We start from the raw sequence: 72,089 nt of genomic DNA, 5'->3' as shown, positions 1-72,089 counted from the left end.
GGGTCTATGTGATTTGACAGCTCATTGGTCTTTATTACTGAGGTGGTAGGACTGCTGGATGTCCCACGCTTTCGGCGAAAGGAGGTATACTACTACTAGATTACAATTTCTCCATTCTTACAGTGGAGGCGTGCAAGAGTAGTGAAAACACGCAGGCTCGGTGATTACATGGCCCACCTCACACTATCACCGTGCGACACCTAACTCTTTACATAGTACTCCCTCCGTTCCTAAATATTACTAGATGAGTCCCCGCGCGTTGGCGCGGAACAGTGGTATATCTCTCTGCGCAAAATTATCGATTTCATAGAACAAAAAAAACTCTATAACCGCATGACAAATGTGGTAGCCAAACTAAATAAACTCCCATCATCATTTAGATCATCCCAAGGAAAAAAGATCATCCAACTCCTACTGCATAATGGGACTACATTTTTCTTTTTGACATGTTAATGGGACTTAAAAGCTCACTTACATGCATGCTACCGGTGCATGCTTGCATGCAGACATGTTGATGTGATTTAAAACCCACTCACATGCATGTGGCACGGTATTTCTGCATGCTTGCATGTGGCTTAGTGCGGAGCCTCTCAACGTCAAGATTAGACGGCTATTATGGACTGATTTACTTCATCTAACGGCTACATCAATTTTGATGACGTGGCTCAAGGAGAGGATAGAGAATTCCTAGTAGTGGGGGCTAGCTATTACTAGTAGATATAAGTCTTTGTAGAGATTCCACTACATACGGAACAAAATGAATGAATCTACACTTAAAATGCATCTATATACACCCGCATGTAGTTCATGGTGAAATCTCTACAAAGACTTATATTTAGGAACGGAGGAAGTACTAGTATAGTACGTACTGTAATTTATCAGCGAGATAAATTTGTAAAATGCTATGAAGCTTCCAGCTTCTATTACATGTATCTTGCGTCCAAGGTTGCCCATTGCAACATTTCATCAAATACAAAGGAGACTAACATGCATGCTATTGCATCTCAATGATTGACAGATCATAGCAAATATGTACTCCCTCCATTCCAAAATAAGTTTCTCAACTTTGTGCAAACTTTAGTACGAAGTTGTACTACTACTAAAGTTGACACTTATTTTGGAACAGAGGCAGCTAAAGAAAAAAACGATCCATGCAGTCCCTAGCCCTTGAACCGTGAACCCTGACCAGGCTTCAATTTGCTGGCAACGTTCGAGCTTTGTAATAAATGAAGTTTGCAACCTTTTGACCATCGGATCATTTTGTGCAGTTTCACCAAAATCGAGATGAGCATCCATGTGGCAAAGAAATTGAACAAGCGTGATTAGAATAAGATTACTGGGACTAGTTGATGAGACATAAACTCATCACAAATACAGTACGTAGAAGCCAGTAGTTGTATGTGCGGGGCAAAGAAGTAGAGAAATATCCACATGGAGTGATGTGGGCAGCTGGAGCAGTGGTGCAAGCCGGCTGTAAAGGGAGTTGTACCTGAGGGACGTAGCTCAACCTTGAGGAGGGCGGCGGGAGGCGGAAACTGCCCACGTCGCGGCAGTGAGCAAGGGACGAAGGCAACCTCACCGGCTTTGTGAGAAAGAACGGCGGGGACCCCTGATCGGGACGTGCCGACAGTGGGTTTTCACCGTCGGCGACGGCCACCGCATCTACACTAAGCATCCACCCCTTCCCCAAGCGGACGTGATCCACCGGGATGTTAGAGATGTGGCCACAGTCGTTTTGTGCGAGAGAGTGTGAAGAGAGCAACCCGAGCAAGCAATCGTGTAGGCTGGCCCATCCTGACTATGTATATAGTGGAGCGCTTTCCTTTTCTCTCCATATGAACCTATCATATTGTGTACGTGCCACTGAAGAAAAAAAACTTTATTTATAAATGACGCGGCACCTACTAGTCGTTCTCCTATAACCTTGCGCTTGGCATCTCCAAAATATTAACCTTGCAATTGGCTCTTCACCTCTTCGGGAAGTCGAGCAATAATGGTAGTGCAGTATATATCGTTCTGGCTATATGAGACTGAATGAATTGCTGCACGTCCACCACGTGGGCGAGGGTCGAGGGGCGAGGGAGAGTGCTACATACGGAGCAAAATGAGTGAATCTACACACTAAAATACGTCTATATACATCAGTGTTTGGAGTATATACTAGTAGTTCATATTGAAATCTACTAATGGACATATATATTCCAAACAATATGATATAATCTCTATAACCAAGGTAGTAGGGACAAGGAGTAAATGGAGGGGGTAGTAAATTTTTCTCCTCGTCCTGCGAGCCACCGCGCGCATGGGCGAGGGAGCGGGCGTTGTTGGGTAACGTTGCAGAAAAAAAAATTCCTACGTTTTCACCAAGATCCATCTATGAGTTCATCTAGCAACGAGTGGTCGGATGCATCTACATACCTTTGTAGATCGCGAGCGGAAGTGTTCAAAGAACGGGGATGAGGGAGTCGTACTCGTCGTGATCCAAATCACCGGAGATCCTAGCGCCAAACGGATGGCACCTCCGCGTTCAACACATGTACGGTCAGCGTGACGTCTCCTCCTTCTTGATCCAGTAAGGGGGAAGGAGAGGTCGATGAAGATCCAGCAGCACGACGGCGTGGTGGTAGATGCAGCAGTCACCGCAGCAGGGCTTCGCCGAGCTTCTGCGAGAGGGAGAGGTGTAGCAGGGGAGAGGGAGGCGCCAAGGCTTGAGGTGCGGCTGCCCTCCCTCCCCCCCTTTATATAGGCCCCCTAGGGGGGTGCGCCGGCCCTAGGAGATGGGATCTCCTAGGGGGGCGGCGGCCAAGGGGGTGGAGTACCGCCCAAGGCAAGTGGAGGCGCCCCCTCCCCTAGGGTTCCCAACCCTAGGCGCATGGGGGGCCCAAGGGGGGGGGCACACCAGCCCACTATGGGCTGGTTCCCTCCCCACTTCAGCCCATGAGGCCCTCCGGAATGGGTGGCCCCACCCAATGGACCCCCGGGACCCTTCCGGTGGTCCCGGTACAATACCGCTGACCCCCGAAACTCTCCCGATGGCTGAAACTGCACTTCCTATATATAATTCTTCACCTCCGGACCATTCCGGAACTCCTCGTGACGTCCGGGATCTCATTCGGGACTCCGAACAACTTTCGGGTTACTGCATACTCATATCTCTACAACCCTAGCGTCACTGAACCTTAAGTGTGTAGACCCTACGGGTTCGGGAGACATGTAGACATGACCGAGACGACTCTCCGGTCAATAACCAACAGCGGGATCTGGATACCCATGTTGGCTCCCACATGCTCCTCGATTATCTCATCGGATGAACCACGATGTCGAGGACCTAATCAATCCCGTACTCAATTCCTTTGTCAATCGGTACGTTACTTGCCCGAGACTCGATCGTCGGTATCCCAATACCTCGTTCAGTCTCGTTACCGGCAAGTCACTTTACTCATACCGCAATGCATGATCCCGTGACCAGACACTTGGTCACTTTGAGCTCATTATGATGATGCATTACCGAGTGGGCCCAGAGATACCTCTCCATCATACGGAGTGACAAATCCCAGTCTCGATTCGTGCCAACCCAACAGACACTTACGGAGATACCTGTAATGTACCTTTATAGTCACCCAGTTACGTTGTGACGTTTGGTACACCCAAAGCACTCCTACGGTATCCGGGAGTTACACGATCTCATGGTCTAAGGAAAAGATACTTGACATCCAGAAAAGCTACAGCAAACGAACTACACGATCTTTGTGCTATGCTTAGGTTTGGGTCTTGTCCATCACATCATTCTCCTAATGATGTGATCTTGTTATCAATGACATCCAATGTCCATAGTCAGGAAACCATGACTATCTGTTGATCAACGAGCTAGTCAACTAGAGGCTTACTAGGGACACATTGTGGTCTATGTATTCACACATGTATTACAATTTCCGGATAATACAATTATAGCATGAATAATAGACAATTATCATGAACAAGGAAATATAATAATCATTTTATTATTGCCTCTAGGGCATATTTCCAACAGTCTCCCATTTGCACTAGACTCAATCATCTAGTTACATTATTATGAATCGAACACCCATGGAATTCTGGTGTTGATCATGTTTTGCTCTAGGGAGAGTTTTAGTCAACGGATCTGTTACATTCAGGTCCGTATGTACTTTACAAATCTCTATGTCTCCATTTTGAACACTTTCACGAATGGAGTTGAAGCGACACTTGATATGCCTGGTCTTCCCGTGAAACCTGGGCTCCTTGGCAAGGGCAATAGCTCCAGTGTTGTCACAGAAGAGAGCCATCGGGCCCAACGCATTGGGTATGACTCCTAGGTCGGTAATGAACTCCTTCACCCAGACTGCTTCGTGTGCTGCCTCCGAGGCTGCCATGTACTCCGCTTCACATGTAGATCCCGCCACAACGCTTTGCTTGCAACTACACCGGCTTACTACCCCACCATTCAAAATATACATGTATCTGGTTTGTGACTTAGAGTCATCCAGATCTGTGTCGAAGCTAGCGTTGATGTAACCCTTTACGATGAGCTCTCCGTCACCTCCATAAACGAGAAACATTTCCTTAGTCCTTTTCAGGTACTTCAGGATATTCTTGACCGCTGTCCAGTGTTCCTTGCCGGGATTACTTTGGTACCTACCTACCAAACTTACGGCAAGGTTTACATCAGGTCTGGTACACAGCATGGCATACATAATATACCCTATGGCTGAGGCATAGGGGATGACACTCATCTCTTCTATATCTTCTGCCGTGGTCGGACATTGAGCTGAGCTCAATTTCACACCTTGCAACACAGGCAAGAACCCCTTCTTAGACTGATCCATATTGAACTTCTTCAATATCTTATCAAGGTTTGTGCTTTGTGAAAGACCTATGAGGCGTCTTGATCTATCTCTATAGATCTTGATGCCTAATATATAAGCAGCTTCTCCAAGGTCCTTCATTGAAAAACTCTTATTCAAGTAGGCCTTAATGCTGTCCAAAAGCACTATATCATTTCCCATCAAAAGTATGTCATCTACATATAATATGAGAAATGCTACAGAGCTCACACTCACTTTCTTGTAAACGCAGGCTTCTCCATAAGTCTGCATAAACCCAAACGCTTTGATCATCTCATCAAAGCGAATGTTCCAACTCCGAGATGCTTGCACCAGCCCATAAATCGAGCGTTGGAGCTTGCACACCTTGTCAGCATTCTTAGGATCGACAAAACCTTCCGGCTGCATCATATACAATTCTTCCTTAAGGAAACCATTAAGGAATGTCGTTTTGACGTCCATTTGCCATATCTCATAATCATAGAATGCGGCAATTGCTAACATGATTTGGACGGACTTTAGCTTCGCTACAGGTGAGAAATTCTCATCGTAGTCAACCCCTTGAACTTGTTGATAACCCTTAGCGACAAGCCGAGCTTTATAGATGGTCACATTACCATCCGCGTCTGTCTTCTTCTTAAAGATCCATTTATTTTCTATGGCTCGCCGATCATCGGGCAAGTTAGTCAAAGTCCATACTTCATTTTCATACATGGATCCTATCTCGGATTTCATGGCTTCCAGCCATTTGTCGGAATCCGGGCCCGCCATCGCTTCTTCATAGTTCGAAGGTTCACCGTTGTCTAACAACATGATTTCCAAGACAGGGTTGCCATACCACTCTGGTGCGGAACGTGTCCTTGTGGACCTACGAAGTTCAGTAGCAACTTGATCTGAAGTTTCATGATCATCATCATTAACTTCCTCTCTAGTCGGTGCAGGCATCTCAGGAACATTTTCTTGAGTTGCGCCACTTTCCGGTTCAAGAGGTAATGCTTCATCAAGTTCTACTTTCCACCCACTTACTTCTTTCGAGAGAAACTCTTTCTCTAGAAAGGATCCATTCTTGGCAACAAAGATCTTGCCTTCGGATTTGAGGTAGAAGGTATACCCAATAGTTTCTTTAGGGTATCCTATGAAGACGCATTTTTCCGACTTGGGTTCGAGCTTTTCAGGTTGAAGTTTCTTGACATAAGCATCGCATCCCCAAACTTTTAGAAACGACAGCTTAGGTTTCTTCCCAAACCATAATTCATATGGTGTCGTCTCAACGGATTTCGATGGAGCCCTATTTAAAGTGAATGCGGCAGTCTCTAAAGCATAGCCCCAAAATGATAGCGGTAAATCGGTAAGAGACATCATAGATCGCACCATATCTAATAGAGTGTGATTACGATGTTCGGACACACCATTACGCTGAGGTGTTCTAGGCGGTGTGAGTTGTGAAACTATTCCACATTTTCTTAAGTGTGTGCCAAATTCGTGACTCAAGTATTCTCCCCCACGATCTGATCGCAAGAACTTGATTTTCCTGTCACGTTGATTCTCAACCTCACTCTGAAATTCCTTGAACTTTTCAAAGGTCTCAGACTTGTGTTTCATTAAATAGACATACCCATATCTACTCAAGTCATCAGTGAGGGTGAGAACATAACGATAGCCACCACGAGCCTCAACACTCATTGGACCGCTTCGCACGTGTCAAATGATTCGTAATCAAGAGACTCTAAAAGTCCATCTGCATGGAGCTTCTTCATGCGTTTGACACCTATGTGACCAAGGCGGCAGTGCCACAAGTATGTGGGACTATCATTATCAACCTTACATATTTTGGTATTCACACTATGAATATGTGTAGCATTACGCTCGAGATTCATTAAGAATAAACCATTCACCATCGGAGCATGACCATAAAACATATCTCTCATATAAATAGAACAACCATTATTCTCGGATTTAAATGAGTAGCCATCTCGAATTAAACGAGATCCTGATACAATGTTCATGCTCAAAGCTGGCACTAAATAACAATTATTGAGGTTTAAAACTAATCCCGTAGGTAAATGTAGAGGTAGCGTGCCGACGGCGATCACATCGACCTTGGAACCATTCCCGACGCGCATCGTCACCTCGTCCTTCGCCAGTCTCCGCTTATTCCGCAGCTCCTGCTTTGAGTTACAAATGTGAGCAACCGCACCGGTATCAAATACCCAGGAGCTACTACGAGTACTGGTAAGGTACACATCAATTACATGTATATCACATATACCTTTCGTGATGCCGGCCTTCTTGTCCGCTAAGTATTTGGGGCAGTTCCGCTTCCAGTGACCACTTCCCTTACAATAAAAACACTCAGTCTCGGGCTTGGGTCCATTCTTTGGCTTCTTCCCGGCAGCTTGCTTACCGGGCGCGGCAACTCCCTTGCCGTCCTTCTTGAAGTTCTTCTTACCCTTACCTTTCTTGAACTTAGTGGTTTTATTCACCATCAACACTTGATGTTCCTTTTTGACTTCTACCTCTGCTGATTTCAGCATTGCAAATACTTCAGGAATGGTCTTTTCCATCCCCTGCATATTGAAGTTCATCACAAAGCTCTTGTAGCTTGGTGGAAGCGATTGGAGGATTCTGTCAATAACCGCGTCATCCGGGAGATTAACTCCCAGCTGAGTCAAGCGGTTATGCAACCCAGACATTTTGAGTATGTGCTCACTGACAGAACTATTTTCCTCCATCTTACAACTGAAGAACTTGTCGGAGACTTCATATCTCTCGACCCGGGCATGAGCTTGAAAAACCATTTTAGCTCTTCGAACATCTCGTATGCTCCGTGTCTCTCAAAACGCTTTTGGAGCCCCGGTTCTAAGCTGTAAAGCATGCCGCACTGAACGAGGGAGTAATCATCAGAACGTGTCTTCCAAGCGTTCATAACGTCTTGTTCTGCAGGGAGAGCAGGTGCTTCACCTAGCGGTGCTTGTAGGACATAATCTTTCTTGGCAGCTATGAGGATGATCCTCAGGTTCCGGACCCAGTCCGTATAGTTGCTGCCATCGTCTTTCAGCTTGGTTTTCTCTAGGAACGCATTGAAGTTGAGGACAACGTTAGCCATTTGATCTACAAGACATGTTGTAAAGATTTTAGACTAAGTTCATGATAATTAAGTTCATCTAATCAAATTATTCAATGAACTCCCACTCAGATAGACATCCCTCCAGTCATCTAAGTATAACATGATCCGAGTTAACTAGGCCGTGTCCGATCATCACGTGAGACGGACTAGTCAACATCGGTGAACATCTTCATGTTGATCATATCTTCTATACGACTCATGCTAGACCTTTCGGTCTTCTGTGTTCCAAGGCCATGTCTGTACATGCTAGGCTCGTCAAGTCAACCTAAGTGTTTGCATGTGTAAATCTGTCTTACACCCGTTGTATGTGAACGTTGGAATCTATCACACCCGATCATCACGTGGTGCTTCGAAACAACAAACTGTCGCAACGGTGCACAGTTAGGGGGAACACTTTCTTGAAATTATTATGAGGGATCATCTTATTTACTACCGTCATTCTAAGTAAACAAGATGCAAAAACATGATAAACATCACATGCAATCAAATAATAGTGACATGATATGGCCAGTATCATATAGCTTCCTTTGATCTCCATCTTGGGGCTCCATGATCATCTTGTCACCGGCATGACACCATGATCTCCATCATCGTGTCTCCATGAAGTTACTCGCCAACTATTACTTCTACTACTATGGCTAACACGTTTAGCAATAAAGTAATTTACATGGCGTTTCTCAATGACACGCAGGTCATACAAAAAATAAAGACAACTCCTGTGGCTCCTGCCGGTTGTCATACTCATCGACATGCAAGTCGTGATTCCTATTACAAGAACATGATCTCATACATCACATATATCATTCATCATTCATCACAACTTTGGCCATATCACATCACAAAACACTTGCTGCAAAAACAAGTTAGAAGTCCTCTAATTGTTGTTGCAAGTTTTACGTGGCTGCAAGAGGGTTCTAGCAAGAACGTTTTCTTACCTACGTTAAAGCCACAACGTGATTTTTCAACTTCTATTTACCCTTCATAAGGACCCTTTTCGTCGAATCCGCTCCAATTAAAGTGGGAGAGACAGACACCCGCCAGCCACCTTATGCAACTAGTGCATGTCAGTCAGTGGAACCGGTCTCACGTAAGCGTACGTGTAAGGTTGGTCCGGGCCGCTTCATCCCACAATACCGCTAAAGCAAAATAAGACTAGTAGCGGCAAGAAAGTTGACAACATCTACGCCCACAACAAATTGTGTTCTACTCGTGCAAAGAGAACTACGCATAGACCTAGCTCATGATGCCACTGTTGGGTAACGTTGCAGAAAACAAAAAAAATTCCTACGTTTTCACCAAGATCCATCTATGAGTTCATCTAGCAACGAGTGGTCGGATGCATCTACATACCTTTGTAGATCGCGAGCGGAAGCGTTCAAAGAACGGGGATGAGGGAGTTGTACTCGTCGTGATCCAAATCACCGGAGATCCTAGCGCCGAACGGACGTCACCTCCGCGTTCAACACACGTACGGTCAGCGTGACGTCTCCTCCTTCTTGATCCAGCAAGGGGGAAGGAGAGGTTGATGAAGATCCAGCAGCACGACGGCGTGGTGGTGGATGCAACAGTCACCGTAGCAGGGCTTCGCCGAGCTTCTGCGAGAGGGAGAGGTGTAGCAGGGGAGAGGGAGGCGCCAAGGCTTGAGGTGCGGCTGCCCTCCCTCCCCCCCTTTATATAGGCCCCCTAGGGGGTGCACCGGCCCTAGGAGATGGGATCTCCTAGGGGGGCGGCGGCCAAGGGGGAGGAGTACCCCCCAAGGCAAGTGGAGGTGCCCCCTCCCCTAGGGTTCCCAACCCTAGGCGCATGGGGGGCCCAAGGGGGGGGCGCACCAGCCCACTATGGGCTGGTTCCCTCCCCACTTCAGCCCATGAGGCCCTCCGGAATGGGTGGCCCCACCCGGTGGACCCCCGGGACCCTTCCGGTGGTCCCGGTACAATACCGCTGACCCCCGAAACTCTCCTGATGGCCGAAACTGCACTTCCTATATATAATTCTTCACCTCCGGACCATTCCGGAACTCCTCGTGACGTCCGGGATCTCATCCGGGACTCCGAACAACTTTCGGGTTACTGCATACTCATATCTCTACAACCCTAGCGTCACCGAACCTTAAGTGTGTGTACCCTACAGGTTCGGGAGACATGTAGACATGACCGAGACGACTCTCCGGTCAATAACCAACAGCGGGATCTGGATACCCATGTTGGCTCGCACATGCTCCTCGATGATCTCATCGGATGAACCACGATGTCGAGGACCTAATCAATCCCGTACTCAATTCCCTTTGTCAATTGGTACGTTACTTGCCCGAGACTCGATCGTCGGTATCCCAATACCTCATTCAGTCTCGTTACCGGCAAGTCACTTTACTCGTACCGTAATGCATGATCCCGTGACCAGACACTTGGTCACTTTGAGCTCATTATGATGATGCATTACCGAGTGGGCCCAGAGATACCTCTCCGTCATACGGAGTGACAAATCCCAGTCTTGATTCGTACCAACCCAACAGACACTTTCGGAGATACCTGTAATGTACCTTTATAGTCACCCAGTTACGTTGTGACGTTTGGTACACCCAAAGCACTCCTACGGTATCCGGGAGTTACACGATCTCATGGTCTAAGGAAAAGATACTTGACATCCAGAAAAGCTATAGCAAATGAACTACACGATCTTTGTGCTATGCTTAGGTTTGGGTCTTGTCCATCACATCATTCTCCTAATGATGTGATCTCGTTATCAATGACATCCAATGTCCATAGTCAGGAAACCATGACTATCTGTTGATCAACGAGCTAGTCAACTAGAGGCTTACTAGGGACACATTGTGGTCTATGTATTCACACATGTATTACGATTTCCGGATAATACAATTATAGCATGAATAATAGACAATTATCATGAACAAGGAAATATAATAATCATTTTATTATTGCCTCTAGGGCATATTTCCAACAGGCGTAAGGCGTAGTAAGCAAGCTTCACCTCATCATGCGAGCCACCGCGCCCGTGGGCGGGGGAGACGGCGTACTAAGCAAGCTTCTCCTCGTTCTGCGAGTTGAGGGGACACATCAAAAGTACTCCAGTGTATAGAGCCTTGCCTCTAAGGTAGGCCCCACATGGTTTGCCTCTTTTTTTAACATAACACGTCAAGTCGCAATTTGTTTGTTCACCTGTGGTAGACGATCCTCCCTCCACCAAGTGGACAACCAGTACACGTGCCAAATTACCACGTGGGCTGCCTTTTTCGTACAGAAATGAGCTCCACCGTGTACCCGTGCGGGTGTGGTTGGGAAAGAGACGGGAGTACGTGCGCCGTGCATGCACCTCTTCTCTTCGTGCACGTCCCCCACCTACGTGTGTGTGTGTGTGAGATACAACCCGTGTTTGTGAGTGTTTTTTGTTTTGGGGTGGGGGTGGGGTGGGGGGTTGATTTCGTGAATTATTTGTGGGAATATGTGTCGATGACATCTCAAACAAAATTTTGCATGCAATGTGTGTGAAATGGAGGCCTATCCATATCATACATAGAGGGTCGGGCAATCCACGAGAAGAGGGGGAGGGGTCATAGCTATCGATAGAGTCGAAGAGAGGATCAAGTGGGTGGGTGCGAGATCGATGAAGAGAGCGATCGAAATTGTGTGTGTGTACAAGTCAAATATATAGGGCGACTGGCCTACCGGAATGTTAGAGGGCACACGTGAAGTTTGTGTGTGGCAGGGAGACATGACTAGAGCGCTCGATGTATCGGTGTGTGTGGGGGGGAGGGGGTGGTGGGAGGGGTAGGCAGAGGCCTAACTATAGAGGTAGAATGACTCGTATATGTGTTGAGAAGGAGAGACCCAGATATGTTTTGAGGGAGATCGGTCGACATCCATACATAACTGAAGGACGGGAAATATGATGGGAGAGAGAGAGGAGAGAGAGAGGGAGGGAGACGGAGGGAGAGGGGTAGAGTGTTGGATGGGTGATGGAGTTGCTTCTCGAAGATGGTGGGAGAGGCCTACTAGACAAACTGAGGGTGGAACTGCAATGTTATCAATAAGAGTGGGGATGTGTTTCTGTGTGTGCCTGTGCGTGATAGATCTGTCGGGACGCATCCATGGATGATGAAGGGGAACCATGTGTTTGGTAAGCAAACCTAACTAGATCGGTAGATCAATTGTTGTTTGTCGGAGGAAGGGAGAGACACAACTAATGAGGTAGATCGATTCACGTGTGGGTAAAAACGAGTTATAAGGACCTAGCTAGCTATATGTATAGCGAGAGATCGGTCGGTGTACGTCCATTTGTTAGAGGCAAATAAGGCCCAGCGAGACGGATAGACAGAGAGAATGGAGCTAGGAGGTGGTGTGAGAGGCCCAACTACTAGCTAGATAGGGGGAGGAGTGTGCGGTTGTGAGAGTGATGAAAAGAGGGGCGAGAGTTTACACGTGTGTCTGACCGTATGAGAGACACGAGGCAAGGACACATAAAGGAGGATATTGAAGGTGTGTTTGTATGTTGTAGGCAGGCATCGCTGGAGAGGTTTATCGATCGGTGTGTGTCGAAAAGGAGTTGTGGAGACTCTGGGAGAACGACCTAAAGAAAAAAAATGAATGTGCCCGGTGGATAGAATGCCGAGGGAGGGGGAGGGCGAGGAGGGCGTGTGCATGCACGAGAGAAAGTGGTAGCTACAAAGGTTAGAGGGTTGGTGGGTGTAAGAGACTAACAAAGATCATAATTTGATATGAAAGCGGATTCATATATTTGAATAGGAGATCATAGTGTTTTAAAAATTGCATGCATGAATATAGCGGTGATACACGTGATGTGCACATGTTATACCATAATGTGATAATGCATGGCGTTTGCAACTCACAGCTAAATGCCGAACAATCTAAACCATACTATACATCAAAAAATCTCACATTTTATTTGAATTTGTGATAATGTGTGGCGTTTGCAGCTTACAACTAAATATCAAACAATCTAAACAATACTATATATCGAACATTCTCACATTTTATTTGAATTTGTGGTAATGTGTGGTGTTTGCAACTCACATCTAAATACTTGTAGGCGTAGGGGGCGGGGCACCATACATAATGTGATAAACACATTATACATATGAGACATGGTTTAGATTACGAAGATCTAGCTAGAGCTAGAAATGTAATGTGATTTGAAATCAAAATAAAGTGGATTCAAAAAATCTAGTTCGAGTTCATATAGTACACATAGTTCATATGTAACTCGAGACTAATCATGTGGTGTGTTGTGAACATAATACACAAACAATGGTTTAACTTGACAATAATGATGATTGTAGATATTATTAAAACAAAGAAACGAATTCAAATGCTTTGACTTCACAACAATCATTACTGTAGATCTTATTCAAATAGAGAAACGAATTCAAATTTAGTTCATATTGAAGCGGTAGTATATACGTTTGGAATGCACTAAAACGTTCATTTGAGTAGTAGGTTGCATGCATTATACACGTAGCGAAATATTTTAATTGAACATAACATGAATTCAAAGTTTTGAATGGCATTTGTAGGGTGCATTGATTTGGTACAGTACATGTTAGGCTTGTCCAGAAATTTCAACCCGCGTCCTTGTTAGCCCGAAATATTTAAGATATATCTTTGTCTCGTTGTGCTCCGACAACTCCCTCCATCTCAACCCGCGCCTTGCTATTCCGAAATTACAACGTGCACGAAAACTCCCACCTCCTGTGAAATCCCGACACACGAAATGCCCGTGGTACCCCTGAACCGAAAGAACCGCCTCAAATCGGTGGGGGTACTTTCGTAACTTACCCCACATTTCGGACAAGCGCGTCTCTAAGCCATGGTTCCCCACTGCCATCCCATCCGCCCACCCATTCATACATCGAGGCCATGAAAACCCGCGACGAAACCCCACACCCTGCTCCGTCCGCCACCCAGCCGGAGCCTCTTCCCCGACGACGTCGTCCACAGCAACACCTCGACGTCCCTCATCCACCGTACCGGATGAGGATCCGTCGTCGATCGCATTGTCCCGCCGGTTCAGCCACCCCATCCTCCACCTCCAAGCAGCTGCCCCGATGTTCCCCTCGTCTTTCGCGCCACCTCCATTCCCACACCGCCGTCTTCACCTGCACCACCGGAAGAGCATCATCATCACCGTTTCCTCGGATGAAGCTGCGGCCTAATCGGTGCCACCAAAGAGGTTGCACACTAATCACCGCATTTTCTTCTTGATTTTATCTCACGATGCTGCCGGCGCTCAGTCCCGAGCCGACATGGCGTGGCTCCATCCACGGCGGCGACGCCGGCCACTTCCTCCACGGTGTCGCTCCTTCGGCGGTGACGTCCACATCAGTAGGACCTGCTGCTGCTTTAGCTCTGCTCGCGCTACTGCTGTGCTCTTGCTCTCGGTCCCCTGCCTGGTCTACTCTTGCTATTGCTCTTGCTCGCGCTACTGCTCTCGCTCTTGCTCTTGCTTGCGATGCTGCTCCGATTTAGCTACATTTCACTCCGATGCCGCCGGGGTGAAGGAAGAACTAGCCGCAGCGGGGAGGGGGGCTCACCGGAGAGGTACTCCACTATCTATCTTAGGGTTCAGGATGGGGACGGTGGTCGCCGGCGTTGGCGGGGCGGTGGCGTGGGGATCGCCGGAGAAAAAGCTCGGCATGGGGGGGCCTAGAGGGATGGCCGGGGCGGCGGCGGACCGGCGGTGGGGAGTGTTTTTGGGGCGGGCGGGGTGGCGCACCACCGGCCGCGGCCGGCGGGGGGCTGCTGTTTGGCCGGCTCAGGGGGTGGAGGTTGAAGATGAACCGCATGCCCTTGATTTCATAAACAACGGCTGCAAAATCGACTGACCAGAGATGAAAAAGTCAGTCGACCGACGTGTAGCCTCACCTTGCTAGTGCGTTCAGTTTCGACAGCAAAATTCAGTTTCGACAACAAAATTCAGTTTCGACAGTTAACTTCAGTTTCGACATTTAAGTTCAGTTTCGACAGTTAAATTCAGTTTCGACAGTTAAGTTCAGAGCTGAGCGGCTGATGTATTTTACATCTAGCACTTTGTGTTTATGTATTTTACGTCATGTATTGGAGATGCTATTAGAATTCCACTCAGGTTAACATTGTTCGTTATCTCTCTTGCCCTGCTTCAGCCTCGGCATCGTACAACTCACCGGAGCTGCTCCAACGACGAAACCCTCCATCACAGCGGAGCAGTACCTCGGGCTCCATCTCTAGACGCCTGAGATCTTCTTCTCCTCCTCCGACAGCCAAGTCAGCCGGAGCATCCTCACCGGCCAACCCTATCATGCTGAGATCGACATGGCTTCGCCAAAGAGGTTGTGCACTTGTTGCATCTCTTTTTTACTCTACATGTTATATATATTGTCCACTGAGCACACGGATTTGTTCCTTTAGTGTCTCCTTGAAAGAAAAAACATAGGAATTTTAATTTTCACTTGTCCTCCTTTTCAAATTCCTATTCATGAAGCATAAGACTAAGAGATAGTAGCATAATAGCATTATAACCGTACATTTTCTTGTGGTTTGACTTAATCTCACCATGCTTCTTTGCATCCTGTGATCTTCCAATTGTTGTGAATCAAACACCCAGATTGGCAGAAATCCTGTGTTTTTAAATTCTCTGTTTTGCACATGCATTCCTATCCTATTGATGTCTATTTCCTATCCCTGCATTGTTGGAATCCTCCAATTCAAACGAGCCCTTAGAGAATTACTTCTCTTACAGATAGTTGTCAAAGAAAACCTTGCGTGGTTTGTCCCGCTCCTGCTGCGCCGTCGTCCACCCCAGCTCAGCTGCTCCAACGACAGAAGGGTCCAGCACAGCAGGGATTCGGCCTCCAGACTGTCTTTTGCGACCTCAGATCTTCTTCCCCGCCGCTGGCAGCCATGAAAACTGCACTACCATCATCAACCGAGCAGATGACCTCGAGGACTACACGGGTCCGCAAGAGAGGTCGCACTCTTTCGTGTCTGCTTACGTTATGCATCGCTTAATATTACATGCTACTTTATCGTCCTGTTCACCGATTAGACTCTGAGTCAGCTCCAAACTAATGGTCAAACTTGAGTTTTTAAATGGTTGTGGGGTACATATCGGGGCCGCTATCAATAGTATCTATCTACTATCTGGTTAATCTCCGGTGTCTACTATGAGTTTCATGTTGGGTGGGAAACAAACAGTAAAGAAGCCATTATCTGTATTTTTTAACTAAAGCCATTATCTGCCTGCTATTATTGGTTTTGGGTCTATCCACAGGTTGCTACCATCACTCTGGATTTCTGCATGCACTCCTTACATAATCTCACTATGTTTTATTCCTATGCATGATAGTTATTGTAAACAATGGAACTGAACATGTAGAGCAAAAGAGACGAGCCTTGCGTGGCAATAAAATTTCATGCAGACGTCGCTCCATGGTAGGCGCAAAGGCAGCCCCCCTCCACGCATTTCAGATTGTAATCGAGAGGAAGATATCTATTCTGAGGGGGATTCAGAAGGAGAATAAAACTCCTATTTACCCCCTGAGGTCTTCGCTCTAACTTGGCATGCTGATGTTGGTTATATCATGCATATGGTGTCTTGCATTGCTTACTTTATACATCAAATATGTCATCTGCTTAGTTTAGACATCCTTTGTGCGAATGCCATCTGTTTAGTTTATTCATTGTTTTTGTGAATTATGCAACGCCATATTGTTTAGCCATGCATCATCTATGTGAATTTTGCAATGCCATCCTGCTTAGCCAGTCATCTTATATGTAAATTATATCTGGCCATCCTTTTTTTCGTTACATATTACATTTGTTAACAATGTTATTACATTCAACTGCTCTTCGTGTGCATCAGCCATTTGACACGGTGATGGCAAATTCTGGAGTGAAAACAAGGTCTTCAGAGCAGACTATGCTATCTGACGAACGCATATCTCGCTGGTTACGGATAGCTCCTCAGAGGAGAATTCAGAGACAGATGACCAGTCCTATCCCCCCCCCGAGGTGTATGCTCTAACTTGGCAGGGTTATGTTTCTCATATCGTGCGTATGGTGTCTCGCATTGCTATGTCATTTAATTAGTTTAGATATGCTTTGTGTGAATGCCACCTGTTCAGTGTCTAATTACCATATATGTGAATTATGCATTGCCATCTTGTTGCAAGACATTATATATGTGAATTATACAATGCTATCTTGTTGCAAAGGCATTATATATGTGAATTATGCAATGTCATGCTATTTAGCCAATCATCATGTATGTGAATTATATCATGCTATCATTTTTTTTGTATTAAGTCGACAACGTTTGTATATTCAACTACTCTTCCTGTGCATCAGCCATTTGAAGCGGTGATGGAAGTATCTGGAGTGAAAACAAGGTATTCAGAGCAGACAATGCTACCTGCTGAAGCAGACATCTTGCTGGTTACAGAGAGCTCCTCGGAGGAGGATCCAGAGACTGATGACCAGTCCTATTTCCCCCCTGAGGTCTATGCTCAAACTTAGTTTTTACATCATATATGGATTGCCACCTGCTTACTTGCTTACTATATAAATCATATATTTGAATTATATCATGCCATCATGTTTACATAGTACATACACATCATCTATCTGAATTATGGCATGGCAACCCATTTAATAAAGACATCATATAGTTATATCATCTCATCCTGTTTAGTGTTTACAGTCATCATATTTTGAATTATGGCATCCTATCCGTGAATGTATGTGAATTATGGCATGCCAACCTATTTAATAAACACATTATATAGTTATGTCATGTCATCCTGTTTACATAGTCTCATATTTTGAACTATGTCTTTCCATCTTTTTTAGTTAGCCATCATAATGTGAAATTGTGTCATGCTATCCTGTTTAGTTAGCCATCATATATGTGAAATTGTGTCATGCTATCCTGTTTGGTTAGACAACATAAATATGAATTATTTCATGCCCTATTTTATTCCCCACTATCCATTGCACTTGTCTATCATACAATGTCTATACTTTCAATTACTTTTCTTGTTTATCAGCCATTTGAATTGGAGAGCTTGATGGCAGTATCTAAGGGAGTAACAACACAGTCTTCAGAAAAGATAGTGCTACCGGTTGATGCAGATAGAACCACGGTTGTACTTGCCCAAGGACCAGATCCATCACACATAACCCAGACTCTCGCAGATTGTACCCCTACCCAGTTGGACAGAGAACCAGCTACATCCCTTCTAACCCCAACCCCAGCAGATAGTAACCCAGTTCCAGTTAACACAGCACCGTCTCCACCACAGAGCACCCAAACACGAGCAGTTAGTAAGGGAACTGCAGTGCCCAAAGCATGAGGACCACCACTCCGAATCCCAACTCAATGCTTAAAAGGAGAAGAAGATTTGTTCTCAGGTCATGTTCTGTAGCTATGGTTCATACTCCTTTGCTCTTGCATGACTGTATTTACTCATACCAACTATTTTCAAATTTGAAGGATGGAATTGAAACTCCAATGGCGCAACAGGTATGTTTTAAACCTGTTTCTTTAACTGGTTTGCTATTGTAACCTGCTCTATGTTGATTTCAGTTTCAATTGAATAAACAGGTATGTTCTCATGTCATGCACATTACAAGTGTTGTTATTGCTCTATAGTTACCCACACTTATATTCTGCCTATTCTGCTTTGTCTTGAACAAATATTAACTGTGTCTCTATCTTGATTTGGCAACAAAAACTAGAATTTTATAGACCATAAAGTGACCATGGTACATAGATATATGTTTGTTTCATGCTGTTATCCTGTCCACTTTACTACTGAACTCATTTACCAAAATGAGTTTCATATACAACATGGTAAACATGTGATGTGTCTGCTTGTTTCTCTTTTAGAATGTGGACAAAATATTGGAGAACAGTACCGCATTATCCAATGGTAAAGGAAGTAATGCAGATAAGGTTCAAGATAGTGAGACATCCCTGTTGGTCTCCAAGAAAGCTGATAAAAACTATCTTGACGACAGTGAGGGAACCCAAAAGTCCTGTCTTGATGTAGTGTTCGAGTTATTGGCCACTACTGCTGGCACAAGCTCTTCGAACTCGCTGCCTGAATCAGTTCACCTTCTTGAGTCTCAACTTCAAGTTGAAAGACATCGATCAGATGTGCTGCGACAGTTAGCTGAAGGACTGAGGAAGTCTCTGCAGAATTTAGATGCATATTTTCTGGTGCAACAGCAAGCGCTGGAGGATTTAAGCGCCAAACAAGAGAAAGTTAATAAGCTTTCTAAGCATCTTGCCAGCATTATGGGTACCCAGGATATTGTTTTCTTGAGATCTTCTGAAGTGGTTTCAGTTCTGGATTTGTTTTGCTGTGGCGTTTATTTGCGTTGGTCGCCAACTTTGACAACCAGTGTATATGATATGCTACTTTGTTCCCTATATTTGCACTGGTGGCGAACTTTGATGCCCAGTGGATGTAATATGTGTAATAGTCGTGATAGCCTAGCGTTAGTTGCTTGCTTATTTATTTCCTTGTTGTCTTGTTTATTTGTTTTCTTGTAGTCATTGCAGTTCTTTTTCCACGGTTAGCTAGTGGCTGCAATAACCTATTTTTTAAAACTAGGCCACAATAACCATGGGCTAATATTTACTGTAGTGACACTGGGCCTCCTACTGGCCGTAGAAACAGTGGGCCTTCTATGGGCCGTAGAAACAATGGGCCTTCTGCGGGTCATATTATCAATGGGCCTTATACGGGCCGTATAATCGATTGGCCAAACATGGGCCAAACAGACCGCATTATGGCCGTAAACGGGCTAGAGTTGGAATCGTTCGTTCATGGGCCGACCTTAACGGGCCATCGTTAATAGGCCGTATTTGATGACGCTATGAAATCGGCCCAACGTATTAACGAACCATAAATGGGCCAACTGTAACCACGGGCTGAATTTGGCCCACAAGCAGAAAATGACAGTAACGGGCCGTAAGTAAATGAATGCTGGAAATGAGCCCAAGAATAAATGGGCTCTGAGAAGGCCGAAAGATAACATGGGCTGGAAACGACCCAACGGAATAATGGGCCGTTAATGGGTATAAAGTGATACACTATTCATTACGGGCCAGTTTCACCATGGGCCATTAATGGGTGTAAAGTGATACACTGTTCATTACGGGCCAGTTTCACCACGGGCCATTACTAGGCCAAGAGTTACATAGGGCCTCATATGGGCCAAAAGACGTCATGGGCCATACATGCGCCAGAAGTGAAAACGGGCTGGAATCATATTGGATGGCCTAGATGACGCTACTGGGCCTAATTCGGATAGGGCGTAACGGGCCTTGGGTTAGCGGGCTGTAAATGGGCTATATTCGAACAGGCCATTAACAGGCTTTCCATGGGCCGGCCCGCCAGCTTTTGACCAAGTCAAATGGGCTGGCCTTTTCACATGAATGGGCCTCTGTTGGGCCGTGCCACGTGTCGATGTATCATAGGCGCCTTCCGTCCAATTAGTGGTGACATCTGTCCAACGATGAGCCGACACGTGTTTCCTCCAGCCAATGATGATTTTACACGTGGAAAATCCCCATTGGTCGGGGCTGTTAACGGGTTATCGGATCCAAAACCCGACCCGATAGCTTAACGGCGTTTTGTTACGGTGGATGCCACGTGTCAGTCACCCTTGACGAAAGCACTTCTGTGACGCGCAATTTATCGTCATGGAAGTGGACACTTCCGTGATGATAATTTTGGTAATGTCATGGAACACTTCTAAGACAGCACAGGTATGACTATCTTGATTCTGTCATAAATTTGTCATGGATGTACATGCATGACAGAAAACGTGACCTACTGTGACAAACACGTATCATCACGGAAGTGTATTTTTTTGTAGTGTTACTTGGAGGATCTTACTCAATCCATAGGTAGGTATGGTGGACTCTCATGGCAAAACTGGTTTAAGGGTATTTGGAAGCAGAAGTAGTATCTCTACTTGGTGCGATGAATTTGGCTAGCATGAGGGGGAAAGGCAAGCTCAACCATGTTGGATGATCCATGACAATATAATTTATCTCAGATGTAAGAAAACATAACCCATTACATTGTCTTCCTTGTCCAACGTCAACTCTTTAGCATGTCATATTTTAATGAGTGCTCACAATCATAAAAGATGTCCAAGATAGTATATTTATATGTGAAGACCTCTCTTTCTTTATTACTTCCTATTAATTGCAACAATGACCAAAACTATGTTTGTCAACTCTCAAACACTTTTATTCATCATTCTTTTTCTATGTGAGCTCATTACTCTCCATAAGATCCATATGATCTCTTTGTTTCCCTTTTTTTATTCTTTCTCTTTTCTTTTATTCACTTAGGATCATGGCAAAATAATCAAGCCCTTGACTCAACACTAATCTCTATTATATATAGCTCATGGACTCGATTACATAGAGGGATCATAAAGCAAAACTCACAACTAGATCATACTAAAACTTTATTCTACTAGATCAAGATATTATCAAAAGGATCGAACTAAGAAAAACGGTAAAGATAAAAGTGATGGTGATACGATACCGGGGCACTCCCCCAAGCTTGGCAGTTGCCAAGGGGAGTGCCCATACCCGATGCTCAATTATTCTTTGTTGGTGGAGAAGGAGATGGTTTTGTTGATGGCGTAGGCTTCTTCCTTAATTTGCGCTTGAGGACAGAATTTTGGTCCCTTAGGTCCTCGATCTCCTGTTCCAGGCTCAGTATCTTTTTGCATAGTTCCTGCTTGTTTTCCTGCAAGAGGCGAAAAGGGATAAACTCGATCTTAGGTTTCTTTACTCTATCCGGGAGGCTTGACTTTTTAAACTCCACATGCATGTCCCCAGGTTGAGGTAGTGGGACTTCATCTTCATCTGAGCTCGTCTCCTCCTTTCCCTTGGGTTCATAGTCCTCTTATTCTTCCGTAGTCCAACCACAATGCTCCCCATCCCCATAGACCTTAGGATCTGCAAGGTAATCAGCCACATAGCTTTCTCCTTCCGAATCCTGGGACGGCATGTTGCTCTGTTTGCGGCAGGACAACTCAAAACAAAGACAAGAGATATTTGCGTGATATGGGAATCAAAACCTCTGGGAGATTATATAATGAATTTTTACCGACCAAAATACGTAATGTGAAAGAAAACGGAGTCCAGAGAGCACACGAGGTGCCCATGAGGTAGGGGGCGCGCCCAGTAGGGTAGGGCGCGCCCTCCACCCTCGTGGAGGCCTCGTGTCCTTCCTAGACTGCTTCTTATTTTTCTAAATATTCCAAAACGGAGAAATATTGCCTTAAAAACTTTTTTGGAGTCGGTTTACTTACTGTACCACATACCTATTCCTTTTCGGAGTCTGAAACGTTCCGGAAAGTGTCCCTTATGTATTCCTCCGGGGTTACGGTTTCAATAACATTGGTTTCAACATTTATGGGATTACCTGAGATATAATGTTTGATTCTTTGACCGTTCACCACCTTCGGATTTGTAACTTCGAAGTTGTTGATTTTTATGGCACCGGAACGATAGACCTCCTCGATAACGTAAGGACCTTCCCATTTAGAGAGAAGTTTTCCTGCAAAAAATCTTAAACAGGAGTTGTATAGCAATACATAATTACCTACATTAAACTCACGCTTTTGTATCCTTTTATCATGCCATCTTTTAACTTTTCTTTAAGCAACTTGGCATTTTCGTAGGCTTGGGTTCTCCATTCATCGAGTGAGCTAATATCAAATAACCTCTTCTCACCGGCAAGTTTAAAATCATAATTGAGCTCTTTAATAGCCCAATATGCCTTATGTTCTAGTTCGAGAGGTAAGTGACATGCTTTTCCATAAACCATTTTATACGGAGACATATCCATAGGATTTTTATATGCAGTTCTACAGGCCCATAATGCATCATCAAGTTTCTTGGACCAATTCTTCCTAGACCTATTGACAGTCTTTTGCAAAATTAATTTGAGCTCTCTATTACTCAATTCTACTTGACCACTAGACTGTGGGTGATAAGGAGATGCAATTCTATGATTAACATCATATTTAGCAAGCATTTTATGGAAAGCACCATGAATAAAATGTGAACCACCATCAGTCATTAAATATCTAGGGACTCCAAATCTTGGAAAAATGACTTCTTTAAGCATTTTAATAGAAGTGTTATGATCAGCACTACTAGTTGGAATAGCTTCTACCCACTTAGTAACGTAATCAACAGCAACTAAAATATGTGTATATCCATTAGAGGAAGGAAAAGGCCCCATATAGTCAAAGCCCCAAACATTAAATGGTTCAATAACGAGTGAATAATTCATAGGCATTTCTTGACGTCTACTAATATTACAATTTCTTTGACATTCATCACAAGATAAGACAAACTTACGGGCATCCTTGAAGAGAGTAGGCCAATAAAAACCAGATTGCAATACCTTATGTGCAGTCCTATCTCCAGCATGGTGTCCTCCATAAGCTTCGGAGTGACACTTGCGTAGGATCTGTTCCTGTTCATGCTCAGGTACACAACGTCTAATAACACCATCTACTCCTTTTTTATAAAGATGTGGGTCATCCCAAAAGTAATGCCTCAAATCATAGAAGAACTTTTTCTTTTGCTGGTATGTGAAACTAGGTGGTATAAACTTAGCAACAATGTAATTAGCATAATCAGCATACCATGGAGCAGTATGAGAAGCATTTATGACATTTAATTGCTCATCGGGAAAGCTATCATCAACAGGTAGTGGGTCATCAAGCACATTTTCTAACCCAGGCACGTTGTCTGCAACGGGGTTCTCAGCTCCCTTTCTATCAACAATATGTAAGTCAAATTCTTGTAGCAAGAGAACCCATCTAATAAGTCTAGGTTTAGCATCTTTCTTTTTCATAAGATATTTAATAGAAGCATGATCAGTGTGTATAGTTACTTTAGAATCAACAATATAAGGTGTGAACTTATCACCAGCAAATACAACTGCTAAGAATTCTTTTTCAGCAGTAGCATAATTTCTTTGAGCATTGTATAGGGTTTTACTAGCATATTGAATAACGTTTAATTTCTTATCAACTCTTTGCCCTAGAATAACACCTACATCATAATCACTAGCATCACACATAATTTCAAAGGGTAAATTCCAATCAGGTGGCTGAAAAATAGGTGCAGAGATCAATGCTTTCTTAAGTATTTCAAATGCTTCTACACAATCATCATCAAAGACAAATGGTATATCTTTTTGTAATAAATTAGTCAGAGGCCGAGAAATTTTTGAGAAGTCCTTAATGAACCTCCTATAAAATCCGGCATGACCAAGGAAACTTCTTATACCTTTGATGTCCTTGGGGCATGGCATCTTTTCAATAGCATCAACCTTGGCTTTATCAACTTCAATACCTCTTTCAGAAACTTTATGACCCAAGACAATACCTTCATTAACCATAAAGTGGCACTTTTCCCAATTCAAGACAAGATTAGTTTCTTCATATCTCTACAAAACTCGATCAAGGTTGCTCAAGCAATCATCAAAAGAAGATCCATAGACGGAGAAATCGTCCATGAAAACCTCACAAATCTTTTCACAAAAGTCAGAGAATATAGCCATCATGCATCTTTGAAAGGTAGCAGGTGCATTACATAAACCAAAAGGCATACGTCTATAAGCAAATGTACCAAAAGGGCAAGTAAAAGTAGTCTTTGATTGATCCTTGGCTGACATAGGTATTTGAGAGAAACCAGAATAACCATCTAGAAAGCAAAAATGTGTATGTTTGGATAATCTTTCTAGCATTTGATCGATAAAAGGTAAGGGGTAATGATCCTTTTTAGTGGCCTTATTTAATTTGCGGAAATCAATTACCATCCTATAACCTGTAATAATTCTTTGAGGAATCAATTCATCTTTATCATTAGGAACGATAGTAATACCTCCCTTCTTAGGGACACAATGGACAGGACTTACCCACTGACTATCAGCGACGGGATAGATTATACCTGCCTCAAGGAGCTTTAGTATTTCCTTTCTTACCACTTCTTTCATTTTTAGGATTCAGCCATCGTTGATGATCACGAACTGGTTTAGCATCTTCTTCCAAATTTATTTTATGTTGACATAGAGTGGGACTAATGCCCTTAAGATCATCAAGAGTATACCCAATAGCAGCACGGTGCTCCTTCAGAGTTTTCAATAATCTCTCTTCCTCATGCTCTGAAAGGTTAGCACTAATAATAACATGATATATCTTTTTCTCATCAAGATAAACATATTTAAGAGTATTAGGCAACAGTTTAAGCTCAAACACGGGATCACCCTTGGGTGGAGGAGGATCCCCTAGGATTTCAACAGGCAAATTGTGTTTCAGAATAGGTTCCTGTTTAAAGAATACTTCATCTATTTCCCTTCTTTCATTCATAAACATATCATTTTCGTGGTCTAGCAAATATTGTTCTAAAGGATCACTAGGAGGTACGACAATAGAAGCAAGACCAATAATTTCATCCTTACTAGGTAATTCTTCTTCATGGTGTTGTCTACTAAATTTAGAGAAATTAAATTCATGAGACATATCATCTAAACCGATAGTAACAACATCCTTTTTGCAATCTATCTTAGCATTAACAGTGTTCAAGAAGGGTCTACCAAATATAATGGGACAAAAGCTATCTTGTGGGGAACCAAGAACAAGAAAATCAGCAGGATATTTAGTTTTCCCACACAAGACTTCAACATCTCTAACAATTCCCATTGGTGAAATAGTATCTCTATTGGCAAGTTTAATTGTGACATCAATATCTTCTAACTCAATAGGTGCAATATCATGCATAATTTCTCTATATAGGCTAATAGGTATTGCACTAGCACTGGCAGCCATATCACATAAACCATGATAACAATGATCTCCTATTTTAACAGAAATAATAGGCATGCCTACCACATGTCTAGGTTTATCTTTAGCACAAGGTTTAGCAATTCTAACAGTTTCGTCACAGAAATAAATAACATGCCCATCAATATTATCAGCCTAGAGATCTTTAACAATAGCAATATCAGGTTCAACTTTAATTTTCTCAAAAGGTGTATGAGTTTTAATATTGCTTTTACGAACCACAGTTGAAGTTTTAGCATGATCCTTTATCCTCACAGGAAAAGGTGGTTTCTCAACATAAGCAGTAGGAACAATAGGATCATTATAAGTGACTGTATTTTCTTCAACTTTAATAGGTGCAACTACTTTTACTTCTATGGGAGGATGATATTTAAACCACTTCTCCTTGGGGAGATCAACATGAGTAGCAAAAGATTCACAGAAAGAAGCTACTATCTCAGAGTCAAGTCCTTATATAGTGCTAAATTTACGGAAAACATCGGTATCCATAAAAGATTTAACACAATCAAACCTAGGTGTCATACCTGACTTCTTACCTTTGTCGAGGTCCCAATCTTCAAAGTTGCGTTTAATTCTTTCCAATAAATCCCATTTGAATTCAATAGTCTTCATCATAAAAGAGACAGCACAAGAAGTATCAAGCATGGTGCGATTGCTATCAGAAAGTCGAGCATAAAATTTTTGAATAATCATTTGTCTTGAGAGCTCATGATTGGGGCATGAATATAACATTGATTTAAACCTCCCCCAAGTTTGAGCGATGCTTTCTCCTTCGCGAGGCAAAAAATTATATATATAATTGCGATCACGATGAACAAGATGCATAGGATAAATCTTCTGATGAAATTCTAATTTCAATCGTTTGTAGTTCCATGACCCCGTATCATCACATAGCCTATACCATGTCGATGCATCTCCCTTCAAAGATAAAGGGAAGACCTTCTTCTTAACAACATCTCCGGGTACTCCTGCAAGCTTAAATAATCCACAAACTTCATCCACATATATTAGATGCTCATTAGGATGCTTTGTTCCATCTCCTACAAAAGGATTAGCTAGCAGTTTTTCTATCATACCCGAAGGAATTTCAAAGCAGACATTTTCATTTTCAGTAGGTTCAGTAGGTTGAGGAGCAACTCTTTGCTCTACTGGTCGGGGTGAAGATACCCCGAACAACCCCCTCAGAGGATTACTTTCCATAATAACAAGTGACAGTAAATTTTAGCACACTATATAAATTTTTACTTACAAAATTCCACCTACCAAAGGCACTTCACTCCCCGGCAACGACGCCAGAAAAGAGTCTTGATGACCCACAAGTATAGGGGATCTATCGTAGTCCTTTCGATAAGTAAGAGTGTCGAACCCAACGAGGAGCAGAAGGAAATGATAAGCGGTTTCCAGCAAGGTATTCTCTGCAAGTACTGAAACAAGTGGTAATAGATAATTTTGTGATAGGATAATTTGTAACGAGCAACAAGTAACAAAAGTAAATAAAGTGCAGCAAGGTGGCCCAATCCTTTTTGTAGCAAAGGACAAGTCTGGACAAACTCGTATATAGAGAAAAGCGCTCCCGAGGACACATGGGAATATCCTCAAGCTAGTTTTCATCACGTTCATATGATTCGCGTTCGGTACTTTGATAATTTGGTATGTGGGTGGACCGGTGCTTGGGTACTATCCTTACTTGGACAAGCATCCCACTTATGATTAACTTCTATTGCAAGCATCCGCAACTACAACGAAAGTATTAAGGTAAACCTAACCATAGCATGAAACATATGGATCCAAATCAGCCCCTTACGAAGCAACGCATAAACTAGGGTTTAAGCTTTTTTCATTCTAGCAACCCATCATCTACTTATTACTTCCCAATGCCTTCCTCTAGGCCCAAATCATGGTGAAGTGTTATGTAGTCGACATTCACATAACACCACTAGAGGAGAGACAACATACATCTCATCAAAATATCAAACGAATACCAAATTCACATGACTACTAATAGCAAGACTTCTCCCATGTCCTCAGGAACAAACGTAACTACTCACAAAGCATATTCATGTTCATAATCAGAGGGGTATTAATATGCATATAGGATCTGAACATATGATCTTCCACAAAATAAACCAACTAGCATAAACTACAAGGAGTAATTAACACTACTAGCAACCTATTAGCACCAATCCCGGACTTGAAGACAAGAATTGGATACAAGAGATGAACTAGGGTTTCGAGAGGAGATGGTGCTGATGAAGATGTTGATGGAGATTGCCCTCTCCCGATGAGAGGAGCATTGGTGATGACGATGGCGATGATTTCCCCCTTCCGGAGGGAAGTTTCCCCGGTAGAACAGCTCTGCCGGAGCCCTAGATTGGACCGCCAAGGTTCCGCCTCGTGGCGGCGGAGTTTCGTCTGAGAAGATGGCTTATGATTTTTCCTCATGGAAAGACTCCATATAGCAGAAGATGGACATCGGAGGGCCACCAGGGGGCCCACGAGGTAGGGGGGCGCGCTCAGGGGGGTAGGGCGTGCCCCCACCCTCGTGGGCAGGGTGTGCCCCCCGGTGAACTTCCTGCGCTCCGTATTTTTTATATATTCTGAAAACGTCTTCCGTGAAGTTTCAGGACTTTTGGAACTGTGCAGAATATGTCTCTAATATTTGCTCCTTTTCCAGCCCAGAATCCCAGCTGGCGGCATTCTCCCTCTTTATGTAAATCTTGTAAAAAAAGAGAGAATAGGCATAAGTATTGTGACATAATGTGTAATAACAGCCCATAATGCAATAAATATCGATATAAAAGCATGATGCAAAATGGACGTATCAGTCAGCAACGGTGAAGTTTCACTTCGTACGGTTGGGGTTCCCGTCACAACCCTTTTGATTTTTGCGCGACTGCTAGTGGTGTTGTATAGCCTTATCTTTGCCCAAATGACTTAAATGATACCAATCGGTTTAGAATTAAGTGTCGCAGAATGGATGTCTCTAGAGGTATTCCATTGCTTGAGGCCCTTCCCAGTGTTCCACGGCGGACATGTGCTAAGCACGCCACATAAGCGAAAGAATGACATGTCACAACATTTAAGAAGGGGAGATAGCACTTTGGTGACCCTAGGAAGAACCAATGCCAAGCGCGAGAACCTAGGCAAACTACTTAAATGAAACAGTTTGACCAATGCATGAAAGACTTTAGGTGCTAACTCATTAAATAAAGTGTGCGTAGCAACAACAAGTTAAGCACCTACGCATTGGGGAGTTGAGTTGCTAAGGTATTTAATGCACTTAGCACCTCATTTAAGCACCTTTGCATTGGAAGAGGTCTGATACATCTGTTTGACTGACACTTAGTCCCAGACAAAGAGAGTAGAACATCGGGGTCAGAGATTTATTAGCTTGTCAACGCTGTGTTTAATACTCCCATTATTTTTCAAAAATTATCAGATTATAAAAAATTCACTGAAAGTACAAAGCATCTCAAATATATAAAAAATACATCGACGTTCCAAGACCTTGAACGACTACTATTGCCGCTAGAACGAGACGCTGTCGCCGCACACCTACCGGAACCGGTTTGCCTTGTCGATGACAGCCGGAAAGTCTTCATGCACGTGACCCTAAGGACCAGCGCCCTAAGCCGTAGTTGTCGTCATTGAACCTTTGCATAGATTGAAGCACTTGACATCCCGCCGCCCCAAGGAGATGGCGGGAATCTACGTCGGAGCTCCGTCGACTGTGTCCATACGGACTAACTCGAGAAGGATCGGAGCTCTGAAGACAAACTCCAAATAGAGAGTCGCCATCCGCCTAAGTGCCATGATTGCGAGGACTAAAAAACCCTAATCTAAACTAACTAACCAAAGTAGGGGCACCAAAATTTCCGTCCCTGCCACCGACCGCCAAAGCGGCAGGCAGAGGGAAGGTAGATCCATGGGCTCGCCGATGAAGCCTGAAGGACAGAGTTTGCTCTAGCCACCTAGGCTTAGGGGAGCAAACAAGAGACTCCCTTTGTTCTAAATACAAGCGCATTTGACTTGATGCATGATTTTGAATACTGCCATTTTCTACTTATCATAAAATATCCGAAAATTTGATTAAAAATACATAGTGTACAAGTTCAGAAAACCGACACACAGGAGTATATAGTAAAACCAATGTATATGGAAGAACTTGATCGACAACTCTATGGGCATTGCGTGAAGCCTAAATGACCTCTCTTACGCTGCCCTATGTGAGTTTAACACACATGAGTACATTTTAGGATGGATGAAGTATATGTTAGTACGCCAAGTTTTTAAAATCATACATATATTTATTAGCATTTATGACATTCCCACATTTTGTTAGTTGTCCCTAGTTGTTTGGACCGGAGGTCGTATTACGGTAGATGACGCCCCTATCACATTTTGTTTACGCAACTAGATTATTACATGTTTTAAAGTACCGGCATAAGATATTCAGGGGATCAAACTCCCACAGAAAATCTAAACAATTCGAATAGCTATGCCTAGCCAACTCATGGCCAAGCTATTGGCTTCCATCTTTTTAAAGAACACAATGCATTCCATTAATATAGTAAAATATTGGGCATATCACCAACTACAATATCTGATACATACTTGGGAAATTGGCTTCAGAACAACCAACTTTCATATAAATGCCATGGACTGCTAAAGTGCGAGGTGCTACATTATATTCACACTTACATTGCACTACAGATATAACACTTAAGACCACGTGTATAAGAAATTTAACCTCCTTAAACAAAGTGCCTAGAGTTTTTAGGTCATATTCATCACTAACAATAGCTTGCATCAGCACCATGTTATATGTCTCAAACATCACTTTTTGACAACCCTTTTGAATAGCAACATGCACAATTTGTTGAAAAGATAAAAGTTCAGCATATAGTGGGTTTGAAACATGCTCCAGGTTACATGCTACTGTTGCTAAAGTTGCAGAACTTATTAACACTTCATGCTACTAGGAGAGGCAGCTATCTATGAGGAATGCACTTTCTTTTGCCGCAATTTTACACGTGTAATTTTTTCACATTGTCCTAGGGAGGTTAATAGGGCAGCCCATAATTTAGCTCAATTTAGTATGGGCAATCAAATGTGGCAGGAACCCCAGATTTTATTCGTGCTGTTCTAACAGGTGATGTAACTCTTATTTCAGATCAATAAAAACCGCTAGTATGGCTTTTCTCGAAAAAAAAGAAACACACGGACTCTGTACAAAGCTACTGTAGGAAGAAAAACCGAAATCACTAATTGAAGATTACGCATTACAAAGATCACTCCCACCTCCTCAGATTACGTGTTACAAAAAACCACTTGTCGCAACCTGGGGTTTTCCCTTTTTTCGTAGATCCGTTTATTCAAAATATTTTATCTCTTAAACCGTGCGTCCAAATCTCGAATCGTTTTCACCGTTGGATTCCTCACGTCGAAATCTTCAAAACTAGATCCCATGTTGATATGTTTTGACAAACTTTTTTCATCAAAAAAACCGGACGGAAAAAACCGAACGAAAAAACTGAACCGGGAACACGGGTTTTTTCCCTTTACGAAAGAGGCACGCCTGTGCCTCTCGCGAAAGCACAACCGTGCCTCTCGCAGAAGCAAAATCATGCCTCTCGCGAAAGGAAAGAAAACACGTTTTTTCCCATTTCCGAGAGGCACGACTGTGATTCTCGCGAAAGCATAACTATGCCTCTTGCAGAAGCAAAACCATGCCTCTCACGAAAGAAAAAAATAAATAGAAAATGCTTTTTTTCTCTTTCCGAAAGGCACGGCCCTGACTCTTGCGAAAGCACAACCGTGTCTGTCATGAAAACAAAACCGTGCCTTTCTCGAAAGGGAAAAAAAATAGAAAACATGTTTTTTTTGTTTCCTAAAGGCATGGTCGTGACTCTCGCGAAAGCACGACCGTACCTCTCGCGGAAGAAAAAATAACAGAAAATGCGTTTTTTTCCGTTTTCAAAAAGCACGGCCGTGACTCTCGCGAAAAGTACAACCGTGCCTCTCATGGAAGGAAAAAAAATAGAAAACACGTTTTTTTGTTTCCGAAAGGCACGGTCGCGACTCTCGCGAAAGCACAACCGTGTCTTTCGCGGAAGAAAAACTGTGACTCTCGTGAAAGAAAAAAACCCGCATTTTTTCACGTAAAAAATAGTTTTTTTATTTTTTACCCAAAAGCTAAGGAAGATCGGTGAAAAACCGAAACGTTGAAAAAATACATAAAAAAACCGTTTAAAAGGCCAAAAACGTGTGCGGAAAAAAAATCAGAGGAAGCGCCCAGAACGCGACACGTGGTGGGCGGCTGAGAGCACATCAAGTGGCACTCATCGTTGCGAGGCTCGCGAAGTAGTTGCTCCAAGAAAAACCTCTGTCTTCCCCAAAGCAATGCTTCACGCTAACGGGCTTATACAGGCCTTTTTCTGCTGGAGCAGAAAAACAGGCCTTAGCTGAAAGTGACCGTGGGCCGGTCCAGCAGAGCTAGGGCGATCGCGACGTGCGATTCTTCGTCGAGAGCAAAAAGAACACGAACTCCCTCCCTGGACAGCCGCCGCCGCCCTCCTCTCCTCTCCTCCTCGTCACAGCACACGCACACGCCTCCATCCCCACGCGGCCACGCGACATATCTTCCCCTCCATCCTCCTCCACTTCCTCTCTCCCCCTCTCACCGGCCTGCCGCCGCTCACCCCCTCGCCACCCACCAACGACCCGCACGTCTCCGTCGCCGTCGTCTTGATTCCGGCCACCGCCGTCCTACCCCTCCTCTCCCCGCACCTCCTCGCAGCACGCAGCACCTCCACCCGCGCCCCCCTGTCTCGCCGTCGGCCCCTCCCCGCAACGTCTCGGCCTACAGCAGTCCCGCCCGCCGTCCGGCTACCGACCTCCTGTTACGGTGACGACAGATTTGAGCGCAGCAACACCTCCTCGCCCCCCCCCCCCCCCCCTCTGCACCACGTAGCAAGGTAATCTCCATCTTTCCCTGTTTTTAAAAAAAATTTCTTTACATGAACTGATGCCATGTTTCGCTTGATATGGATGTTTGCCTGTGTGTATAGAAGAAATTGATACAGATGTTTTCTTGCGGTGTTTATGAATTGACGCCATCTCTGTGTATATTTAGATGTAATTGCTGATGAGTGGCATGTTGTTTATGCATCTGAATTGATTCATGTCGTCGTACGTGCTTGTGTGTGTGAGTGAGATGTTGAACAGCATGCATCTGTTTACACGAATGTTTGCATCTGTTTACACAGCCCGACCAAACACACTCTTAATCTCGAACGCCTCCGCACCGCCAAGAAGCGCGTTAGGAAGTGAGGATCCGCTATTGTTCTCTCCGGCCACGCTCGCAGCAGCCAAGACGCCCACAGCACCACCGGCAGCCATGAGTATCTCAGGCGAGGTCCCCGACGAAGGCTCTGACGGCGAGGAGGTCTTCATCGACGAGCAGGACATCATCCAGGAGATACACCTTGACGAGGAAGGTCAGTGCTTCTCCTCATCCTGGCTAGCGGCTAGCAGCTTCTTCCTCCCTTTTGCTTTGCTCTGTGCTTACTGCTGTCCTCGTTCAGATCTCCCCGACCATGACGATGATGACGAGGACGATGAGGAAGACCAAGAGATGGGTATGTGGCAGCTGATCGTAGCGTTTCTGTCTACTGCAGAACTTGCTAGGACTGGTTATGTTCAGGGCATGCTAGCCCAATTGTTAATCTTCGCTCATGGGTCGTTTTGATCCTCCACAAAACAATGATTAATTAGACTATTTCCCTGCTACTTCTGGCCTAGAAAATTATACATTGTACCAAACTTCTCCCACCGTAGTACCTTATTCAGGATTCACCTGGTTTAGTATTGTCATACTGTTCACAAGGCTAACATATTACGTTTGCGTTTGTTCTTAATGGAATAAGATAATGTCTTTTAGCAATGATGAATGGATATGTCGTTTACACTGAATCTTTTGCAAGTGAGCTCAGCCATGACTCTTCTTCCAGGAGTACCTCACATTTTCATTTTGATAAATGTTGGTGCTATGCTACTAGTTATTTGCTTACTTTACATTCAGCTCACTCCGAATAATCTGAAATACTTCACTGTGAGATTTAAATGTGCTAGTAATTCAAGTTTCTTTTTGTTCTTTGTTGTTTCAGATGAGGTTGAGGATCATTCAGCTTATGCATTTCATGGGCATACAGGCAAGACCTCATCGAGCAAATTAACTTAATACATCTTGTGATGTTTCGTTGTTTTCCACTAATAAGTTAGTTAGATTCACCATGCAGAGTACCCATGCACTGAAAAACAATTCTGGTAATAGTTGGTCTTCATATCTTGTATACAGATGAGGTCTTTGCTGCTGCGTGCAGTCCTGTAGATGCATCACTTGTTGTCTCTGGTGGTAAAGATGACAGAGGGTTTCTTTGGAGGATTGGATCTGAACAGGATTTTCAGGAGCTGACTGGTACGATTAGCTCATCTTCAGTAGTCTAGTGAGATTTCCGTACTTGATTTTTCTGTGCAAATGTTTCTCGGAACTTTCTCTATGCTTCATCACCTATCACTGCTCTTAAAATGCCTGTTCCTATTTCTGATATCTATACTTTGCATCGATATGTACCTTAATGTGTCAGTGTATGCCTAGAATTGTCTACCAAGCTTACAATACCTATTGCCAATACAGGACATGGAGACACGGTGTGCACTGTCGCTTTCAGTTCAGATGGGAAATTGGTGGCTTGTGGAAGTATGGATGGACAGATAAATGTATGGGATACAGCTACACGGACACTTCAGGGAACGCTTGAGGGTTCCTCAGGATCAGGCTTTGAGGTGAGATGATCCATCTCTTTCATTGGCTGACTATATATATCCATAGCCGTTTCCATTGCGGTAATCGATGATTAGTTACACGGTGTAACTATTATGTCTTTTGTTTTGTAGTGGCTCAGATGGCATCCACGCGGTCACTTGATAATTGCAGGATCAGAAGACTGTAACGTATGGATGTGGAATGCTGACCACAATGCATTTCTGAATACATTTGCTGGTCACAGTAGCACAGTGACATGTGGTGATTTTACCCCTGATGGTACTGTGCAATTTCTTCCAGTTTTATTTATATCATGCATTGTTAATGTTGTTAAGCAACCTCTGAATAAGGTTTAATATACCACCCAAGTCTGGACTTTATTTGTCCTGTTTCTGGAATGCCTTGGCATGAAAACGTACCCTTGTTTGTGACAATCTGTTTTTAGTTATCAACACAGAGCTCCTTTATATCAGTTCAGATTTCAGAGAAACATATGGATCGTGGTGTATTTAACACTTCTTCTGCTAAGTTGTGTTCTAAGCTAATTTCTGTTGAACTAGAAGTGATGATAAAAAAAATAGCAAGGGCAAATAACAGAATGACCTGTATGATGCTTTAACATTTTAGCTCCTTTTTACTTGCTTACTTTAGAAGTTCAGATCTCTGATGTAGCATATTCATTTTCAGCTAATTCACGTGTTTCATATGAAGGTAAGCTTATATGTAGTGGATCTGATGATGCAACATTGAGGATATGGGATCCCAAAAGCGCACAATGCAGACATGTTGTTCGGGGTAAATAATTTTCTTTGTTGTAATTATCATATATTCATATGGTTGTTTCTGTATGTTCTCTGTCAACCCTGAACTTTACCATCCAATCCTTTACCTTAATCTAGGTCATGGCTATCATACTCAAGGATTGACATGCTTAGCCATTACTCCGGACTCCCAGTCAATTGTTAGTGGCTCAGAGGATAATTCTGTGCACATTGTGAGCATAAACTCAGGCCAGGTGGGTGCATTTTATGGTTCAAGTGTTTCCCTTTCTTTCCATATTCTTTCTCCGTTCAAATATAAAAAAGGTTGATAAATCTTCTAATGCAAGTTGGCTTATTTGATGCAACTTGTGGTTCTGACCATTGGTTTGTTTTGTACGGTAGATTATGTAAGAATATCTTGATTATTGATTACCTTGTTTTGGTTGTAGCAATTTCTGTAGGATTTTTGTTCCTAAGCTCCTGGTTTTGTTTTCTTAGGAAATTTACTTGTACCCTGCTGGTAGTTCTTGAACTTTTAGAAATATGTGCTGGTGGATCTTTGTGTGAGAAGTGTCGCTTGTTCTGCAGGTTGTTGGTTCATTAGTTGGCCACACCAATTCCATCGAGTGCATTGGCATCTCGTCGAGGTACTGTTTGGTGATATGTTCTTGGATCATTGGAGCCTGTATGGTAAATCTGTTGCACAATGCACATTGCCTTGCTATTGACCTAAGCTAGCTGGTGCCCCTGTTACCTGCAGGTACAACTGGGTGGCTACAGGGAGCATTGATAGAACTCTCATTATCTGGGACCTTGCTCGTCAAGCAATTCGATCTACTTGCGAGCATGATGTGAGTGTAGAAATCAATCTACATTTTTGCTTGTATAAATATTTCTATGTCGCTGTGAACTTACCATTATTGGTGGTGTCTGACAAGCAGGAAGGTGTGACATGCCTGGCGTGGCTGGGTTCGTCGAGGTATGTAGCGTCGGGGTGCATCGACGGCATGGTGCGCATCTGGGACAGCCTCTCCGGGGACTTGGCTCGCACGTTCAGCGGGCACAGGGACGTCGTGCAGTCGCTGGCTGTCTCTGCCGACGGCAACTCCATAGTCTCGGTCTCCACGGATAAATCTGCCCGCGTCTTTGACATCTCTATGTTCAAGTGAGAAAAAAATCATAGGAGCAACAGCTTGGTTGATTTGGTTGGTCAGTCAAGATTGGGGTTTATTCAGCTTGTATGGCAGGAATTATACTTACAGGCTTGCAGCCATCATGGGGTATTCAAACTTGGTACTTGTTCTTGACATGTTGTCAGTGGCGCAAGTGGTACAAGAGTCACAAGACCCTCCTAAGTTGAGGGTGGTCGGTCGTGTGTACAAGCACTTTATTTACCTAACGTTGGGGTTTTGCTTGACATTCTGCTGCATTTCCTCCTTGCTGCTGCTACCGATGGAAGGAAGCAACTTGTGCTTGTTGGTACTGCTGAACTGGCAATGGGCTTGCTGCTAGTTATATGTTGCGCCCATACTTTGTGCTGGATGAGGTTGTTAATTCTACATGGTTGTTTTTGTTGATTCTGTTTATATATTGGCTTAAATATTAACCTAATTGCTTAAAAACGCAACCTATATTGGCTTAAAATATCATAACAGACGAGTTGGGATTACAACAGAAGGATATCTAGGTGCTTAGAAAAATAAACCGGATTTTTTTGAAGCACCAGTGCCTATTTTTACAAGAGAGACGTCTAATTAAGTGTCTACCCTGATGCTTAAGAAAAGCTTGGTTTATTTCTCAAAGCACCCTGCATTGTACAAGGCCTAACAGACTAACATCCTTGGAGTGGTAGTGGGAACTAACACCCTTGGAGTGATAGTGGGAAGCTCTGTAGAGGCTAACAGGCTAACACCCTTGGAGTGGTAGTGGGAAGCCATGTACAGGCTAAAACAGAAATCGAACTAAGCTTACACCTTGCCAGGGACTTGCGACAGGGACTCTGGAGTCTCAGGAAATGGCGGTTACCACTATTTCATTACCAAAAGTGTTACTGATTACTGAAATTCATGCACAAGAGAGAATTTTCACTACGAAAACTCGTGCCTTACAATAGCAAAAGAGCTCCCTTGGGATACTTGGACAAACGCAGATCAAACATGGCACTTCAAGAACATTGCGAGAAGAATAAAAAAGAGAGGATTCAATTGCAAGCATTCACCTCCCCTCTTGCGGAATCTCCACTGAAGACTCACCAGGTACAGTGCCCATACTCGTGTTCGATGGAGGACACGACATTATGTACGAGTCGAACCCCTCATTCTGCATCATCGCTATCGTGCTGTAACTCATGTAGGTTGGAGGTGGGTCAGGAGTTGTCTGGTCACGGTCCAGGTATTGCATGACCTTCCGCATGCTAGGCCTTTCATTGGGCGATGGGTAGGCGCATAATAAACCTAATTTGAGAAGGATGGTGGCTTCCTCTGTGTTGAAATTCCTCATGAGACGTGGATCCACCGCATCCAGAATTGAGCCACTGCGATGATGTTCAAGCACCCAGTCGACCAACACTACTTGTGTGATGTCCTTGTTGCTTCCAATTGGCCTACGCCCACAAGCGACCTCTAGAAGAAACATGCCAAATGCGAACACGTCGGTTAAAGGTGTCGCCTTTCCTGTGCGTATAAGTTCTGGTGCAAGGTACCCCATGGTGCCCACCACATGTGTTGTTGTAGCAACCGTCCCATGGTTATATAACCTTGCTAGACCAAAATCACCGAGCCGTCCAATCATCTGACTGTCCAAGAGCACATTACTAGCCTTTATATCTCGATGGATGACGATTTGCTCCCATTCCTCATGAAGATACAACAAACTTGATGCAACATCTTTGATGATCCGATACCTCTCGGATAAATGTAGAGCTGGCTTATTTTCATTATACAAGTACTTGTCAAGACTACCATTTTCCATGTACTCATAAACCAATAGAAGTTCACCCTTTCGCCGACAATAGCCTAGTAACTGAGCGAGATTACGGTGGCGGAGACGACCAATGCTCACCACCTCTGCGATGAACTCCCTTATTCCTTGTTTTGAATCATGTGACACTCTCTTCACCGCAACCTCCAAATTGGACGCAGAAAGCACTCCTCTATACACTCTTCCAAATCCTCCCACACCAAGTAAATTCGTACCGGAAAACCCCTCAGTGGCATGAAATAGATCCCTGTACGCGAAACGGTGTGGGCCAAACTCGTCCTCCCAATCTTCTCGAACCTCAGCAAATCGACGCCGATGCCACAAGAAGAAGAAGAAGAAGATGACAACTAGCATTGCAATGACAAGCAATGTCACAGCTAGTGGCAACACGATATCCAAGATCTTCGACCGAGGTTTGGGACCCAGGCGTGGTAGGACAGGAAGCTTGGAGAAGTCTAGCAGCGGGGCAGGTCCGTCCAAGCTAAAACTCCATCCAAGGACATAGTGGTGTGTACCTACGCCCCAACCTCCGGAAGCCGAAAAGCCAACATACATCTTGTCCGCCATGATTGAGGAGAGACCAATGAGTTCGGAGAGTAGAGGAATCTTGGGCTTTGGTAGCTGCACGGGCGCTAATGTCACATTGAGTTGTCTGACCTGTGCATCATAGTCTACCCACACCTGCACATGGTTTTGAATTTCAGTTTTAAAAATATTTCAACGATATCTGAAATGACTGATTTAGGTTTACATTTCGGACAGAGGACCAAAATTTTCACTTGAATTTGATTGAGATCCAACTAATTTTTTTTTGAATCCAAAATGTTACTTTGAAAGTAATTTGAATTTATGTTTACTACTATAATTGCTGACATGATGAAATTACAGTGAAATGGAAAACCATGACCTGCAGCGGTTGGCGGCTGTTCAGCCTCTGCTCTTGAAAGGCGCCGTTCTCGTCGCTGTAGTACCCAGCCTGCTTGGCCTGCCGTGAGATGAGGCTGTTGACGTCGATGCCGATGTGGTTGCTGTTGATGTCACGGAACTCGACGTCCATGATGGTGTCGAGCTCAACCGCCAAGATGGGATCGCTGGCCGTGCCATTTGTCGCGTTGAGGAGGCCCAGGTACCGCCCGCTCTCGGCAGCTGAGAGGTTCGAGGTCGGCGCGACGACGAAGGCAAGCCCGTAGCTGGTCAGGCCATCGTATCTTGACCTAATGGCGAACACGAAGGACGCGGAGAAGGACCGCGCCATGGCGGCGCTGTTCGTCATCGTGGTGGAGCTGTCGAGGAAGCGGAGTGGTGCGGGGTGGAAGGCATGGCCTGTTGTCTGGTACTCCGTGTCGGTGAGCAGCAGGAGGCCGTTGGGCGTGACGGCGGCGACGCCGTCCAGGGTGAGGTTCGCGGCGGCGAAGCCTTGGTAGGCGAACTGGCCGTCTTCCGCCGCCACGGCCACACCTCCGTCGAGGCTCAGCAGCAGGAGCAGACCAAGGGCTAGCATAGGCTGCATAGTTCCCTGACACTCGTGCATTGTTGCCTTCTCCACACTTATATAGAGCAAAGATTCAGCGGCTGGGGACTCCAGATGAACTGTGAAAAGTGTAGCAAACCACGCACAACCTAGGCCTGCATTAGGAGCTTGCGCACGCAGGAGCCACTCACAGGAAGCTGCGAGGCACCCACACACAGCTCACAGCTCAAGCAAGCAAAATATCTCACTAAGACTCGCACATAGCTCCAAGCTCATAGTACAAGCAAGACGCCGGCCGTGCTGGAAACTACACGGAGACTGGACGTGTCCGGCAACTAGCAATTGGAGGCTTGCGGTGAGTAGCGCTGCTTTCCCGAGTAGTATCTTTCACAGTAGGCACGAGCGTTAACTTGTCATTGCATGTGGAAGAATGCAGGAAACTAAGGATGTCCATGGACTTCTTGGGCATATCTGAACAGTACGTACTGTCTCATATCTACTACCTCTATACCAAAATATAAGACGTTTTACAGTTTAATTTGGACTACAAAAACGTCTTATATTTTGGTAGGGAAGGAGTAGTTCATCTAGGACCAGCCAAGACAGTGTCTCATGAACTCTTTGATTCCGATCGATCCTTCAGTGCAAAATGATTTTTCATTTACTAGTTGGTTGGCGTCACAGTTTTGGTACCGCCGTGTGAATGTTTGCTTCAGTGAGTAGTTGTAAATTTATGCACCGCTTGCTTCGGGCCGGGGATAGGACATTAGGACATCTCCAACAGTTGTATGATCATTGTTGGTAAAGTTATCACCTAGACTATCTTGATGACATGGCACATAATAAAAGAAGAGAGAGAACGAAACCGTATGAACCTGAAGCAACGCTCCATGCACAAGCTCTGAGGCAAGCCTGTTCATTTCTTCAACATTTAGTGGACCCATCTAGTTATTTAACATACGCCTAACATACGTCTCATTGAAGAGCCTGTATGATGTGCTGTTGGCTGCTGACGCGGACACTTATACCAACGATTGTACATACAAACTGTTGCAGATGCTCTTAGGAACATTGCTGATTTGTCTTCCCCTGAACATCCATGATCCATCATCCTCTGCATATGTCTGTAAGGAAAATTGTACATGTGGTGCCTGCGCCTGCGCTTTGGGACGAGAACTAAGCTAAATCACAACTGTAAAGATTGCTACGTACTGCATGTGCCGGACTGTGGGTCCTCGCACATGCTCAAATTTGTCCACATTTAGACCTGTTCAATTGACTGACATTAATGCATCGAGTAGTCCTACTAGTTTCGCTGGGACTTTATGTCGACTTGATAGACTATGTTATGAGTGGGTGCAATGTCTATATCATGTTGTGTAATTGTGAACTACTGGTCTTAATTAATACTCTTCACAAATCTAAGATTTTTTGGTATTTTAATATGGGCTACAAACGGACTAAAATGAGTGAGCAGACACATAAAATTGCGTCTATATACATCAGAATTAGAAAAAAGTTAGAACATCTCAAAATAGTGAACGAAGAGAGTATATTGCTATTTTTTTAGCAAAGGCCGTGCTGATTTTGTTCATCGAGTCTCTAACCGGCTTGTCAAGCTTCATGAGCTTGACCGAAGGTTTGGACTTGGCTTGTTGGACCTTCGATTCGAACCGAACCGAACCAAGCCTCGACCCCGAGCTTTTTGTCCAGCCCTACAACCATGCCACCATGTACCCTCACCCTATGTACGCGTGCTCCCTTGGGATGTATTTTGTGCCGACAGCTGATGCTCTGTCCCGACCCAAGGTGCCAATTACAGTATCATGTAATCATGCATTGAGGGGCCTCTTTGGCTCACTATGGAAATGTGCAGGTCTAGTAGCAGCAAAGCACTAGCACTAGAGATGATACTCCCTTTGATCCATGTTAATTGTCGTTGATTTAGTACAAAGTTGTATTAAATCAGCGACAATTAATATGAATTGAAGGGAGTACAATTGATTACTTTACACCCATAGTGTTACTGGTTACTAAAATTGATGCTCGAGACAGAAATATTTCACTATGAAAACATGGTTTCATACATACATAAGTAAAAGAGCTTCCACCAGAATACGCGGATCACATGATATTAAAAGGGAAACTCATGTCACGGTTTGATTATAAGCGCTTGAAGAAATAGCTAAAGGAGAATAAAATGAGAAGATTCAATTGCAAGCATTCATCTCCCCTCTTGTAGAATGGTCACTGAAGACTCACCAGATACAAAGCAAATGCTAGTATTCGACAGAGTGCACGCCATTTTGTACGAATCGAACCCTTCGTTATGCATCATCGCTATCATGTTGTAACTCACATAGGTTGGAGATAGATCAGAAATTGATTGGCCACGGTCCAGGTATTGCACGACCTTTCGCATGCTAGGCCTTGCACTTGGTGATGGGTAGGAGCACAATAATCCTAAGTTGAGCACGAGGGTGGCTTCCTCTATGTTGAAATTGCCCATGAGTCGTGGATCTACCACATCGATAATTGATCCATTGCAGCGATGTTCAAGCACCCATTCGATCAACATTGTTTGTGTGTTGTCCTTCCTGCAGCTGATTGGTCTACACCACATGCAACCTCTAGAAGAAACACGCCAAATGCGAACACATCGGTCAAGGGTGTTGCCTTCCCAGTCCGTATAAGTTCCGGTGCAAGGTATCCCATGGTGCCCACCACATGTGTTGTTTTAGCAACCGTGCCATGGTCGTATAACCTCGCTAGACCAAAATCACCCATCCGTCCATTCATCTGACCATTCAAGAGCACATTGCTTGCCTTTATATCTCGATGGATGACGATTTGTTCCCACTCCTCATGAAGATACAACAAACTTGATGCAACACCTTTGATGATATTATACCTCTGAGGCCAGTGTAGAAATGGCTTATTTTTATCGTACAAGTACTTGTCAAGACTACCATTTTCCATGTACTCATAAACTAAGAGAAGTTCACCCTTTCGACGGCAGTAGCCTAGTAACCGTGCGAGATTTCGGTGGTGGAGACGGCCAATGCTCACCACTTCTGCAATGAACTCCCTTACTCCTTGTTTAGAATCATGTGACACCCTCTTCACTGCAACCTCCAGATTGGACGGCGAAAGCAATCCTCTGTACACTCTTCCAAATCCTCCTACACCAAGTAAATTCCTACTCGAAAACCCTTCGGTGGCATGAAACAAATCCTTGTATCGGAAACGATGTGGGCCAAACTCATCCTCTCAATCTTCTCTCACCTTGGCAAATCGGCGTCGATACCATAAAATGAAGAAGACAACACCCATCACTGCAATGACAAGCAATGACGAAGCCAATGGCAGCACGACATTCAAGATCTTGGACCGAGGCTTGGGACCCACACGTGGCAGAGCAGGGAGTTTGGAGAAGTCAAGAGGCGGGGCAGGCCCGTCCAAGCTGAAGCTCCATCCAAGGACATAGTGTCGCGTGGAGTCGATACCTGACGAAGACGAGAAGCCGACGTACATCTTGTCCGCCATGACCGTGGAGAGATCAATGACTTGGGAGAGCAAAGGATTCTTGGGCTTTGGTACCCGCACCGGTGCTAATGTCACGTCGAGTCGCCTGGCCATGGCGTCGTAGTCAACCCACACCTGCATCGGTCCGCGGCTGTTCAGCCTCAGATCTTGAAAGGCGCCGTCCTCGTCGCAGTAGTACCCAGCCGGCTTGGCCTGCCGAGAGATGAGGTTGTTGACGTCGATGCCCACGTGGTTGCTTTCGATGTCGTGGAGCTTGGCGTCTCGCCGTGCCGTTTGTTGCGTTGAGGAGGCCCAGGTATTGTTGGCTGTTCGCCGTTGAGAGGTTGGAGGTCGGAGCGCCCACGAAAGCAAGCCCATGGCTGGTCATGCCATCGTATCTGGACATGATGGCAGAGACGAAGGACATGGAGAAGGACCGCGCCATGGCGGTGGTGTTTTTCGCCGTTGCCGCCGTGGTGGAACCTGTGCGGAAGTGGAGCGGCGCAGGGTGGAAGGCGTGGTCTTTCGTCGGGTGATCCGAGTTGGTGAGCACCAGGAGGCCGCCGGGCATGACAGTGGCGAGGTCATCCAGCGTAAGGTTCGCCGTGGCGATGCCTTGTCAAATGTTACGAGTTAGTGCTGTCTAGCATAATGAGTTGCAACACCTAGCAATTACAGCTTAGTGCTAGAATGTAGAAGGTCTAGAGACCTCTCTCTTGATATTCCACGTCCTAATGACTTGTAACCCTGGTTTTTAATTTCAGTTTCAGAAAAATTTCAGCACCAACCAAAATCACTGAAATTCAATGAATTTCAGTGATTTCAGTTTCCATTTCAGCCAAATGACTGAAATATTCACTTGAATTCAATTAATTTTTTTAAATTTTTAAAAAATATTTTGAAATATATTGGAATTGTTGTGCTATATTGAAATTGCTGAAATATTTTGACCGAAACGTAACATTTCAGTGTCTGCTGAAATTACTGAAATTCAGTGGATTTCACCGAAATCCCACTGAAAGTGAAAACCATGCTTGTAACTGAACATGTACATGTACTATATAAACAGCCCAATACAATGAGGATTATCACAGCAAATATCTCTTCTATCTTGCCTTGGTAGGCGAACTCGCCGTCTTCCGCCGCCAGGGCCACCTCTCCGTCGAGGCTCAGGCTCAGCAGGAGGAGCAGACCAAGCGCTAGCACAGACTGAGAAAGCATGGCGCCTCGTGACACTTGCAAGGAGCAGACCAAGCCTCTCGTTTTGACGTTGTGGATGGGTGATTGCTTTGACGGTGAAGAGGAGACGCCGGGCTGTGGAAACTACACGGAGAAGGACGTGTGTTGACAAGGAATACTACCATTTTTCAGATCTGGAGTATCTTTCGCAGCGTGACTCGTTAGCTGGTTAATTAAGCACCGTGCCGAGCGGGGCAAGGCAGAGAGCGTAGCCGTTGCACGTGGAAGGAAGCAGGAAAGTAGTGCCCCTGTCCTGGTTTATTAGTCCTTCTCCTATTTAGATTCATATTTTGGCTATGATTTGTTCTAATAAATATATATTATATATAGTAAAAATAATATTATCATAAACTATGTTTAAATATGAATTCAACGATATAATTTGTTTTGACATGCATTAACATTTTGTTACTTAAATTTACGGTCAAAGTTTGACATAAAATACGAAGAGGGACAATAAATCATGACAGAGGTAGTAAGGGGGAGGGTACCTCATGGACACAGCGACGGCTGATGCTGAAAATGATTTTCAGTGTGCTAAAACATCGAATTCAACGTAATACGTCTGCCTCGTACAACTACAAATATGATAGGCCCGCGACACTAATGGCTATCTGCTTCCACAGAGTCCACCGTCTTGAGCTCGTCGTCTATGTATGTCTTCTACCTCAATAGGCTAAAGCGCGTGTCAGGTGAAAGTTGCTCGCTGGGGAAGAATCGGTTACTTAAAGGGTGTGAATAGGTCCCAGTCAACTGAAACTTAACCAAACCGCAACAATTCATGTTATGCACGTACTTTGTGCTAGATTATTAAGTTGCTAATTCTCCTGAAACTCGCTTCGGTCCAAACTGCAACAGTTTAAGGCTACATCGCCATATGCTCGTACAAATTCTCCAGAAACTCGTTTCAGTCCAAACCATAACAAAATTATTGATTGGTTCATAGAGCTTGATGCCTAGGCAGCATAAATTCCCCATAATTTAGGGGGGGATTAAGGGAGGTTTATCGGAGAGATTAGGGGAGACGTAGCCAAATTCCCTGTAATCACAGGTTTTTGTTTGAATTATGTATGCAATGTTGGAGTGGAGAACAGCGGCCGAGGAGGGCAAAAAATTTGGGCATCACTTTTACCACATCTGTTAAAGCAACAACCATGGCGGTGATGAATTTTCTCTCCCTTCTGCCCTATATTGTTTTTCACGACACCAATTTTTCATCATCTGTTTGAGATGCTCTTGGGATATCGCTAAGCAAATCCTTACTAAGATTACACCTCGCCAGGGACTAGTAGTGGACTCTGGAGTCTCGGCAAATGGCGGTTACCACTATTTCCTTACCAAAAGTGTTACTGATTACTGAAATTCGTGCATGAGATAGAACTAGTTCACTTAGACAAACTCAGATCCAATATGGATTACAAGTTCTTAAAGGAACATTGAGAGAAGAATAAAAAAAAGGTGCAAATTAAAAGCATTCACCTTCCCTCTTCAAGAATTGACACCGAAGACTCACCAGATACAACACAAATATTCATATTCGATGAAGGGTACGACATTATGTATGAATCGAACCCTTCATTCCGCATCATTGCTATCCTGTTGTAACTCATGTAGGCGGACATGTCAGGAATTGACTGGTCGCGGTCCAGGTATTGCATGACCTTTCGCATGCTAGGTCTTGCATTGGCCGATGGGTAGGAGCATAACAAACCTAATTTGAGCAGGAGGGTGGCTTCCTCTGGGTTGAAATTCCCCATAAGACGTGGATCGACCACGTCAAGAATTGAGCCGTTGCGGTGATGTTCAAGCACCCAATCGACCAACACTAACTCTGTGATATCCTTGGTACTGTTGATTGGCCTACTCCCACATGCGACCTCAAGGAGAAACACACCAAATGCGAACACATCGGTTAAGGGTGTTGCCTTCCCGGTGCGTATAAGTTCCGGTGCAAGGTACCCCATGGTGCCCACCACATGTGTTGTTTTAGAAACCGTGCCATGGTCGTATAACCTTGCTAGACCAAAATCACCGAGCCGTCCATCCATCTGACTGTCCAAGAGCACATTGCTAGCCTTTATATCCCGATGGATGACAATTTGTTCCCATTCCTCATAAAGATACAACAAGCTTGATGCGACACCTTTGATGATCCGATACCTTTCAGGCCAATGTAGAGCTGGCTTATTTTGAGTATACAAGTACTTGTCAAGACTACCATTTTTCATGTACTCATAAACCAAGAGAAGTTCACCCTTCCGACGGCAGTAGCCTAGTAACCGTGCGAGATTCCGGTATTGGAGACGGCCAATGCTCACCACCTCCGCAATGAACTCCCTTAGTCCTTGTTTAGAATCATGTGACACCCTCTTCACCGCAACCTCTAAATTGGACACAGAAAACAATCCTCTGTACACTCTTCCAAATCCTTCTACTCCAAGTAAATTCCTACCCGAAAAGCCCTCAGTGGCATGAAACAAATCCTTGTATGCGAAACGATGTGGGCCAAACTCATCCTCCCAATCTTCTCTCACCTCGGCAAATCGGCGCCGATGCCACAAGAAGAAGAACACGGCAGCTAGCACGGCAATGACAAGCGATACTGCGGCCGGTGGCAACACGGCGTCCAAGATCTTGGACCGAGGCTTGGGACCTAGGCGCGGCAGGGCGGGGAGCTTGAAGAAGTCTAGCGTCGGGGCGGGTCCGTCGAAGCTGAAACTCCATCCAAGGACAGAGTGGTGATTATCACCGGGAGTACCGCTAGAAGCAGAAAAGCCGACGTACATCTCTTCCACCATGACCGTGGAGAGATCAATAGCCTCGGAGAGGAGAGGATTCCTGGGCTTTGGTACCTGCACAGGTGCTAATGTCACGTTGATTCGCCTGGCTTGGGCGTCGTAGTCCACCCACACCTGCATCGGCCTGCGGCTGTTCAGCCTCAGATCTTGGAAGGCGCCGTTCTCGTTGCTGTAGTACCCAGCCGGCTTGGCCTGCCGTGAGACGAGGCTGTTGACGTCGATGCCGACGTGGTTGCTGTCGATGTCGCGGAACGCGACGTCCATGATGGTGTCGAGCTCGACCGCCAGGATGCGGTGGCTCGCCGTGCCGTTTGTCGCGTTGAGGAGGCCCATGTACCGCCCGCCGTTCGTAGCCGAGAGGTTCGAGGTCGGAGCGACGACGAACGCAAGCCCGTAGCTGGTCAGGCCATCGTACCTGGACGAAATGGCAAACACGAAGGTCGCGGAGAAGGACCGCGCCATGGTGGTGCTGTTCGTCGTCGTGGTGGAACTTTCGAGGAACTGGAGTGGCGCGGGGTGGAAGGCATGGCCCGTGTTCGCGGACTTCGTGTCGGTGAGCAGCAGGAGGCCGTTGGGCATGACGGTGGCGAGGCCATCCAGCGTGAGGTTCGCGGTGACGAAACCTTGGTAGGCGAACTGGCCGTCTTCCGCCGCCAGGGCCACCTCTCCGTCGAGGCTCAACAGCAGGAGCAGACCCAGGGCTAGCACAGACCGAGAATGCATTGCTCCTTGCCACACTTGCAAGGAGCGGACCAAGGTTTTTCTTTTGACGCTGTAGAGGGGTAGTTGCAGGTTGGGTTTTCTCTTTGATGGTGAATAGGCCGGGTAGAAAACTACAGGGAGAAGGACGTGTGTCGTGTGCTGCAATTGGAGCCTTGCGGTGAGGGGTACTGCTTTCTTTCGTAGTGTGACTGGGTAAGCACCGTGTCGCGCGCGGCAAGAGCGTCTGTCGTTGCGCGTGGAAGGAAGCACGAAAATAATGAGGTCTCTCTTTCACCTTTCCAAAGAATCTATGGACTCCTTCCGCCTGGCAGTCTGACAGCTAATATTTACTTCTCCCTTGAAATAGATTTTCGTCGGACGCCGCTGTTCTAATCCCGAGCTCATGTGAGTCCGGGTGAACAGTAAAATTAAAAAAAAAATCAAATAATTCTAATTTTTTATGTGAAAGTTGAGAAAATGTGTGTTTGCTTGCAAAATTTCATCACCATATGACATTCATGAAAACCGTGGCAAAAAAATTCGATGCTCCAAAATGTTTTCAAACGCATTTTGGAGCATCAATTTTTTGCCACATTTTTCAAGAATGTCATTTCATGATGAAATTTTGCAAGCTATGAAAACATTGTTTCATACAAAAAAAATCAGATTTTTTTATTTTATTGTTCACCCGAGCTCACATGAGCTCGGGCTTAGAACGACACTACCTATTTTATCCTTACTTCTATATACTTACTTCATCAACTATGTAATTGCCTGTGCGTTGTGACGAGGATAATACATATTTTAATGGTTCAGCACTAATCAGGTTTAACTAGATCGTTGATGGCGCGCGTTGCCGCGTTCGTCTATTTTGGCTCTTATAATTGTTTGATATATGAAATATTTCTTATACATGTTTTCAGTGTTTTGAGCTCTTGTAATTTTTAGGCATATGAAGTGTGTTGGCTCCATATACATTTGTTTCAAGTTCTTTGAACTATTGCGCTTTCTTGCAGCTTTTGCTTGTCCACTCCATTTTCCAAAATAATGGCATGCAACTGAAGAGAGGAATCTGATTGGTTTCCAATGTACTGTGTTCAGCTATTTCTTCATAGGTCTACTCTGTCGCAAAAGATCACATCATGACATTCCAAAAAATAGCAATATTCAGAAAAAAAAACATCAGGGATGTTTGACGAATGGGTAGAACTGATATATGTACTTTATAAATGTTTTTCTTAATTTTCTCGATATTATAGTTCAACGGAAGAGAATACACCAAAACTGTAAACAACAAAACATACAATTAGAGATCCGATTAAACCACAAATATTTACGAAGCCAAAAATCTGAGAATATACAAATTCAGAAAATATCATTTCTTCCAAGATTCATATGAGGTTGCACTTGGGTATACAAAGTTCCCTAAACTGTTGTTTCCAAAGCAATATTCAACTATCAGTTGGCTTTAGCTCAAACGATACAGAGAAAAAAAAATACTTAACACCTTTTCATCTCTTGGAACAATCAATATCAATACTTCCAGATCCATGAAGCTGCAAATGCAACAGAGAAAAATTGAAAGACTAAATCTAAAAAGAAAGAGGATATCATCGAAGAAAGAATCAAGGCAAGGCAATACAAGTTCCATGGGAGGTCAGAATATTAAAATACAGAGGATAGATCATCAAGGAAGGAATCAAAGGTGAAGGCAATACAAGTTCCATGAGAGGTCACAATATTACAATACAACCACACTTACAATGAACTTTGTGCTAGAACTGATATTCACAATGTTGAAAGGGCAGAAATAAAATTACGTCATGACAACATACTGCTTTTAGGTCTGTGATTCCTGCAGCACATGGGCCGGTTTCTGCATTTTCATTAGCTTTGCTCTTCTCCTTTCACAAAAAGTAACAACTATTCATCAAGTAGTACTACTACAAAGAAGCCGAATTGTAAAATAGAGGTCTTATAATCATCATCCGATGACTTCTGAGCAGATTAAAATGGCACGGATAAAATGACAACTATACCAAAAATTCAACATGCAGCAGCTGCGCACACCATCTCTTCATCGTCTGATCCTCGCCCTGAAACCTTGTAAACCTGCGACCGACAAGATGAACGGGATAAAGGGCGAATTACAAAAGGCATCAGGGGTCAGAGATAAAGGAAGGTGAAGAGCTAGCATTAAGGTTTACCTGTCGACTTAGACCAACCACTAATACTGCCGATGCCGCATCGTCTTGCGCCCGTGAGCCACGTACGCCGCCCCTTCCTTATCCTCCTCAGCATCGTCAAGCCGCTGATGCTGCTGCCTCATCCTCCTCATCAGTTGTCGTGCTTTCACCATGGCTGTATTGAGCTGTGGCGCCTGAATCACACAGGAACAACAGGAATTAGCACATACGCAGTCCATGAAAGCAGGATGTGAAAAAAATTAATACGAGGAAAGATGCAAAGAGCAGAGAATAAATAGCATGAAGTAGATGCGCCGAGGAGGTGAACCAGTCAGTTTATGTACGCCATCACCCTCCATGAATGCGCGCTTAGAAACTGAAGGGAGCAGTTTCTGGTAGATGAAGCGTCGACCATTATCGCCAGCACGCCTACCTTCGTCGTAGGCGGATCGACCGGCTTCCGATTCACCCGCATCCCGCGCTTAGAGCATCTCCAACAGCTGCTGAATGCGCCGTACGCTAAAAATCTACTTTGCCGCGCGTTCATCGTTTGGTTTGGCGCGGCGGGCAGCGCTGGCTCCAGCAACCGCGCTAAAATGCAGCGCGTGGGCGCAGCTTCAGCAGCGCGCAAAAATGCAGCGCGCGCAACTCTCTCACGAACAACATATGCATTCCAAAACAGAAGAAAAAGATCAAACACAAATAAAATAAATAGTTCAATTTTGTTATTACAATTCAAACAAAAAGTTTATCATTCAATATAACAAATAATGCAATAAACACAACAAATAGTTCAACAATACAATATCGAACACACAAATCATGATGCTCTTTGTCGTCCATTTCATGCCCACCACTCCTCAATGAGATTCTTCTGAAAATCATCATGCGCTGCGGGCTACCTTTTCAGCCCTCCGTTGCACTCGCACGGGATGTCCCAAGAGCTCATACTAAGAGTAGTCTACATCTTGGTCACGCTCATTCCCGATGATCATGTTATGCATGATCACACAAGCGTGCATGATCAGGCCCGAGCCCATGGGGGTGCAACCTGTGCGCCCGCACAGGGCCCATAATTTTGAGGGGCCCTAGATTTTTTTGCATGCAGTATAGCTACTAGGCTCAGCCCAATTGGTTGAAACGCTCCTTCATAGATGGGCCTCTGCTCTCTGGGCCGCTGTGCGCCTAGCGCACTAAAGCAGGCGGCCGATCCAGTACATCGTGCGTCTCCTCGCTTCCAATCCTCCAGCGATCGAGACAAGCAAGGAGCGACTCGTCTCTTCGTTTCTTCCTCCGGCGGCTATCGATGTAGATTAGGTCAGGATTCTTCTGTCCAGCGAGGGATCGAGACGAGGGAGCACGACTGGTCCAGGAAGGCAGGACCCGCCAGCGAGGGACCGAGACGATGGATTCTTCTCAACTTTTGTCCGCCGGCAGGTAAAGTTTATTCATGTTCAACCATCTCCAATTTCTTAAGCATCGTCGTTAGAAGATAACCGGCAATCCTGTGAGGCTTTAACTGTGCATTCTGATTTCCACCTACTACCTATTTTACTCAAATCTAGCTTTTTCTTTTTTCCATCTATTAGGCATTGGTATTGCAAGATCCAGGTTAAGTCTTCACTTATAAAACTTGAATAAGATTTACCAAAAGTGTAATAAGAAACAATTTTTTTTGAGGGTTTAACTTAGAAAACATGTATTTGAGAATATTGATTATGAGGATATTATTGAAGATTTTATTACAAAGAACACTGAAACACTGGTGTTGTTTAAGTGAAGTCTATACAACCAAGAATTGGTGCGTCAGATTCTATGATCTTTATATTATTATTATTATAGTTCTACTTGTGTAGGTTTTTAAGCAAAAAAGGGCCTGCTTTAGAGTTTCGCACAGGGCCTCCGATTTTGCCGGCTCGGCCCTGTGCATGATGTACCAACGCATTTTTTGATCCCAAATTCTAGTCGGTCCTCTCACAATAGCAGATTGGGCTTGCAAAATCCCAAAAGCTCTCTCCATATCTTTTCTAGCCGCCGCCTGAGCATTGTGGAAATCAAGATTTTTCTTACCTTCCGGCTTTTGCAATGGCTTCACAAAGGTTTGCCACTTTGGATAGATGCCATCCGCTAGATAATAGCCATAGTTGTATGTACGACCATTTGCTACAAACTGCACCGGTGGCAAATCACCATTTGCAATCTTATTCATCAGTGGTGACCGGTTGACAACATTGATGTCATTCAAAGATCCAGGCATTCCAAAGAATGCATGCCAAATCCAAGTCTCTTGATCGGCCATCGCTTCAAGGATTATAGTGAAACCCCTTTTTTGGCCATGGAATTGCCCATGCCATGCCTTTGGACAATTTTTCCAACTCCAATGCATGCAATCTATTGATCCAAGCATACCAGGAAAGCCGCGAGCTTTGTTCATCTCCAATAGCCTTGCAGCGTCTTCAGCATTGGGAGATCTCAAATACTCCTAGCCAAACACTTGCACAATTCCGACTGCGAAGCGCTTGACACACATGATGGCTTGGCTCTCACCCATAGCCAAGTGATCATCAACTAAATCAGCCGGGATACCGTATGCCAACATACGCAAAGCGGCTGTCACCTTCTGAAAGGTGCTATGCCCGAGCTCTCCGGCGGCATTCCTCCTTTGTTGAAAAAAATCGGCCATGGTTCGCTAGTTTCTCTGCAATGCGCCTGAACAACTCAGGGCTCATCCTAAAACGGCGACGAAAATTCGACTCAGGGTATGTGGGATTCTCGGCAAAATAATGCCTGATCAATCTGTTGTGGGCATCGATCCTATCCCTCCAAATTTTGTGCCGACCCATAACCGAACCATCGTGCTTCGGTTTTTTATTGATGTGCATAGCTAGGATCATTGCAAGATCCTCCTCCTCTTCCATATCAAATTCTTCTTCGGAAGAATCATATGACGAACTCATCTACAGTGTTCAATACTATGCTATAAAAACTACAATCAACATGCACCAAATTCATGACGTTTGAGCAATACATACCTTGCAGGCGTTTTGTCAAACACCTTGCGGGCGCCGAGCGGTAGCGAGCGCCCGGGCACTGTTCGTCGAAGGACGGATACGCGCGAGGGGCGGCGGTGACTAGAGGGGGGCGGAGGAAGCCACCGCGGCGCGGGGATAGGCCGGGGAAGCGCCGAAACGGTCACCGAGTGGCGCGGGCGGCGGCGGTGCCGCGGCTGGAGGGGGTGGTGAGTTGCGAGCGAGCGCACGGGACAGGGCGCAGCAAATAAGCGGCGCGTGATGGAGTTTCAGCCCGCGCGCTGAACTAGATATGCCGCACGCGCGGTTTTTGCACGCCCGCTGGAGCCACTATACCGGTTGCGCGCGCCCTAAAATGAGCAATTTTGCAGCGCGACACTTGTTTGGCGCGGCTGTTGGAGATGCTCTTAGGCGGCCCTCGAGCAGCTCGCGTCGGCTGGATCCCCTGAACCGCCGGTTCCCTCGCGCGCTTCGCATCGGCTCCCTCGAGCACTGGCTCCCCTCACATGGCTCGAGTCCGCTGGATCCCCTTGACCGCCGGTTCTCTCGCGTGCCGCATGCGTGGCGTCGCTGGATGGATGCAGATAATATATGGGCCAGTGAAGCACCTATCGCTGTGTAGTTTCGTGAGTTTAGACATGGGCCAACGAAGCCCACTCAACGATAGGCCTGCAAAAAAGTCCCCAGAATAGCGGCCCATTAGGACAGGTAGCCCAGTCGCGGTAAATTCGTGCTGAAACAAAGATCTGACGGCCAGAAACGATTCAAACACGAATTCCGACGGCCAAAATCGCTGAGTGGGTGAGAGAACTCGGATTAGGCTCGGTTATACTGTCCTAAATATGTTCTTTTAAAATTCTCCTGCACAACACACGGTATTCTTCCTCGTTCCCGACCTCCTTGGCATAACTGCAACATCCACCATCTCCCATGCGATGGCACCGGGCTACATGCTCTCAATGCGCGTGCCCCTCCCCTGGATCCATATCGAGCAAGGGGGTCGGAGGTTGTCCGTGTGATGCGGGAGACATCTTGATAAGAATGTAAGTATGACATATATACTTTTGTTGACAGGGGAGGCCTCCCGCTGTCGGTGGCCCCTGGCCCTCCTCTTCATCCTTTCCCCTCGCCGTCACCCAGGAGCGTCGACGGGTGAAGCCTGCCTGGAGTGGGCGGTGGCGGGGTGCTTTCTTCCTCCCGCACAGCGGGATCGACGCGGGGCGATCTGTCCGGGCTGGGGCACGACGCTATGCAGGGCGCAGCGACGCTGGGGCGGCGGCAGTGCTGGCTGTCGTGGCGACGCGTGGATGGCTGCACGAGGGTGGAGGCTGTGCGACTCTGCTCCTGGCGGTTCCGTCTTGTGGCGGGATGTGTGGCGTGTCGGGTGTTGGCGATGGCAGAGAACTGGCCCAGATCCACTGCCTGATGGCACCTGGCGGCGTGGGCTACGTACATCACAGACCGGCGACTGGTACTGTTCTCTTGGTGGTGGTGGCCTACGGTGATGGTGGTTGGGGGCTGTGCTCCAACCGTGGTAACGACACAATGGCGGTCCTTGGAGTTTCGGCGGTTGCATACGTGTCCTCGGCGAGGCACCGTGCGGTTCCAGTTAGTTACTGGGTCGGGATAGGGCGACTACTGATGAAAATCGCGTCGACTTCGGTCTTGATGGACGGCGGCGGCTAATAACCCACAAGTATACAGGATCACAACAGTTTTCGAGGGTAGAGTATTCAACCCAAATTTATTGATTCGACACAAGGGGAGCCAAAGAATATTCTCAAGTATTAGCAGCTGAGTTGTCAATTCAACCACACATGGAAACTTAATATCTGCAGCAAAGTATTTAGTAGCAAAGTAATATGATAGTAGTGGTAACTGTGGCAAAAGTAACGGTAGCAGTTTTGGTTTTATAGTGATTGTAACAGTAGCAACGGAAAAGTAAATAAGCGAAGAACAATATATGAAAAGCTCGTAGGCAATGGATCAATGATGGATAATTATGTCGGATGCGATTCCTCATGCAATAGTTATAACATGGGGTGACACAGAACTAGCTCCAGTTCATCAATGTAATGTAGGCATGTATTCCGAATATAGTCATATGTGCTTATGGAAAAGAACTTGCATGACAACTTTTGTCCTACCCTCCCGTGGCAGCAGAGTCCTATCGGAAACTAAGGGATATTAAGGCCTCCTTTTAATAGAGTACCGGACCAAAGCATTAACACTTAGTGAATACATGAACTCCTCAAACTACGGTCATCACCGGTAAGTATCCCGATTATTGTCACTTCGGGGTTAATGGATCATAACACATAATAGGTGACTATAGACTTGCAAGATAGGATAAAAAACTCTCATATATTCATGAAAACATAATAGGTTCAGATCTGAAATCATGGCACTCGGGCCCTAGTGACAAGCATTAAGCATAGCAAAGTCATAGCAACATTAATCTCAGAACATAATGGATACTAGGTTTCGGTGTCAAAACCGGCGGATCTCGGGTAGGGGGTCCCGAACTGTGCGTCTAAGGTGGATGGTAACAGGAGGCGGGGGACACGATGTTTACCCAGGTTCGGGCCCTCTTGATGGAGGTAATACCCTACGTCCTGCTTGATTGATCTTGATGATATGAGTATTACAAGAGTTGATCTACCACGAGATCGTAGAGGCTAAACCCTAGAAGCTAGCATATTGTATGATTGTTGTTGTCCTATGGACTAAACCCTCCGGTTTATATAGACACCGGAGGGGGCTAGGGTTACACAGAGTCGGTTACAAGGGAGGAGATCTACATATCCGTAGTGCCAAGCTTGCCTTCCACACCAAGGAGAGTCCCATCCGAACACGGGACGAAGTCTTCAATCTTATATCTTCATAGTCCAACAGTCCGGCCAAAGGGTATAGTCCGGCTGTCCGGAGACCCCCTAATCCAAGACTCCCTCAGTAGCCCCCGAACCAGGCTTCAATGATGATGAGTCCGGCACGCAGATTGTCTTCGACATTGCAAGGCGGGTTCCTCTCCAAATTCTGAATATCTGCTGAGTAGTGTCCGGCTCCCCCTAAATGTTGCACTCCTTGGCTTCCGCGCCCAATAAGGGCTATCTTCCACGTGTCGAGCGAATGCGAGGAGCCAGGGCATTTTTACATTTGCCACCCTAGCCATGTAAGTAAGGTGTCTATTAAAGAGACGGGGATTCTTAGATCCAGACCACACCATCCTCCCTCGGCGAGCATCCATCGGAGCGCGCTCGGAAAAATCCATTCCAACATGACCGGCCATCGCAACTCCTCCTCTCGCTCCCGTAGCCCTAAGCCCGGTGATTGGGAGAAGTGTTCCGTCCCGCACAGCCAATTAGTAGGGTTACAGACCCAGGGATTTCTCCCTCCAGCGTATATGGTCCTCGTTCGAGCCGGGCTCGCCATCTATAATGGCAGGGAGCAAGCGGAAGCTTCCCCAATCCCTCCAAGGGGGAGCGGGTATGCCTCGTCCCTTATTTACTAAGGGGACTTGGATTTCCAATCCATCCGTTCCTCCGCGGGCTCCTGGAGTTTTATGGCCTCCAGTTGCATAATTTCACCCCTGCTTTCATATTACATATCGCTGGTTATGTTGCCTTTTGTGAGCTGTTTCTGGGCTGTGAAGCTCATTTCGAGCTGTGGAAGAGGCTATTCTGCCTTGTGCCCCGCACACATGAGGGGTCAATATATCGAGTGGGCGGAGCCGAAATATTGCGCATCGCCGGGACCGAATACCTATCCGATACCCCGAAGAAGACGTCCGAAGACTGGCCTTCGGAGTGATTTTATATGGAGGACGTCCCCCTTCCAGACCCTATTCGGATGGGTCTTCCCGAGTTCGACAATGCCCCTTTGAAGAAACGCCGAAGCTGGCGCCCACGGAGCCCTCAGGAGGAAGATAAAGGAGAAGTCCTTTACCTGATGGGCCGGATAAAAGTGCTGGCTCAATCAGGACTAACAATAATTGAAGTTATGTCCATATGTATAATGCGGGGGGCGCAACCACTTCAATATCGAGGGCACCCCATGTGGCGTTTTAACGGGGAAGATGACGCCACCCGCTGCAGGCGTAAGGGACCGGACTCAGTTGCTGCTCTAGCAAAAATTCTGTCCGATCTATTCAAGGGAGAGGAAGAGGAGTTCATCCGTATTAAGCCACGAGATGGATTCTCCATGTACAACCCTCCAAGCCGGGTGAGCTGTCACTTTTTACTCCCAACCTTCCCGCATTCTTCATCATAAATACTCACCTTGCCGTTTCATGGCAGGAATTGCGAAAGGCTATAGGGGAGGTCAATAGCCCACCTCCACAACCGTAGGACCCTGACCGGGCCCTCGATTCCGGACTCGAAGTGGATCCGGACATATTTGTGGAGCTGATCGACAGGACATTCTATCAATTGAGTTGCGATGATGCCATGGTGGCCATCATAGCCGACTATGCTGGGCTACTCCCTGCATCGCATGTAAGAAAAACTGGAGCCCCAACTTTCGAGAAGGATCCCCTTTAATGCACTTCACCTACCATACATATATGGTGTTTTACAGGGAAGGCCCTCAGGACGCCATGCCGAACCCGCAGTGACTCGCCAACAAGGGACACCGAAGCCGGGTAGGCCAAAAAGGAAGGCGGTCAGGACTGAGACGCCGGCGCAGAGGTATGATAAAGAACCTCGCTTCGTGGTTGTCGTCTTTAAAATATAATGACATCCATGTTCTCCAGTAGGAAAAACGCTCGCCGGACTATATCCGGAGAGGTTGCCGATCACGCCTCCACCAGTCGGGCTCCAGGCCCGAACATAGAGGCGGAAGCTAACACGGGGCGAACGCCGGATGCTCCTCCTACAAAGGATGCAGATAGATTATCCGCTACAAATTCCGAAGTGGAGAGCGCCATGAATCACAGGCGTCGCCAGGCCGTACGTCGTGACACTTGTTTCTCCCAAGAGGCGTTCGATGCCTTCAACTCAGGAGATGTGTACATCCGTGCTGCTCAAAACGGTCTTGCTAGAGCCACGGACTAGTATGTAAAGAATATACGGGTAAGAAAATCTGACGATTATATATATCAGTAGCCCTCGAGACTTGAAACAGTTGACACAACTGATTTAAGGATCATTATTTGTGCAGGTTCTTACAGAGAAGAATACCCAATTGTCTCAAGAGCTGGAAGTGTGCAAAGCCTAGCTACGGACCGCGGTTGCCGCGTTGAAGTAGTCCGAGAAGGCCCCCTCTGGTAACACTTGTTTCCATTGCAAAGAATGACAGGTACCAGATAGTATGCGGCAGGCATGCAAATCTAACAATAGATGTTGCAGATGACTCCGGAGTGAATCCAGAGGCCGTGCCAGAGAATGCGCAACGTGCTAATCGACAGCTAAATGCTGGCAAGCGCATGCTTACGCGGGTCAGGCAGGAGAAAAATAATCTCCAGGACGCCAATATCCGGCTGGGCGTGGAACTGAAAGATGTCCGAGCCCAACTTGCGGACTCTGTGAAGGAGAATAAGTGGCTTCGACGCGGCATTTTCAGTAAGTGCTTGAACGAACTTTTGAAAGAGTTCGGCGAAGAAGCCGGCTAACAGAGTTATGTCTGTAGGTATGCTGACAGGTCGTCCCGCGGAGGAGATGCCCGGGTCTGCGGGTGATCTTCTACCAGAGCTCTCACAACTGCACGAACAAGTTTGGCAGGTGATGCAGGGTATTGCCCAAGCCTTGTGGCCATCCTCCTCCCCACCAGGAGGCATGGGGGAGCTTATAGAGAAGCTCAAGGGAGCGCGGCGGTGCTTCTGATTATGGAAGATATCAGCCTGCCGACAAGGTGCAAGGGAAGCCTGGGCCATGGTGAAGACGCGATATACCAAGGCTGACCCAAACCACATGGCCGAGGTCGGACCTATGGGGCCTGATGGGAAAGAGATCCCCGTCAGTTTGGTGTATGACCAAGTAGAATTAGCCGCAAAGTATTCCCAACAGGATTGTAGGCTAGACAGCCTGTTGGATGGTATAGAAGAAGAATTTGGTCAGTCTTAGTGACTGTGTACTTTAAGTGACATGTATAATGTCCCTAGCCGGACTGTAAATCATTTGTCATGGCGGACCTTTTCGCTTCGACCTCTGGACCCGATAGTCCGGAGTGTATCCAAATACCCACTCGGTTATGTAAAAACCGGGGCATGCGTGGAAACCAGGCGTAGGGGTCACAAGTGCTTGAACAGACAAGTACCCAACTAGCTATGTTATATTACATGGATAGTAAGAAACATCTTCCAGGGAGAATAGTTCCATTAAGGGTTCCTTTCCCTGGGTACGCATGCCCTAATGTGCATGTCCAAACCGCGAAAAGAGACGCAGGCTATAACATCTGGGGGCATGTATCAAAATAAGTAAAAGTCATCTTTTATTCACCGATCGAATATTCCCTTAAGAACGCTAGCTTTCGGCTTCACCCAGTCTGAGGTACACATCCGGCTGACCCGGCAGTAACAATCGCAGAGGTGCTCCCCTTATGCCCTAGCCGAATTAACGGGGAACATAGAGCATAAATAAAAGAGCCAGACAACCCAGCTTGGCCAAAACTTAAGTCATATCGATGCATATAATGGCGAAAAAGGTACATGTGGAAGAATGATACATGTGTGGGGGCATAAAGCCCAGAAAAATAGTTATATTAAGCTTCTGTATAAGAAGCCCCCAAGTATAATGAGCGCGGTTAGCGCGTCAAGATTGTGTAACCAAGACACAAGTTAGCCTTTTAAGGCCTTGAGGAGAAGAAAAAAAGAAGAGAGAAAGAGAGAAAAGACAGATAATTGATATGCAAAAAATTGACGGAGGTAAGGAGACGAACATAGAGTCCGGCCCTAGGCGTAGAATCTTCGGAGTCTGGCTGCGTTCCATGGGTTTGGCTCGAGTCGATTGTCCGATGCATCCTGTAGACGGTACGCTCCACCGGTCAGAACCTGGTTAATAATGAAGGGACCTTCCCATTTGGGATTGAGCTTGTTCTTTTTCTTCTCCGGTAGGCGTAGAACTAGTTCGCCAACGTTATAGGTTTTGGCCCGTACTTCTCTGCTTTGATACCTTCGAGTCTGTTGCTGATAGAATGCGGAACGGGCTTTTGCCAGGTCGCCCTCCTCCGCTAGGGCATCCAAACTATCCTGCCGATCGAGCTCGGCCTCTTTTTCTTCGTACATGCGCACTCGAGGTGAGTCATGAATTATGTCACAAGGCAGAACCACCTCTGCGCCGTACACCATAAAAAACGGTGTGTATCTGGTAGTGCGATTCGGCGTGGTCCGTAGCCCCCATAGTACGGAGTCGAGATCCTCTACCTAGTGCGTGTTTGATTCCTTTAAGGACCGCACTAATCTGGGTTTGATGCCGCTCATGATAAGACCATTTTCTCGCTCGACTTGATCGTTAGTTTGCGGGTGATAGACAGAAGCATAATCGAGCTTGATGCCCATGTTGCGGCACCAAAGTTTTACCTCGTCGGCTGTAAAGTTCATGCCGTTGTCAGTGATGATGCTGTGGGGGATGCCATAACGTTGTACAACCCCAGATATGAAGTCTATCACCGGTCCGGATTCAGCCATTTTAACGAGTTTGGCTTCTATCCATTTGGTGAATTTATCCACCATGACCAGTAAGTATTTTTTCTTATGGCTTCCCCCTTTAAGGGGTCCGACCATATCAAGCCCCCATACCACAAAGGGCCAAGTAATGGGGATTGTTTGGAGAGCGGTAGGCGGCATATGGCTTTGGTTTGCAAAAAGCTGGCAACCGACGCAATGTTGGACCAGATACTGTGCATCTGCTCGGGCCGTCGACCAATAGAAACCTGTACGGAAGGCCTTGCTTACAAGGGCCCGGGCTGCGGCATGGTGGCCGCCGAGTCCAGCATGGATTTCTGCCAAAAGCTTCCGCCCTTCCTCTTCGGAGATGCACCTTTGAAGGACTCCGGTAGTGCTTTTCTTATAAAGCTCTCCCTCGTGGACCTTGTAGGCTTTAGATCGCCGCACTATGCAGCGTGCCTCATTTTGGTCCTCGGGTAGTTCCTGCCTGGTTAGGTAGGCCAGAAATGGTTCTGTCCACGGGGAGATGACGACCATTATCACGTGGGCTGAAGGTGTTATTTCGATGGCAGAGCCTCCGATTGTGTCAGAATGTTCGGTATCTGGTGTTGTGGCCGGGTCTGGACTATTGTTACCGGTGTCCCCTTCCCATACCACGGATGGTTTAAACAGCCTTTCCAAGAAGATGTTAGGTGGGACAGGATCGCGCTTAGAGCCGATACGGGCGAGGATATCCGCCGCCTGATTGTTTTCCCAAGCCACATGGTGGAATTCAAGCCCCTCGAACCGAGCTGACATTTTGAGGACGGCGTTGCGATATGCCGCCATTTTCGGATCCTTGGCATCGAAGTCTCCATTTATTTGAGATATTGCGAGGTTCGAGTCCCCACACACCTCCAGGTGTTGAATGCCCATGGATACTGCGTATGCTATCTTTTGATAATGTGGGTACCGTGATTTGCATGGAGTGAGGACAGTGGATACATAATATACCGGCTTTTGAAGCGGGAATTTATGTCCATCCGTTCTCGTTTGACAACGAGCACTGCGCTTACAACTTGGTGAGTTGCCGCTATATATAACATCATTGGTTCACCGACATTTGGCGCGACCAAGATTGGGTTGGTGGCCAGGATGGCTTTTATTTCTTCCAATCCGGCCGTGGCTGCGTCCGTCCACTCAAAGTGTTCGGTGCGCCGAAGAAGGCGATAAAGGGGGAGTGCATTTTCTCCTAACCGGGAGATAAAGCGGTTTAAGGCCGCCACACATCCAGTTAACTTCTGGATCTGCTTGATGTCAGTTGGGATAGCCAACTGCGATAGAGCTCGGATTTTAGCCGGATTTCCTTCAATTCCTCTACTGGAGACTATGAAGCCCAGGAGCTTTCCGGCGGGTATGCCAAAAACGCATTTTTCCGGATTGAGCTTAATGTCGTATGTTCGGAGATTGTCGAACGTGAGCCTCAAGTTGTCCATTAAGGAGTCGACGTGTCTGGTTTTAACGACCACATCTTCTATGTATGCCTCCACTGTTTTGCCGATCTGCTTTTCCAGACATGTCTGAATCATGCACTGATATGTTGCACCGATGTTTTTGAGCCCGAAGGGCATTGTGTTAAAACAGAAGGGGCCGTATGGAGTGATAAATGCCGTTGCGGCTTGATCGGACTCCGCCATCTTAATTTGGTGGTAACCGGAGTATGCGTCGAGGAAGCACAGTGAGTCGTGTCCTGCGGTGGCGTCGATAATTTGATCGATGCGAGGGAGGGGGAAGGGATCCTTTGGGCAAGCCTTATTAAGGTCCTTGAAGTCGACACATAGGCGCCAGGATTTGTCCTTCTTTGGTACCATTACCAGGTTTGCTAGCCAGTCCAGATGTTTTATTTCTCTAATGAATCCGCTCTCCAGTAACTTGGCTAGCTCCTCTTCCATGGCTTGTCGCTTAGGTTTGGAGAAACGCCGAAGAGTCAGCTTGACCGGCTTGAATCCCTTTAGAATGTTAAGGCTATGCTTGGCCAGCCTGCGTGGGATTCCTGGCATGTCTGAAGGATGCCAGGCAAATATGTCCCAATTCTCGCGCAGGAACTCCCGTAGTGCGGCGTCTACAGCGGGGTTTAACTGTGCCCCGATGGACGCTGTTTTTGTGGGGTCTGCTGGATGGACTTGGAATTTGACTATTTCATCCGCTGGTTTAAAAGAGGTGGACTTGGATCTTTTGTCGAGTATCACGTCGTCCCTGTCCACTGTGGAGCGCAACACAGTTAATTCCTCCGCCACAAGGGCTTCGGATAATGCCTCGAGGGCCAGTGCGGCTTTTTTTGTTCTCAGCGCAGAGTGCTATGTCCGGATCACTAGCTAGAGTGATGATTCCATTGGGCCCGGGCATTTTGAGCTTCATGTACCTGTAATGGGGTATGGCTTGGAAGATCGTGAATGCCTCCCGCCCTAGAAGGGCGTGGTATCCGCTGCTGAACGGGGTCACTTGGAATGTAATTTCTTCGGACCTGTAATTCTCCGGAGTGCCGAATACCACATCTAGTGTGATTTTCCCAACACAACATGCCTCCCGACTGGGGATGATTCCTCGGAAGGTCGTGCTTCTTTGCTCAATGCGGATTCTGTCTATTTCCATTTTTTGAAGAGTCTCCTCATAAATGAGGTTTAATCCGCTGCCGCCGTCCATGAGCACTTTAGTAAGCTGAAAGCCGTCCACAATTGGACTGAGGACCAAGGCGGCTGGTGCTCGGGCTGTTCGGAATTTAGGTTCGTCACTGGCATTGAAGGTGATAGCCATGTCGCTCCATGGATTTATTGCTGCCATGTGGCAGACTTCGGCAAGGCTGCAGAGTGCTCGCTTATGCCTATTATTTGAGGCGAAGGTCTCGAAGACTGTTAGTACTGTATTGTTATCCACAGGATGGTGCTCTGCAGTGTTTTGAATGAGGAGATCCTCACCGCTCTTGGCCACCTGCCGGAGTACCCAACATGCTCTAAGGCTGTGTGTTGGTATGGTATCCGCTGTACTATGAATTTTGCAGGGCCCGTTAAGCATCCCTCCAATATGGTTCCACGCCCTATAGTGGGCTTTTGCTTCTTTGTAATTGAGTCGGGCGACTTATGAGAGTGCACCCTTTTAGTTCAGACTGGGGGTTTTGTCAGAGCCGGATTATCCCAAAATTTTGTTTGGGTTTTCTAGGCGCTTTCCATCGCACAGTACTTCCGTACTATGGCCGCCAAGTCAGCGAAGTGTGCAATGTCACGGCGACTTATGGCGTTGAGGATTCCCTTGTCCGTGCAATTGTTGCAGAGGAACGAAATTGCGTCTTCCTTGCGACAGTCCTTGACCTTGTTCATTACAAGGAGGAATCTGGCCCAATAGTGATGTACTGTCTCTTGGGCCTCTTGCCTAATGTGGGAAAGATCGTTTATATCTGGGTGGGTGGGTGGATTTAAGTCTAGACCTTGACCCAATCTGAGACCCAGGGGCGGAGGAGTTTCTGATCTTGGAAGTTTGGGCTCCGGGATGTTGCCCCGCAGGTTTGGCATGCAGCCTGATTCTAGGTTCAGGTTTAGGACGATGTCCTCCCGTGGACGGGTATCCGGCTCGGAGTGCTCGGGAATCCGGACATAGTTCATCCTCGGGATAGAGGAAGAATCGCCGCATTGCTCCTCCACCACCGCTATCTGATGGGTGACCGGCGGAGAGTTAATCTCCCTTTGGTCGGGTTTAAGCCCAATCCGGTCGTAGTCCCTAGCGAGTCCCAGGGCGGCGATGCGATCCAAGAGCTTGTTCAAAGAGGAGATCTCCATTGGATCCATCTGCTCGGTGAATTTCGAGCCGATGTGGAGGCTATTTTCGATGACCCGAGAAGTCATCATCGACGCAACGGCCGAGCGGGCGATCATGACGAAGCCGCCTATTCGGAGAGTTTGGCCTACAGCCAGGGCTCCCCCAGAGGTGATGTTCTTCTTGACAACGAGACGAGCCATCCCTCCTTATGATGACAATACAATGGAACTCTCAATGAAAGCACCAATGTCGGTGTCAAAACCGACGGATCTCGGGTAGGGGGTCCCAAACTGTGTGTCTAAGGCGGATGGTAACAGGAGGCGGGGGACACGATGTTTACCCAGGTTCGGGCCCTCTTGATGGAGGTAATACCCTACGTCTTGAATGATCTTGATAAAATGAGTATTACAAGAGTTGATCTACCACGAGATCATAGAGGCTAAACCCCAGAAGCTAGCCTATGGTATGATTGTTGTTGTCCTACGGACTAAACCCTCCGGTTTATACAGACATCGGAGGGGGCTAGGGTTACACAGAGTCGGTTACAAGGGAGGAGATCTACATATCTGTATTGCCAAGCTTGCCTTCCACGCCAAGGAGAGTCCCATCCGGACAAGGGACGAAGTCTTCAATCTTGTATCTTCATAGTCCAACAGTCCGGCCAAAGGATATCGTCCGGCTGTCTGGAGACCCCCTAATCTAGGACTCCCTCACTAGGGATCAAACCCTAACAAAACTAACTCGATTACATGATAAATCTCATCCAACCCATCACCGTCCAACAAGCCTACGATGGAATTACTCACGCACGGCGGTGAGCATCATGAAATTGGTGATGGAGGAAGGTTGATGATGACGATGGGACGAATTCCCCTCTCCGGAGCCCCGAACGGACTCCAGATCAGCCCTCTCGAAAGAGATTAGGGCTTGGCGGCGGCTCCGTATCGTAAAACGCGATGAATCCTTCTCTCTGATTTTTTCTCACCGAACGTGAATATATGGAGTTGGAGTTGAGGTCGGTGGAGCGTCAGGGGGCCCATGAGGCAGGGGGTGCGCCCATGGGGGGTATGTGCACCCCACCCTTGTGGACAGGGTGTGGGCCCCCTGGCCTTGATTCTTTCACCAGTATTTTTTATATATTCCAAAAAATTCTCCGTTGATTTTCAGGTCATTCTAAGAACTTTTATTTCTGCACAAAAATAACACCATGGCAATTCTGCTGAAAACAATGTCAGTCCGGGTTAGTTCCGTTCAAATCATGCAAGTTAGAGTCCAAAACAAGGGCAAAAGTGTTTGGAAAAGTAGATACGTTGGAGACGTATCAACTCCCCCAAGCTTAAACCTTTGCTTGTCCTCAAGCAATTCAGTTGATAAACTGAAAGTGATAAAGAAAAACTTATACAAACTCTGTTTGCTCTTGTTGTTGTAAATATGTAAATCCAGCATTCAAGTTTTCAGCAAAGATTATGAACTAACCCTAATCACAATAACATTTAGGTCTCATTTTTACTCATATCAATGGCATAATCAAATAGCGAGCAATAATAATAAATCTCTGATGACAACACTTTCTTAAAACAATCATAATATGATATAACAAGATGGTATCTCGCTAGCCCTTTCTGAGACTGCAAAACATAAATGCAGAGCACCCCTGAAGACCAAGGGCTGACTGGAAATTGTAATTCATGATAAAAGAGATCCAGTCAAGTCATACTCAATGTAAAATAATAATAATAATACATGCAAATGACAGCGGTGCTCTCCAATCGGTGCTTTTTAATAAGAGGATGATGACTCAACATAAAAGTAAATGGATAAGCCCTTCACAGAGGGAAGCAGGGATTTGTAGAGGTGCCAGAGCTTGATTTTGAAATAGAGATGAATAATATTTGAGCGGTATACTTTCATTATCAACGTAACAACCGAGAGATCTCGATATCTTCCATGATACACACATTATAGGCGGTTCCGAAGCAGAATGGTAAAGTTTATACTCCCCCACCACCAACAAGCATCAATCCATGGATTTCCCGAAACAACGGGTGCCTCCAACTAACAACAATCCTGGAGGAGTTTTGTTTGCAATTATTTTGATTTGATTTGAGCATGGGACTGGGCATCGCAATGACCAGCCATTTTCTCGTGAGTGAGGAATGGAGTCCACTCCTCTTGAGAATAACCCGCCTATCATGGAAGATACAGACAACCCTAGTTGATACATGAGCTATTCGAGCATACAGAACATAATTTTGATTTGAAGGTTTAGAGTTTGGCACATACAAATTTACTTGGAATGGCAGGTAGAAACCGTATATAGGAAGGTATGATGGACTCATATGGAATAACTTTTGGGGTTTATGGAGTTGGATGCACAAGCAGTATTCCTGCTTAGTACAAGTGAAGGATAGAAAGAGACTGGGAAGCGACTAGCTAGAGAGTGACAACAGTCATGAACATGCATTAAAATTAATCAACAATGAATGCAAGCATGAGTAGGATATAATTCACCATGAACATAAATATTGTGGAGGCTATGTTGATTTTGTTTCAACTACATGCGTGAACATGTGCCAAGTCAAGCCACTCGAATCGTTCAAAGGAGGATACCACCCTATCATACCACATCACAACCATTTTAATAACATGTTGGCACGCAAGGTAAACCATTATAAACTCCTAGCGAATTAAGCATGGCATGAGCAACTATAATCTCTAATTGTCATTGCAAACATGTTTCATTCATAATAGGCTGAATCAGGAACGATGAACTAATCATATTTACAAAAACAAGAGAGGTCGAGTTCATACCAGCTTTTTTTTCATCTCAATCAGTTCATCATATATCGTCATTATTGCCTTTCACTTGCACAACCGAACGGTGTGGGTAATAATAATAGTGCACATGCATTGGACTAAGCTGGAATCTGCAAGCATTCAATTCAAGAGAGAAGACAAGGTAATCTGGGCTCTTTGTTAGATCAACAATAATGCATATGAGAGCCACTTCAACATTTTCATCATGGTCTTCTCCTCTCAACCCCCAAAGAACAAGAAAGAAATAAAACTATTTACACGGGAAAGCTCCCAACAAGCAAAAGAAGAATGAGAAATCTTTTTGGGTTTTCTTTTTAATTGCTACTACTACAAGCATGGAAAGTAAACTAGCTAAAAGCTACAACTAATTTTTTGGTTTTTTTTTCTTAAGGTTTTTCAAACACACAAGAAGAGAACTTAAAAAGAAAATAAACTAGCATGGATGATACAATGAAAAACTATGAGCACCGACAACTGGCATGAGTGTGTGAACATGAATGTAATGTCGGTGAGAGATATGTACTCCCCCAAGCTTAGGTTGTTGTGGATCTAAGACTGACAGTAGAATGTGGGGTAGGAATGAGGAGGCAAGATCCTAGCTATGGCGAAATTGTACACACAAGTTTTACGAGTTCAGGCCCTTCGCGGAGGAAGTAATAGCCCTACGTCTCGGTGCCCGGAGGCGGTCGACTGGATTATGTATGTGTGTGTTTACAGGGGGTGCGAATCCTTGTGCCAGTGGAGGGGGGTGGCTTATATAGAGTGCGCCAGGACCCCAGCCAGCCCACGTTACCAGGGGTTTAAGGTACATCCAGAGGGGGGCATTACTGGTAACGCTAGCAATTAAGTGACATAAATGCCTATTAAGTCTATGAAGTAAATGTCCGACCGTTGTCGTGCAGAGTGACTTTAGGTCTTGTGTCCGTCGAGTGATAATTGTTGTGGTCGAGTGACTTTCAATCTTCCGAGTGGAATGTCTCATAGTCGAGTGGATGCTCCTATCCCTTGAATGCTTCTGGTTTTGGGATGGTGCCCTAGGGGAGGCTGTCTAGGTCAGGCCTATGACCCTACCCTAGGTAGATAGCTTCATCATTAGCCCCCGAATGGTTCAGGGTTTGAGTGGAGAAGGAGTTGAGAACACCTCCGATTCAATTCTCGTGCTTCGAAAGCGCTTGATTGGGACCCAGTGAACAATCATGATGTAAGTGCATCTAGTGCCACCCCTAGTTGGTTTTGGAGTATTGACGACAAACCTAGTTGAGGGACTAATGTGTTTGTGAGAATTGCAGGAAAACACAGGTAGAAGTCCCCTATTGATTCGGTTTTACCACCAGAGATGACCCCTAAAAATGTACGAAGACATTGAAGACAATGGTGGTTTATGAAGATATTCATATTGAAGACAATGACATGAGAAGACTCCCTATGAAGCTTATGGAACTCGAAGACTTAGATCCTTCGTAGTTTCATTTCATTTATGTTGTGTCGTAGGAACCACCGTACTGTTAAGTGGGGTCCAAGAGAACCAGACAGAATGACCGAAGTGATGCCTAACTCAAATCCTATGTCTTCAAGCGAAGACTATGAGAGCAAATCTTGTCCAGAGTCAGACAAGTCAGCTTTACTTGTAGCCCAAGTAAAGTTGCCTGTGAGTTCAAAATTCGACCGTTGGTACACGTGTCAGTTCCTTAGTGACCCAGGGTCATTTCGGACAAATCAGGTCGGGTTGCCAAGTGGCTATAAATAGTCCACCCCCACAACCATAAACGGTTGGCTGCTCAGATTTCAGTGCACGGCTTTTGTCGTTTGAGAGCAACCTACCTCGAAGCCTTTGAGAGAAAAATTCCTAGTGAGGAGAAAAGCCCTAACCACCCAGAGCCAGAGTAAATTGGGCATCACTTAAGTCTTCTTGTCTGTGTGATCTGAAGACTTATTACACTTGAGGACTGTGCATCCTCCAGACGGTTAGGCGTCGCGTTCTGAGCATCCAAGAGAAATTGTGGATTGCCAGTGAACGAAGTCTGTGAAGGTTTGAGAGTCTACCTTGAAGACTTACCTGAGTGATTGCGCGAGGTCTGTGTGACCTTAGCTCAAGGAGAAAACGGTGAGGACTGGGTGTCTTGGACTAAGTGTCCTTGACTGGGTGTCCGGGACTGTGTGTCCTTTGGTTTAAATACCTAGCCGCTCCAACCAGACGTACAGTTGTCACAGCAACTGGAACTGGTCCAACAAATCATCGTCTTCAACGTGTCACTGGTTTCATCTTCACTTCCTTTCACTTACAGTTATTCATTGTGAAGCCATTGCATTGTGAAGCCATTGCATGCTTGCTTTATCTTTTATCTTCACAACATGAATGTATGATCTGTTTGGCTTCATAACTTCTTCCTACCTGATCCTTATTACACTGAAGCTGTTTGTCATTGCGCTTTCATTCTATTGAATACATGACCATGGCTGGCCTAGTGTAATCTAACTTCCGCTGCATAGTAATAGGCATAATCTTCACTGTTTGTCTTCATAACTCTCACGTTTTGAAGACTTTCATAAAAATCGCCTATTCACCCCCCCTCTAGTCGATATAACGCACTTTCAATTGGTATCAGAGCGAGGTGCTCCCTTGTTCTTTGTGATTCGGTTTAACCACCTGGAGTTTTAGCTATGTTGACTGCAGGGATAATCAAAGTCTCCGTTGCCTGCCCCGTCTTCGATGGAACTGAATATCCCTACTGGAAGAATAAGATGCGCATGCATCTTGAAGCCATCGATGTCGACCTATGGTATGTCGTCGAGAACGGCGTTCCCAAGGCTGGAGAAGGTGTCACTGCTGCTGATGTCAAGAAATTCGTTCAACTGGACTCTACTGCTAAGAATATCATCTGTGGTCATCTGACCAAAGGACAGTATGGCCGTGTGAGTGCTTTGAAGACATCCAAACTGGTCTGGGACTGGCTCTCCAAAGTTAATGAAGGCATCTCAACCCAAAGAGATCAAAGAATCAGTGTCCTTCGCAATCTCTTCAACCGCTTCAAGCGAAATGACAATGAGAATGTCCAGCACACATTTGACAGACTTACTGACATCACAAACGAGCTTCAAGCCCTCGGCGCCAGTGAGATCACCAAACATGAAATCGTCAAGACGTTGCTGAGATCACTTGATAGTTCGTTTGACATCCTGGCCCTGATGATTCAAGAACGTCCTGATTTCAAGACAGTCGATCCGTCTGACATACTTGAGAGGCTCAACACACATGAGTTTCAGCTCTCTGAGAAAAGAGATATCTACGGTCCAAACTATGGGCGAACTCGAGCCTTGAGGCAAAAGCTGTCTCCTCATCTGAAGAAGAATCTGACTGCAGTTCTGATGATCCTGAAGACATTGGAAGAGAACTTGCAATGCTAGTGAAGAAGTTTCAAAAATTCACCAAGAAGAAAGGCTTTAGAAAATCTTCACGATCAAGCTCAAGGAATGATGAAGCTTCTTCTCATGACTACAAGAAGAAAACATGTCACAAGTGCAAGAAAACTGGGCACTTCATCTCTGAGTGTCCACAGTGGGACAATGAGAACAGAAGGAAGAAGAAGAGCAAGGAATATGATTCTAACGACAAGAAGAAGAAGAAACACTCAAAGTCTTCTTCCAAGTCTTCATCAAAGTCTTCATCACACAAGAAGAGCTCATCTGGCAAGGCACGTGCGTTTGTTGGAAAGGAGATGGATTCAGAAGAGGAGTCCGCATCTGAGGAGGCAGAGGTGGAGTCTGAGGAGGAGTCTGATTCTGGCATTGCGAGTCTGGCTACAGCATACGTCGCCAAGTCCATCTTCAACACTGAAGACAATGACTGCATCACCGACACCGACGCAAATGACAAGAACGAGTCCACTCCTACCTACTGCTTCATGGCACGCGCTGCCAAGGTAAACACACGCACTATTCGCTATGAAACATCTAGTGACGATGACTCTGAATGTGATTCAAAACCTAGCTACAGAACACTTGCTAAAATTGCAACTGAACAACAGAAAGCTATGGAACATATTAAAAATGTTAGACAGAAGCGATGATCTGTTGGGTGCCGAAATGACTCGTTCTGAATCCTTAATTGAAGACATAAAAAATCTTCACGTTAAGTATCAGGAACTTGAAGATCGTCTTGAGACTCTCTCAACTACTCATGAAAAGATCTCCTATGATTATCTTCAAAAGAAGCAAGATCTTGAGAAGTTGAGAGCGGATCATGAAGATCTTCAAAAGGAAAATGAGTCACTTCGCTCCGAACAGATCAGTCCCGCTCAGGAAGGATTTGAACTGCCATGTCTTAAATGCATTGAGCGTGATAATGCTAATTCTGTTGCTGAATGTTCCACTGCTACTGCTGTTCGAATATCTTCAAATGTTGATGTGGTAACTAACCCCTCTGCTGAGGATACCACTGCTATTGCTGATGAGAATGCTAGGTTGAAGACATTGCTTGAAACAGGGATGTACA

At 45.5% G+C, this 72,089-nt stretch overlaps 2 protein-coding genes and 2 pseudogenes across 2 annotated transcripts; 1 reads left to right on the top strand and 3 right to left on the bottom strand.

The window, feature by feature from the left end:
* Positions 1–32,407: 32,407 nt before the first annotated feature.
* Positions 32,408–37,048, top strand: LOC125535839 (uncharacterized). The gene is made up of 12 exons (XM_048698908.2): positions 32,408–32,851; positions 33,143–33,373; positions 33,461–33,514; positions 34,043–34,087; positions 34,234–34,353; positions 34,573–34,721; positions 34,833–34,980; positions 35,413–35,496; positions 35,601–35,716; positions 36,051–36,109; positions 36,223–36,313; positions 36,404–37,048. Exons 2-12 carry the CDS (start codon positions 33,274–33,276, stop codon positions 36,629–36,631), a joined length of 1,194 nt encoding a protein of 397 aa, XP_048554865.2. The 5' UTR covers positions 32,408–32,851; positions 33,143–33,273; the 3' UTR covers positions 36,632–37,048.
* A 138-nt stretch (positions 37,049–37,186) lies between these two features.
* Positions 37,187–40,190, bottom strand: LOC125535838 (L-type lectin-domain containing receptor kinase SIT2-like). Its single transcript, XM_087543236.1, has 2 exons — positions 39,349–40,190; positions 37,187–39,122 (listed from the first exon to the last, which is right to left on the bottom strand). The coding sequence occupies exons 1-2, from the start codon at positions 39,970–39,972 to the stop codon at positions 37,677–37,679; spliced, it is 2,070 nt and encodes a 689-aa protein (XP_087399362.1). The 5' UTR covers positions 39,973–40,190; the 3' UTR covers positions 37,187–37,676.
* A 1,946-nt stretch (positions 40,191–42,136) lies between these two features.
* LOC125535088 (L-type lectin-domain containing receptor kinase SIT2 pseudogene) lies at positions 42,137–44,658 on the bottom strand (annotated as a pseudogene).
* A 1,372-nt stretch (positions 44,659–46,030) lies between these two features.
* LOC125541078 (L-type lectin-domain containing receptor kinase SIT2 pseudogene) lies at positions 46,031–48,474 on the bottom strand (annotated as a pseudogene).
* Positions 48,475–72,089: the final 23,615 nt, after the last annotated feature.

The sequence above is a fragment of the Triticum urartu genome, chromosome 2A (assembly GCF_056163025.1).
Source record: "Triticum urartu cultivar PI428250 chromosome 2A, HENAU_Tu73, whole genome shotgun sequence".
In the NCBI taxonomy this organism is placed as follows: Eukaryota; Viridiplantae; Streptophyta; class Magnoliopsida; order Poales; family Poaceae; genus Triticum; species Triticum urartu.
Note: the sequence above shows the minus strand (reverse complement) of the source record. Positions and strands in the feature narration are given on the sequence as shown.

What these genes read in the sequence shown, in the direction of transcription:
- LOC125535839 (XM_048698908.2), top strand. Translation starts at nt 33,274, where the DNA reads ATGAGTATCTCAGGCGAGGTCCCCGACGAAGGCTCTGACGGCGAGGAG. An exon ending in ATGCAGACATGTTGTTCGGG is followed by an intron (nt 35,497 to 35,600) that starts GTAAATAATTTT and finishes ACCTTAATCTAG; the next exon opens with GTCATGGCTATCATACTCAA. An exon ending in GATCTACTTGCGAGCATGAT is followed by an intron (nt 36,314 to 36,403) that starts GTGAGTGTAGAA and finishes TCTGACAAGCAG; the next exon opens with GAAGGTGTGACATGCCTGGC.
- LOC125535838 (XM_087543236.1), bottom strand. Translation starts at nt 39,972, where the DNA reads ATGCACGAGTGTCAGGGAACTATGCAGCCTATGCTAGCCCTTGGTCTG. An exon ending in ACAGCCGCCAACCGCTGCAG is followed by an intron (nt 39,123 to 39,348) that starts GTCATGGTTTTC and finishes AACCATGTGCAG; the next exon opens with GTGTGGGTAGACTATGATGC.